General features: G+C 36.0%; 1 protein-coding gene across 1 annotated transcript; it reads right to left on the bottom strand.

Annotated features, from left to right (window-relative positions):
* Positions 1-377: 377 nt before the first annotated feature.
* LOC149791370 (proton-associated sugar transporter A-like) lies at positions 378-47027 on the bottom strand. Its single transcript, XM_089969926.1, has 4 exons — positions 46884-47027; positions 14652-16232; positions 11649-11824; positions 378-659 (listed from the first exon to the last, which is right to left on the bottom strand). Exons 2-4 carry the CDS (start codon positions 16216-16218, stop codon positions 441-443), a joined length of 1962 nt encoding a protein of 653 aa, XP_089826052.1. The 5' UTR covers positions 16219-16232; positions 46884-47027; the 3' UTR covers positions 378-440.
* Positions 47028-60948: the final 13921 nt, after the last annotated feature.

The following is a 60948-nucleotide window of genomic DNA, read 5'->3' as shown; positions in this document are numbered from 1 at the left end:
AGTGAGGTATCAAGTTGAGCAAAAATTGTGTTGATGAAGAGAAATGTTCTTCAAAATACAAAACTTAGATGAAAGAAAACTTGTATAAAAACTTTGGTATCGTCGCGTAAATACAATCGAACAGTGTCTGATATTTATTTCCTCCTGACTTGCAAATGACACTATATCCGTCTTTCTTAGCAAGCAATATAGTTTACCCTTGTTACGTCTGCAGACATTTTCTTAACCATTCGGGACAGAAATAAAAATATCGTTGGCAAAACAGTTCTTATTTTAAGTGGTGCTGTACTTGAAGACAGTGCGTGTTTCTCTGCTCCTTTGACTGCAATAGATAAAACTAAATTCTTAAAAGTTGTGAAAATCACAGAATTCAAAGATATCTATGTATATAGTTTATTATTGCCATCTTGATACAATTACAGAATTATCCAAGCACGAATCTATAGTCCCAGATAAGTCACCTGAGTTGCACTGACAGCCCCACAAAAGCTCAAGATGGCTGCAGCTATCACTACGGTAACAGTACTTCCGGCAAGATGGACGATGCTTCCCATGACTGAAGAGAGAACGAACTGTGCCAGAAACACCATGCTGCTTACTACAGCGACATCTGTACCAAGTCCCCGGATGAGCGCTTTGTCATCTTGATTTTGACTAAACTGAAATGAATGTAAACCATAGAAAGGATAGACGATTTTTTCATAGTTTATTTTTCTCTAAAAATATTTAGGGCTGCATAATGTTCATACTCTGTAGTGGACATATATAGCTCACGACAATGTAATGAGTACAGTGGGTTATGCTCTCTTTAGTATGTGTGCATAAAATCACGGAACCTTTCCAACAATGACATGAGAGCATGCAAAAGCATCGATTCTGACCATTAATTTTGCTAACATGTTATCAGTTAACATGTATCCATCACACAACTTAACGATCGATTTAATTTTAATTTAATTTAATCGTGCATATGGATTATCAGATTATTGCGTATTGCATTCCTTGAAATACGCGTAAGTGCTACTCAGCTACTAAAATTATACTAATTATTTTAGCCTAAATTATTACATTTTTATAAAAACTAACAGTTTCTTGATGCTGAGAGTTATATTTCATTTTTATCTTCCGTCAGCATCAGCGACGGCGGTTTTGGCGTCATCAGTGTCAGGGTCCTGTCTAAAGGTTTTTGGATGTAAAATATCTTCTTCACCAGTTGTTTTAACCAAGCAAAACGTTGATCCGATAACATGACTAAAGTTTACACCCGGTAATTCAAGGGTCTCCTGTCTTCCACGAGTGAGCTCAAGACTGCGTTACCATAATAACGTTCACATGAGAAACACCGCGACGGAAGACATATTTAGAAGATGAACTCTGATTCAGTTGGAAGCCCACCCAAAACATCATAATAAAAAGGTATAGCTGTCAGTTAACGAACTTTATTTAAGTGCTGTATTACATCACGTATTGTTTAATATTTTAGCAACATATCACCTTCTCTATATATCCAGTGAGCAGAAAATAAAATTAACATGGTAAACAACCTAGTCTGATAAATCACCCACCCACCCCAATCTGTGTTGAAAGTAATTGACGATCTGAAGGTCTGACGTCACCTGTTCATTAAAATGTGCAATTTTGCTGCATGCAGATCTTTCCGGAACAAACCTGCGTACACTTTGGACACATAACGGTAATTGGTAACATCCATATCTAGCGCGAAATTGAAAGTGGCCACAGTACAGATGGTTGCGCTATTCTACGTGGATTTACAAGTCATCACACATAGAATTTGCTCCGAACATATAATGTACATGTCACCAAAAGAACCCTTCTGCCGACGGTAGCTCCACAGCCGCGAGAAATACCAGTATATGTTTAAATTCACACAACAGTGCAGCCAAAATTTTCTGCAGATTTTTGCAGCTTTTAATGAATAGGTGATATCAGCCCCTAAACCGAAAATTAATATCATCACAGCCCTTGGTATGACATTTTTTAAAAACATTTTGCTTCTTAGAAATGTGAAGTAGTGTGCAGAGGATTTGAAGGCAGGAAATATGCGTGTAAAATAAAAATAGGTGAAGAGTCAGATAATACATGAACAGTTTCATTATAAACGTGTCAAACTAAACCAAGCACTCAAGGTAAGTGATACTAAAATTTGGAAGTTGTTTACATATACCATTTATTCTGGACATTAGTTGAAATAGGTAGAAAATTACGCAACACATTAAAAGCACAGATACAACGGTATTTTCCCGCTGAAACTTAATGTGCCTGAGTACTCTCTCTCTCTCTCTGCATGTTATGTATATTTGTACGCACGATGTGTGTTTGTGTATGTCTACTTCTGCATTCATAGACTGACATCTTACATCAAGCCCTATAAAGTCAACTTCAGCCACGATCTTATTTACATAAATCAAGTGTGTTTTTCCCATCTAATCTCTCAAGAGGCACATTGTACATCAACGTAGTATTTCGAATGGACATGTATGACCTTGGAAGTGATTCTGGTTCCCAAGTTAATACTGAGAGATTACAAATTACGGTGAAACACGTGAGTAGAGTAAAAACACCTGCTGGATTTCTACAAAGACAGGCGGATGCTTAACAAAGATTTATGCCCATAATAAAGTGTTTTATGGTTTCTGATTAAGACTGGTGGTAGTTTCTCCTAATACTCTCTCTCTCTCTCTCTCTCTCTCTCTCTCTCTCAGAGGACGATATACCAGAGCAATTTGCTCGGGGCCCCGCCCCCCAGATGGGCCCCACACGCAGTCAAACACGGCAAATTCTGCCGGCCGAAAGCTTGCGGTTTTTTTAATTTTTATTTTTATTTTTTAAAAGAGAACCAGTCATAACATGCACTACAGCACGAAGTAACTAATGACAATGCGAGACAGGAAACAAAGGAAGTGGGATGACGGGTTGAGTCATCCTGCTATATAGTTTCTACGGGTAATGCGACTCACTTGACTGATGTGAGTTGTATATGACTTCGTCAGTTCGTCGCTTTCTCTTGGTCTGAAACGTCAGTCGTCAGGCATATGTTTTGCATGAAAAGGATCTGTGAGCGGTGATCTGCCGATGTCTTCTAATTTAAAATAAATCACGTGTACCGTATTTAAAGACGGAAATATGGAAATAATGCTGAGAAATGAGTGCTTTGGTTGAAGATTCAGCACTACTACAGTAGTACTCACCAAGCACTGCATTTCAGTACGTTACTTTTATCGTTGGAATATATATCTCTGAAGTCGTCAAAGCATTGCATAGTACGTGGAAAGAATTGAAATGAAACGCACATATCCATCAGGTGCGTCAAAGCTAAAAAATCAGCAAAGCAAAAAAGCAGCTCTGCAAAAAGGGAGGCAACCCTTATTTGATGTTGGAATTACGACGACTCCCAAGACCTCAGAAGCCCCTTCCAATAGTTCAACTCAGAAAGAAGATGATCCTGACATCCAACCTTTTGTTCCAGCAGCTATAGAGAGTTTAGAAGCTGCTACCACTGGTCATGACTTTGTAAGTTCAGCAAAAAGCCAAAGTGCAGGTGCATCTGTTACTGATAACACTGCTGACAGTGACAGTACAAGTGCACCAGCCATTTTTGAGGACAGTCAAATCACTGAAATTGGTGAGAGTGATAATACTTCTGCAAGGCCAACTGGAGCACTTGACATTAGGGAAATTGAAACTGAAACATTCTTACCCACTCAGCTGGAAAATGTTGTCAAGGCTGGTCACATTTCCTTTCCACTGGAGCTGCCAAAAGATATTGGAAATCACATATTTCCAATGTCTGTTTTGAAAGGTAAATTGCCAAAATGGAGAAAGATTTTCGCGAGATTGGCTTGTATTTAGCCGAGCAAATATGGCACTATTTTGTTTGTCATGTCGATTATTTTCACCTGAAAGTCAGGTTCAACGCTTGACTCCATCACTTGCAATGACGGAAGGATGGGACCTGGAAAGGAATGGAAGAATCTTATCAATCGTATTCCTGAGCAAGAGCATTCAAAAGCCCATAAACAGTATTGCATTCAAGAAAGGCAACTATTGATGTTGAGGTGAAAAATATTGAGGCATTGATCAGTCACCTCAAATCTGTTCGGGATGACTGGCCAACAATTTTGAAAGAAGCCAAAACAGTGGCAGTGTCTGCAAAAATCAGTTCTGAATTTCCAATCCATCGGAAAGTGAAGCGTAAACATTTTGCTGGAGAACAAGTTGAAGACGATGAACATATCACAGATTCAATGGAAAAGGAATCAGAAGAAGAGGCAACTTTTATGAGAACTGCTTTTTTTATCACATTATTGATTCAATTATTGTTGGACTTACAGTTCGTTTCACAGCCATTCAAAAAATCTTGGCTACATTCTCGTTCCTGTGGGAGTATCAAAAACAGTCTGCAGATGAAATTAAGAGTGCCTGTTCTGAATTTGCACAGAAATATCCATGTGACGTAACTGAAACTGAACTGTCTGAAGAATTGCTTCATATGAAGCAAATTCATGCAGCAAATTTTGGTGAGAAACCTCTTTCTCCATTTGACTTGTTGAACATGATTTCAGAACTGAAGCTTGGTGAACTCTTCAGAAATGTAGTGATAGCGCTGCGTATTTTCTCTTCAATACCAGTAACAGTTGCCTCAGGTGAGCGTTCTTTCAGTAAATTGAAACTCATCAAGAATTTCTTGCGCTCAGCTATGGGACAAGAACGAACTAGTGATCTTGCCATTTTGAGTATTGAGTGTGAATTAGCGCGAAAACTTGATTTCCATGATATCATTGAGGAATTTGCACACAAAAAAAAAAACAAGTGCAAGAAAAATGACCTTGTAACAAAAGAAAGCTGGACTTCTTATAATCAGCTATTATTTTTTTTGCGGGGGGGGGGGGGGCAAAATCTGAATGATGCATGATGCTCGGGGCCCCCAAATCCTCTGCGCGGCCCTGTATATATATATATATATATATATATATATATATATATATATATATATATATATATATATATATATATATATATATATATATATATATTGTGCTACATGACATGTCACATCATAACCCTGGCAACTATGGACTTTTATCCAATCGAAAATAAAAAGATGCCTCCATATAATTTTTTCTTTGAAATTAAAAGCAACAAAATCTTTTTATTGCGAACACTCTTGTATTCGAATATTTACTCCTAAATCTTGTTGATTGGATTTAGACAGAAATTACTTATTACCAATGTTGCCTCACAAAATAGGGAAAAGACGGATCGTTTGAGGGACATAGAGCTTTTGAAAAATTTTCAACATGTGTGTCCGTGCGTGTAATGAGGTCGTAATGTCTAATTAGTAGAACTTGTCTCGCTTTCTCTTGAGAGGTAAAAATTTACTGAACTTTCTGCAACTATTTCAAGTATTATATTATACAATACAATAATTTATGAGACAGAGTTTACCACATGGGAAATAATAAATTGAATTGAATTCGAAAATTGCTCTGCAGTGTCAAATGTTTGGTAAGGACAAAGCGGCCAGTACTTAATCGGCGCCAGTACTTAATCGGCCTTTAACTTTTACTCACAAACGCGTCATCCTTCAGAGAACTAGCATTTTCCATATTAGTCAACGTACGGAATCGTCCCCATGATTCCTCGAGCTCAAAAGTCTGGTTTCCTGCTGCGCACTTCGCCAAACGAAGTAACTAATCGGGAGACACATTGTACTAGCTACTCTTCTATGATACTGGCTTGCCAGTTTAGGCTGGGTCTCGGCGAACTTGACACCACGATTATGTGTGTTGACTTTGACGTGACCATGAACATGTTTCACTTTGAACATTTGTTGGCCGTCTTGGCAGCTTGGTTTTGGTCGTGTGACATCGTTTTTCCGACCAAAGTGTAACTAATGTATCTAGAGGTTATGAAAACGTGAAAAGGTGGGTGGTGCACGTCTCTATATTTAAGATCAATGTGTGTCCCGAAATAGAAATTAAAACAAAACATTACCATTAATGAATAAATATAATAGAATATACGCTTTATCTTGGAAGTTAAATAGATTTATTTTCAAGTAAACTTTTGAACATTTTATTCATGGCCGTTTGGACCAAGGCTGTTTTCGCGTGTAAAGAGCACAATAGTTTTGGTTACGAAATCTGGGTCTAAAGAGACACGCTTGGTCAGATGGTCTACAAGGGACCCATATTATTATTATAACTCTATTTTAATGTGTGTTTTTTATAAGGCCAATCTTTTCCTAATCATGTCTTAAAAAAAGGTACAGTCATCATGAACCTTTCTACTCCACTCCACTGTTTATTCCGGTATATTCAATGACTCCTATATTATTTAGGTTAGATAAGTTTCGCTGTATACGTTTGTGAAGGTCCCAGTTTCACTATCATATGCCTTAAAGGTAAATGTAGACGTAAGCAGACTGAGTGGTAAATTTGAGGTCAGATTAAAATTTCATCCAATCAGATCGCTTTATTCCAGACATGATCTTAGTCCGGATTTTTGTTTTGTTGGTGAAATCCAGGCCAGATTGATATTCCATCAATAATTATATAATTTGTTATTTAAAGATGAATATTGTTAAAACGATCGAGTATTTAAATTTCCTTTTAAATTATATTTTTGCGTATCTAAAGGTCCAATCAATCCAAATATTACTTAATTATGAATATATTGGTTTGATTTTTCTTGCGTTGCTCTCGGTTGATAATATATCCACAAGTAAACGTCAACATATAAAATGTATAGGAAACGGTAGCCAGTCCCTGATAGTCTATACAGACTATAAAGTAATTGCTGCAATGTCATTTTTGTTCAAACTACTGCTATTGCGAAAAATGCAATTATATAAGGATTTTTTATATTAAAAAGAGACAGATATAACAAATGCGTCATTTACGTCCAGTCTCTCTGTGTCCATAACGCTACGATGCAAGAAGGCAAAAGATGATGTCATATGCATGACGTCATAATGTAATGAAGACGTCATTTAGAGCAACACAATAACACGCTCCTCACAGCTCACACTCTTTATAGGTTACTAAATTTGTATGGGAAAATATGAACGAGTTTTTTGGATGGAATACTGCACGACCTTGGGAGTGCAATATATCCATCCGACACAACGAGTTCATATTTTCCCATACAAATACAGTAACCTTTGTATTATATGCTCATTTTTTTAAAAATTCTACCTAAGGATTAATTATATAAACAAAATACACTACAAGAAACAACAAGAATGACTGTATGCCGTATTCCAAACTAAATATACAAGCGCATATGCATCATTGCACAGCACCAACATTATTACTGCGCACATAACTCCGCCCAGATAAATTTGAACTTAGTCGCGCGCTCGACATAACTTTCGAAAGAAAATGGCGTGTCTAGTTAAAATTGAAATTTGGAGTCATACTGTGAATGAATGTGCATTGCAACAACATTTCCATTTGATCTGGAATGAATAGATTTTGGTATTTTTTTCGATTCTACGAAATTTCGTGATTATGGACTGGATTTGTATGTGGCAATTCCGCATGAAATACATGGATTGAATAAGCTAGTGAGAAGCGTGTTGACATCTGCAAATGTGTTTCTGTTTCTGTCATTGAATGTTTGAAATCATAATATGGGAAAAATATGAAGTCTTTCAATTGCAATTATCAAAAAGACGCTATTGAATTTAATGCTTATTTCATTTTGAGTGCAGTAAGGAGGATGTAATTGCACTTGTCATCGAAATTACAGTACAATTTCGAAATGTGTAATCAAGATTGAGAACCTATGACATGGCTCATGTAATTCGGATTTGCAGAACTAAGAAAGTACATTTTGAGGAAATTCAGGATGTTAAACTGTAAGTATATTTTTTCCCCATTATTATCACCAGCTAAAGAAGACAGTATATGACTTGTCACTTGTATGTTATTTGTAAGGACATTTTCTTGCGTCTGTTGTATACTGTAGCTAGCCTAAATCCGAAACACTGTATCAACGCGGAATGTGCCAAAGCAGTTGGTATGTGGCAGTCCATGAAACATCTGTTTTAGTTCATTCAGAAATAAATTTAACCAACCACAACGTAAGACGCCTCTTACGCGAGTGTATATGATTTGTTTACAAATCAAAAGTGCTGGCGTCTGCGTCCATTGTTTGTTTACAATAGAAAGTAGTTCCTTTATGCACGTGAATGATATATGTGTATTGGCGCGCGGGTTCAGTATCGGGTAATACTGCCCGATTCTGACAATGTAAAGTGAACGGTGAAAAAAAAAAATGAGCATATAATAATTCAGAATATATTGCTGACTGAAGGCTGTTTTGACCCCAGGTCATCAGAACTTGTGTATTTTTAGATCAATGCATTTGTATGGAAAAATATGAACGAAGTTTTCGGCTGGATGCAGTATATAATAATAATAATAATAATAATAATAATAATAATAATGTCTTTGTATAGCGCCTAATCTTTAGAAGCTCTAAGCGCTTTACAACACTTGACAACACCCGTAAGATAAAAAACGTATAATGATATGATTGCAAAAACAAACACCATGAAATTATAAAACATAAAAAAACATGCTGAGAATATTTAAGGTAGGTAACATTATTAGGTCTTTAAGTTTGTTCTTGCAGTCGAAACAAGTGAGTTTTGAGAGCACTCTTAAATGTGACCACTGTGTCTTTGCGTCTATGGTCAGTGAGCAATTCATTCCACGTTGTTGGGCCCTGGTATGCAAAAGAACGCTGTCCATATGACATTGTTTTCATAGTGGGAATACTGAGTATACGATTGTCAGAAGAGGAGCGTAAGTATCTTGCTGGTATTTACACATGGGTGAGGTCGGATAGGTATGTTGGACTGGAGTCAGTCAGTGAAGCGTAGCACAGAGAACAAATTTTGTGTTTGATTCTGGATCGAATGGATAGCCAGTGTAGGGTACAGAGCAAAAGGGAGGTGTGCTCTGATCGTGGTACTCTAAGTATGATCCGAGCAGCTTTGTTGTGAACATTTTGAAGTTTCTGGAGCAGATATTGAGATGAACCAGACAGAATTGAGATACAATAGTCCAGTCTTAAAGTACTAATGAACACACACGTGTTTTAGTGGCATCAGCTGAAAGATATCTGAGAATGGAGCTGATGCGTCTCAGCTCAAGATATGCAGCCTTGCATATGTTCATGACATGTTGGTACAATGTGAGAGTACTGTCAAGAGTAACACCTAGGTTTCGTACTGAATGTGTGAATTTAATGTTGGCGTTGCTGATATTTATTGTTTGAGGTAAAGGATATGAATGAAAAAGTCTTTGTGTTGTGATCAGAATGGTCTCAGTTTTATCATCATTCATCTGCAGCTTGTTACATGTCATCCATGATTTCACATCAGAAAAGCACCTCTCTACACCTTGGAAGGTAGCTTCAGCTTTAGTTGGGTGGCTAGATTTGTATATTTGGGTGTCATCAGCATACAACTGGTGAGACACTGGTTGATGATCCATCCGACAAAATGATTTCATAGTTTCCCAAACAAATCCAGTAACTTTTTTTATTATAAACTCAATTTCTTATTCTACCTAGGACTTAACCATATAAACAAAAGTACACTACAAGAAACAAAGTAACTGAATTTATGCTGTAATCCAAACTATATACACAAGCGCAGATTCATCAGTACACAACAACAATATTCATGCGTACAAAACTCCGCCCAGCAAAATCTGAACTTTGTCACGCGCTCGACATTACTTTCGAAAGAAATCGTCGTTTTGGTCTACTTAAAATTTAAATTTAGAGTTATACTATGAATGAATGCGCATTGCATCAACTTTTGGATTTTGATATTTCTGTCGATTCTACTAAATTTCGTGATTATGGACTGGATTTATCTATGTCGATTCTGCATGAAGTACATCTGATTTGAGCAGCGAGGAAGAGACTTGACTCATCTGCATGCATGTTATTGTTCTGGGACAAATATGAAGACTATCAATTGTAATCATCAAAAAGACGCTATGGAATATATGATTTTGAGTGCAGTAAGGAGTATGTAATTGTACTTGGAATGTAGTCGAAATTACAGTACAATTTCGAAATTTGTAGTCAAGCTTTAGAAGCTATGACATAGCTCATGTCATTCGGATTTACAGAACTAAGAGAGTACATTTTGAGGAAATTCAGGATGAAAAAATGTATATTTTTTGTTGCTATTATTATTACCAGCTAAAGAAGACATTTATACATGCTCTTTGCAGGGACCCCAGCAATTTTACGACCTGTCTGGCGTCTATCGCTAGCCTAAATCCGAAACAGTGTATGCCTAAATCCGAAACAGTGTATCAAAAATTTTAATCAACCAAAACGTAAAGCGTCTACTATATAAATGTACAAGATTTGTTTACAAAGCAGATTCTAATACACTATGCTACTACTTGGCACGTGTCGTGCAATATGATGTTGTTGTTCTAGGGTTTAACGCCAGTTTTTAGCACAAGATAGGCTATACATGGCGGCCAGTATAACCGGTGGAGGAAGAACCCTGGAAAAACCAGGGAAGAACCACCGACCCACGAGAAGCTACTGACAGGCTTTCCCACGTACCCACGCTACGTGCAATATGAAGGTGTTCAATATCGCAATATATGATACGATGTATTGCACGATTCTGACAATGTAAAGTTAACGGAGACTAAAATGAATCACCTTTACGTTGCCTGAATCCTATCGTATATCCACGATCTCAGATTGAATTGAAATCTACTAAAAGAACTAAGCATAAGTAACCAGACTATGTAAAGCGATTCAGATGCACTCATTGTGGTATCATTGGTTTATATTGTGAGGTCTGCCCCATACTACCCTGTAAAGTCGTGTGCCAGGTGCTCCATCTTTGCAAGAAAAGAATTCCCGACTTTTTTCTCCTTTGTATTAGGTAAAATTACATTCTTCACTACAGCCATTGTAGAGAAAAGATCGCTGAAATGCAGTAGGAGCTGAGTGTGGTGATGCAATAATCAAAGCGTACGGTTTTCTACAGGTGTAGAAATTTGATGTTACCGTCATCCTTGTTGAAGCGGCAGTATCCTTCGAAAGGGAGGTAATCCACTGTAAGTGGTATGGGTCAGTAAGCGTTGATTCGTAAAAGCTGACATCTTTAAGTAAACGCAAACGTATTTTTTTTATGTTCGTGTCATGGTCGATTTGAATTTTGTTGCTGCGGAACTTTGAGGAAAATAAAATTTTACCGGTTGCCACCATATTTCAGTTACTTTGGGCTCTCACATTTGGTTTGTTATTCTTTAAGCGTGGTGAAATATTTGATAACTCCAGTTCAAGACTGAAATTATTTCTATGACTCTTTTTCACCTAATCTTCATTTTTATTCCAAATTAAAATGCTTGACCCAAGCATGAATTGGTATCAGTAATTCCTTTAATGACCCCCCCCCCAAAAAAATAATAAAATATTTCAAATCTGTATACTTTGTACAATTTCCTTTAGCTATTGTTGTTCATTTTTATTTTATTTATTCCCCTTATTGTTAGAAAAAGTTGAGATTTATTTCATGACTCTATGTTCAGGTTTCCTATGGCAAGGGCCGCATTTTATGTCTGTCTTCTTACCTGTCCACTAGAATGATAGTGTGCAATGAGCACGTACGGCATCGTGAAGAGAGTGGCATACATTATCCCGGCCGTTGTGGATAAAATTAGGACGGCTGCTTTGTTTCGTGTCACTGCCATGATAACCATTCCTAGACTATACACCAACTGTCCACCAACATACACATTTCTCGCCTCTGGAACGAAAGGTTACATTAAACATTTGGTTTAGGAGCAAAAATATTGATAAACTTTGTATTTTATTAAAGCAGCCATTGGAAATAAAAAGGTCTCTTGATAAAATGATAAATATACCTTGATTTAAAGCACACGTGGTTGACGCGAGTTTAATGTTGACAAAAGTGGTTTTGGTACAACACAGAAAAGTCATCCTTGGCTCGATGAATAGAAAAACACATTAGAAGTAAAACAAGCTATAGATTATAGCCGAGTACATTCATGGACGGGAATAACGACATGAGATCGGAGGTCAGGTGTGAAACGAAGTATTTGGAAGTTACTTACCTTCTCATTTATAGTATGATAGGCAGGGTCAGGTGTCAGAAGGGGTCAAAGGAGTAATTTTGTTTCTCGGTATGGTTTATTTTCCTTCAGGTTATTATTATTATTTTTTTCGAAATGAATCGAGCGCCCCCCCCCCCCCCCCACCTCCACCAGTGATCGAAGCAATAAGTAGCAATGCTCAAGCGGGGGAAATAATTCTAAATAGCATTTAAAAAATGACCTTCGTTCCGGAATCCAAAACAGGTCTTTTTTCTAACCATACGTTGTACTCAAGTGATCGTATCTTGAATGAAAACATGGGTGTTTATGCAAAGTATATATATAAAAAACCACAAAAAAACCCAACTCAGATCTTACATATCTTACCTTATTATGATTGTAGCTCGTGTTCATAATGTGAGTAAACGAACGACGTAATGAACAAATTGCACTTTATCCTTTTAATCTGCCAAATATGTGTTCAACACATACATCTCTAGAAAGAGCAACATCTAAAACCTTTTTTAAAGATATTTTTATTTTAAGTTTAACTGATACAGTTTGTCTGGCGTTCAGTTTTTAATAAGACTTGTCATCCATACCGGAGACACATTACACACAGGGCGAAAGTAGGCAGCGCCGTAATTTTTTTAAACAGGCTCGAAAATATATTACACTGCAAAAAAAATGTCAACTTTTGGATACAAATCTGCAAACATTATAACTATTTCGTAACTTTTAAATCACCAGATATATGTTTTAATGAAAGTGATAGCCAGCTTAAACTTCTGGGCTACTGCTTTGGCGCAATGCCGGATTACCAAATAGGCAGAGTAGGCACCGGTCTAAGGGCCCCACGCCTTTTATGGGCCCCGCGACAACGGATCGAAATAATATTGATTTGATCCTGAAAGAAAATTACAATCAAGCTTTCTTAAATTGTTTCCAAAAGATTGAAAAAAAATAAAATAGTGTTTAATAATATTTAATATGTATTGTTTAATAACGTAAAATCTTAATTTGTTTAATAAAATTAATAATTGTTAATATTTGTTTTGTGTAATAAAATTGGTTTATTAAAATTGTTGGTTGGTAAAATTAAAAATGTATTAGGAGATAATTTGCGGGAGTGGCCCCAAGATTTCGACTGCCTAAGGGCCTCCACAGGGTTTAATCCGGCACTGCTTGGGCGATTGCTAGCGCCAACCTATAGAGTTTTGAAGACGCGTTTGCCCCTTCGCCGTCTTGTTCTTAAGTTTCCTTATTAAATATCTTCTCAAGTTTTCCGGTGCAGTAACGTGTGAAATTGTAAATAAAAAAATGAAGTGTAACACTCATTTAGATTCTTTGATTCCCCTTGTGTATGCTTTCATCTGGAGTAAATCAAAGCGAGGTGAATCCTAATGAATGGTCAGGGACGATTTATACCAAATTACCTTACGTAGGAAAAACATGGGGATTCATGTTTTCAGCGTTTTTTATTCACTTTTACAAATATACAAATATGACAGCATTTAGTTAGTTTAAGGAATTATAAGAAATGTTGTGACATGTTTGGAATTTTCCATTTGTTGACGAGAAAACAGCTGATTTCCAAATGTCTGCAAAAGTTTTCTGTGGCTATGGTATTTGTATTAACTTTTTGGGGGGTGTGTGTGTGATTAGGATTTTTAACGTAGCTTTAACAATTTTTCAGTCATATCGCTACGATGTCTGCAGTGTGACAGTTTATAGTGATGTCTAGCACTGGGACATCATGCCGCAGACAAGTAGCATCATGTCCCACCCAGTCACAATATCCTGACACCAGGCCGACCAGTCCTAACACTAACCTCTTAATGCTGAGCGCCTAGCGAGGCAGCTGTTAGTACCATTTTTGTATGTCTTTGGTATGACTCGGCCGGGGATCGAACCCATTACCTCCCGCATCCGAGGCGGACGCTCTAACCACTAGACCACCGGATCGGTTTTAACTTTTTGGTAGATCATGGCGTAATATCTTTGGTGTTATGGGGTAAACTACGTAGATATGTAACAATGAGACCCCGGTAAATGCCAAAAGTACATATTACTCCTGGAAAATGCATGTTTCAAAATACCTCGAGCATAGCTGCAATGAGTATTCTTCGCCTCCAGCTTGAGAGTCTGGATTTAAAAAGTGAATGCCAGCAACTTTGTGCCTAATAGTCAGATAGGCAGACGCCTTTTCAAAATGCTGAATTTATTCAATGCTTTCACTGGATCGCATTAGATTAAGCTACTTGTTTATAATCAAGAATATTATAAAGTTCCCATGCAAAACGTGTTGTATCACTTGCAGCCCGCCAAAATCGATTGTTTCTTCCGGGCGGTTTCCTCCACCTCTGAAAGAACCTCATACCAGTAGACCAAGGGTTTGTAATAAGTATACATGGTAAGAAGGTACTCCTTTAAAACCATGCTTGAGTAAAATAAAAATATCTTGAAAATTTAGAGTATTTTAATACTTTAAATTAAATGCAAACACAAATAAATACTTACTGAATTTCTCAATCAGCTTTTCCACCATAAGAGAGTATATTGCGCAGGAAAACGAATATAATGACATTGCAAAGGAGCCCATGCGTACTCCATCGTCATAGAGATTATGTTCTTCACTTCCTAAAGGTGCTTTGGGGTCTCCTCGAAATACAGCCTGCCCTACAAAGTCTGTGAAATACAGAGAATAACATACAAGCGACATCCAGCAAAACAGATTTGTAAGGCATAACACCACCATAGATCTGGGCATCTTTATTATGGAGATCAAGTAATCCTTAAGGCTGGCGTCAAGCAAAATATTGACAGCTATACTTGTATGCCGATCTTTCAAATTTTCATTGTTCTCAGAAGAAGCGTCCTGTTCACGTTTATTTAGACCTTCCTCTTCATCCTGTTGACTTTTGCTAGTCGTCTCTGATGACAGCACAATGCTGTTTTTACCATTCTCAATCACATCGAGTTTCGTTTTTGAAGTAGGTTCAGCGACTGTTCCATACAATGTCGTAGATGTTACTTTAATATCAGTTTTCTCTGCTTCGCTTTCTTCCTCGGAGCTTTCATTTACAAACTTTTTATATTTCTTTCTCTTAACTCTTTTCGCACTCCGCTGCATGTGTTCTTTTGTGATTCCTAGTTCCTCCAAAGGTATTTCTTTGAAACTGGTAACCGTGCAAATGACACAGATTACAAAACATATTAGCACCATGGTAAAAACAACCCTTATGTGTCCACCTAAAGCTTCCCCAAATCTTGTTGCATTCCAATCGATTCCTCCCAAACAGTACCCCACACTACCACCTAACCCCGCCATGACAGTGAAAGAGGTCAATCCTCTAGGATGGTCCTCGCGAACACAAACTTCCAGAAGGTAGGTTCGACAAGGGGACTGGCAAGCGTCGCAATTCAGGTCCAGAAGGGCTACACCAATAATTGTAAGCATAATTCCTGCCACATGATTGGGAGGCAACTTCACTACTAGCCATGAAGTGCTATTGCTGGTTGTAGCTGAGTCGTCCTCTGGATATTTAGAGGAATTAGTTAGGATATTGTAGAATACATTGATTGGAGGGGTTGTTACGTTTTCTGTTAAATGAATCTCCTCCTCTGGGCCAGCGTCACCCATGACCAAGCCCAACGACTCACCATTAGGGACAAGAATCAAACCCAAGACTATTCCAGTAGACATGGCGAGTATGAAAGGTCTTCTGCGTCCCAATCCCGACCGGCAACGATCGCTTAGAGAACCCAGAATGGGATTCAAGAAAAAACCAAGGAATGGACTAACGCACCAGACCAAGGTCATAAAAACCACGGGCACACCAAGCTTGAGCAATATCGGACTCACAAAAGCAGTCTCCGCAGCATAGCAAAGTTCGATTCCGCAGACCGCAGCGCTGATGCGTATCAGTTGCAGACGAGATTTTTTTACGGTCACGTGACTGTAATCTCGGCCCTCCTCTACAAGCAAGGCGATACGGTCGCCAAGGTTCTGTAACTGTTGTGCATAAGGATGGTCCTTTATTTTTTGTACTAGCTGTAGTGGAGAGGAAAGGATTCCCAGAGACATATCGATCAGTCTACCTAAAAGAAGAGAAGAATGAAAATAGCAGATGGTGTGACCGAAATGATAGCAATACATCGTTGTTTACAGTAAAAGTCACACGGATCATGTACGCGCGTTTACTCATTTTAAATTAAATATAAATTATTCTTTTATTATTTAACACCCATTTTCTTTAACAAAAGTCTATCCTGTCCTTATTATTGAATGCTCTGCACATTAACTGTCATCGAGAAACTTCCAGACGAAAATTATCGATCTTTTTGGTCTTTCACAATGATGGCCATGTACCTAACTTGGATGAAGAAAAGAGCACGTCGAGTGGAACTGTCACAGGGTAGTACGAATTTGTTTATCAATATGCGTAGCTTTCATTGTAACATCATAGCGCGACATTCAGTACGGATTGTACTGGATCACACCTTAAGGTTCATTTCATCCAAAAATGTCTACGTCCTTTAACATTGATTTTGCCATATGTACTTCTCGGGGCGTCTGAATAGTTACATTCCAAAGGAATGTGGATGATTAAGAATCCATTATGAAGTGATTACTCGCCACTTAAAAGTGTGTAGACTCAAATTCTAAAAAATGACACCCATTACTGAAATAGTCGGTGTTGAATGCGTACATGACCTGTGTGACTTTTATTATAGTACATTTCAGTGTAAACGTTACGAATGAATTTTCGTCTGATGTTTTGGAACAGTGTTGTAAGTGTAGAAGAATATTCAAAACTCTCACGCATTACAATGATGCTGACTTTACTTAAATTCATTTGAATTTTTTATTATTATAACAAATCATGTTAGGCATGCTCAAGATCATTTCTTGTCGAGAGTTATTGAATACATAAGCTATATATGTACAAATATTGAAATTATGTGTCCGTTTATAAAACCTTTTCATCATCATCATCATCGTCATCATCGTCATCATCAATATCATAATCATTGTTATCATCAATATAATCATCATGTTCATCGCCAATATCATCATCGTCAATATCATCGTCGTCGTCGTCGTCGTCGTCAATATCATCGTCATCATCACCAATAAGTTATGATTCATAATATACATATACCCATAGGATATTTACTTGAATCAAGTGAATTAGGGATATAGTTCATTTAGTGGGTAACAAACCAGCATTTTTGCGAGTGGCTAAGCCTCGAGTGAAATTGTTTTTTTGGTTTTTTTTGTTTCTCCCACGAGATGAAATAGATTCGTTATTCACTCGGAACAAGTAAATTTTCATTATATTTTATGCTCAGACGTTTTGACTAGCAATAGTTATAACAGATTGAAGTAGCCGATTTCTTACTGTATTACGTAAGTTATACACCATTTACGTTCTGATGCGTTTTGTGTATATTCATACGGAAAATATCAATTCAAGGTAAAACACGCACACACAAAAGACACACACACACACACACAGAATGTATGTTTGTGGGATTTGACCTGGGTGTTCCTGCGTGATAGGTGATGATAAAATATGACAACTCGTCATTCTTAACGATAATGTCATCGACGTCTGTTAATCGCAGCAAAGAAAATTTGTAATTCACTCCAGTGAATTAACCAAATAGATTTTTCTGTTAGAAAATTTACTTATTAAATTAAATAGTCATTAAGAAATCGCAAGATAGCAGGTTTTTAAAAAAAATGAACAATAACCTTATTCACTATTTCTCTTCTGCGAGATATTTTTTTTGGTAAGATTCCAGATTGATTATTAATTTCTGTCCAAATATGTGTTTGAACAAGTTTTACGGCGATAACATTTTTATTTTTAATTGGATCCAAGGACATAATTTGTTTAGAAAGCTAACTTCTCAGAAAGGTCCAGTCTTCACTGACGTCAAGTTACGTCACTGATCAGATAAGGAAGAATTTTCATCAGTGCTCATCTCAAATGAAATTTATGAAACGAATTATAAATACTTTCTTTCTTTGCGATCTACATACAGTTCATTTGAAATACAAAGATGAGATTATTTCCTCGCCCAGCCTCCTGGAAACAGTTTATTTAACTATTGCTGTATACAGTTTCGTGGTCGTCTTTCCACTCGATAGCCGAATGGATATTGGGGAAAAATATGGTTGATTATTATGTAAACGCACATTAGTGCTTACGTAGATTGGAATATAGCCCATCAATCCTACATAGAATTCTTAGAATGCCAAATTAAAATTGGAACGTAATTAAACGTTCGCATGGTTAATCCGAAAATGTTGGTTAAGCGAGAAAATCCCCCCCATCCCCCTACCCCCCACCCCCCACCCTACCCCCCACCCCACCCGAGTATATTCATCTGGATCTTATACACCATCACAGGACACTCATGTTTTAAATGCCAACGTATATGAGTAATTAAATTCATCACTCTTACAAAGAACGAGCCGACAAATTCTTGTCTCCCAAATGACACGAAGTTATTCAGTCATAGCATTCTTTCAAATCAAACAATGCAAATACCCGGTCACAAAACATTAAATATGGAAATCGCCATAGCACCACCATATTTAGCACGACTACTGCATCCATTTAGCATTCATTCCAACCAATATTCAACAAATGGAACGATGTTTTCTTCTGTCATATCCAATACTGCATCTGTAGTGAGTCTGTGATGGAATTGAAACACATTTTCGGTGGAAATGTTGTAAACACTCTTATTGAAATCGGCGTATATTGCTCCTCAATTACGCGGTTTGACCTGACTAGAATGAAGTATGTGACATCGAACAAGAATTTCCCTCGGAATTCCAGTGTTGAAAAATGACGTTGTCTGTATCAAATATTCTATTGCTTTTGGAAAGGCGGTTAATCTTTATAATTTTGCATTAAAAAAACAACAAATCTAATTATAAACCTTAATGTTCATCGGATTGTGCAATCCACTCGCGTCTGGGACTATTTTTAACGCGCAAATAGTGAAAGTTGCAGTGTCCGAAGCAGAATTAAATGAAATGCCTAAATCATTTGTTTTACTTTCTCTCTAGACTTATTTCCACTAAAATGAAAACTATGTGATAAACAGACTCTCAAATAAATTAGGAGCTAAAAATAAAAGTATTAAACACGTTGAATAATTTCAAGCTTTTGCTGTCCAGGGCTCGCAAAACATGGAAAGTATTCAACTCATTTTATAAATTCGGTATTAAATCATTACCAATTTAAATGCCTGTATTTATTATATTTGTACGGGTTAAAATTGTTCGTAACATTAGTTTAATTCACAATTCACAATTTATGTAACGGTAATTACAAGACTGATTTTTTTTTTTTTCTTTGGTAATATATTTCGAATAAATTTTCATTTATCTAACAGAACTTTCAACTGGAAATCGGCCGCGAATACAAAACAGCGCGTGACAGTCAAGCCGATTAAACATTGCCTCGTGCTTTCTTCGATAACATAATATCCCCAATAGAAAAAAGGTCAGTTTATAATAATTTATTAAAGAAAAAAACAAGTTTTGATGCATGCAAAGAATTAATTTTTTTTAGTAGCATATGTTTTAAGCGTCATGCCCACCATATATGACTGTGCTTTTGTGTATCCCTGGGAGTGAGGATTACAGATGTCAGTTAGCAGTAGTCGACACAATTTCAGTTACATTGTTAAACGTTCTCTTATTTTAATTGACAAGCCTCCACCTATCGAAATTTAACCGCTATTGATGGAGGTTGAGAGGTTGCAGCATGCGTGCCTAGCGACTTCGTCCTCGTTTTAAAACAGAGAGGCCCTTTGTTCCCCAATCGTAGAGCACGGTCGAGAAATGGAATGTTTGAAATACGAATCGTTCTTTCAGAGAAATTTTAAAGAAAGGAACTTAGGGTGCTTAGGTCACCTTGCGATTTGACCAAAGGACGTACCAAACTCAGTTTTCGTTAATCTATGGTCAGTCCACGCGTTTCATTCACCTCGAAATCAGAGAGAGAGAGAGAGAGAGAGAGAGACAGACAGACAGACAGACAGACAGACAGAGAAAGGCTATAAATATGAGTGCAGACAGTGTAAAGTATGAGCAACTAAGTAGAAACGAATTTCGGTCGTATACTCTAAATCCAATCGAAAACCAGCAATTATATTTTTTTTTACATAACCCATATTAACATTAATATTACATATTAACTTTGACACTATAAAATCATAAAACCAAATCAAATTGTCATGAGAAAGTTTAAGTAAATTTATTACACGATTGCTATCGAATTGAAATGTCTTATAATTATTATATAGTAGTTCTTTATAAAGTCGCTGCTATCTCCCACCACACTGCTCAAGTACACTAGCACTAAAATTATTTTTTTCCATTGAGATCACGCTATTATGTCAGAATGTGTTACAGTCAATCGAATAAATTTAGCTGTTGATATACACAAGAATTTAATAGTAATATAATTATTTTCACTATAATATGGTGTATTATAACGTTGTCTTTTGGCATTTAGACACACACGTCTGCTCTATAGTATCAGAAATTGATAGTATTCTCACAAACACTGTGTTCACGTAAAGTCACTATGCAACATTGAAAAGTATTTTATGTCTCACCTTTATTATTTATAAAAATAATGTTTAAAGTCCTGAACTCTGGTATTTTCGATATAAAACACGCGGGGTGTTACAACATAGACGTTTTTATTCATGAAAAACTGAAACCCAAAATGCATCTATATTCGTATTAGTTTTAAACTGTATGTAATTTTTGCTTACACTAGAGGTTTTTTGTGCTGTGTGGATAATATATCCTGACATGACAAATAGCTATCGTACTCAATGGTTCCAATGATTTCTTCATATTAGTCTGATTGCAAAGTCCGCCGAATGGTGTAACGCTATCAATAGGCAGATGTGCAGAATATAGAGCCGATTAAATGGCTGATATAAACAGCCCTTTGCATAATTAGCTAACCATTCTGTCACTATCCTATGCATTTTATATCTAACTTTGGTTCATTCTTGGTTGTTTCAATTGTCTTTTCAATTTTATCTTTCTTAGAGCCCTCATCTTTTTTTGTCGGTTTGAATTTGAATTCAGGCTTCTCCGAGGTGATCTAAATTGTCCTTTAGTAATCATCGCACAGTAAAACTTCAATGTTATCGAAACTGTTAAGCGCCGTTCTTGATTTCAGATTCTGAAGCAATCAGTTATTTCTTGAGTTTCTCTTAGGCACTTGGCCTTTCTACAAATTAGAGCCGATATTCAAGATGACAAGGATGGAATTCTAAGATTGATTAATAGAATTCTAAGATGAGCCTACTTCTCAATGTTTGGCTCACAGTGATAAGGTGAGAGCCCAGTAATTCAATTTTCTAAATAAATAGCCTGGGAATATGCATTGTGTATCTTGTGAAACCAGCATTCTCTACCCCTTTCCAAATGTATACGTTGAATATATATATATATATATATATATATATATATATATATATATATATATATATATATATATATATATATATATATATATATATATATATATATATATATATATATATATATATATATATATATATATATATATATATATATATAATTTTGGATTTATTTACTTTTCAGTATCAGCAAATAGTTATAAAGATATATATATATAAAAGACTCTTATAAAAGGAAATTAGAATTTGAAACAACAAATGTCAGAGTTTAATAAAGGCTAGAAGAAATGTGTACTTTATACGTTGTTTGCTATTTCTTCAATATTTTTTTTGGGGGGGGGGGTAAATCACAGTAAAGCAAAGATCATAAAAGTCTCAAGTTTGCCTAAAATAATTGATGAATTGAATGTCCAGAAAATAAGCAAATAACTGCATTTGAAAGTATTTGAACTTGGTTTTCATCTTGAAACACATCAAAAACGAATATAGATTATAGAACGTTTATAGTCTTTATAACTATTTGCTGATACTGAAAAGTAAAGAAATCCAAAATTGTTATTTGTTGCATGGCTGAAGAAAAAGGTATTTCCTTTGACAGTTTAGCACTGGGTAATTCATAACCTATTTTAACGAACATGAATTTCAAGAACGTTCCTTGACTGGTACCCATACTTAAATGAATAATTTTAGCTCTCTCTAATTAAAGAAATTTTCGAAAGGGTATTACCATCGCAAGCTATAATGTGTCACAACCTTACTGTTAAGTAATGTTCAGTTGCATGGACATTTATTCGTGATGGGAATTAACACCCATATATATATATATATATATATATATATATATATATATATATATATATATATATATATATATATATATATATATATATATATATATATATATATATATATATATATATATATATATATATATATATATATATATATATATATATAAGATTCACATTTACCTAAATCATTACGTATCATTTTTTTGAAATGGTTTTGTATACATCAATATTATATTTTTAATACTGCACATGCTGGATTCCGTCACATAAAGTCACACGAGGTATGATGAGCGTATTGTCCAATGCAATCGAATATTAATAAAGTTCATCTAAGTCATTATTCTGCTTTAATTAATATTTCTAAAGGCTATACAAATCTCTATGCATCCCCACCCCCATTGGACGGTTTTACTAACTTTTACCATCATTCATAGGTCTAAAGACATCGTCGTATGTCGCAAGCAAAAATCGTATTTTATCATGAATTTTGGCCTGCCCGTATCTAGTTACGATAATCGAGGGGGGGGGGGAGGGTGGAACGGGGGCGACCATGTGGTCATATTTATATTTATTAATTAATAATCGATTTTAAGAACATTAAAATAGGCTGAAGAAACAACAACAACAAAACATTAAATACGCTATAGTATATGTGCCTTGTAAATGGCAAGTTTAACATATACGACCATGTCGGCCAATTCTGCGCGTCGGGTAATTCTGCGCAACGATATGTCATTTCTCTAAACATTGGATCACGTGTTATGTTGGGTATACAAAAAATCCATTTTGTATCAAGAAAGAACGATCGTACTTTAATTAAGAAAAAGTGATATTCATAAAGTGTACAAAAACATCCCACATTTCGACTCGAAATGCATATGAAAGTGTGATTTCTAAATGTCAACATGAAGGCCCACTCCAGGACCTTCTTGAACCTGTAACCCAGAAAATCCTATTTACTATGTATCTTTTAGAATCATACAAATAAATACATTATATAAAAGATGGAAATGTATACCTTAAAAAAAATTATGCGTCTTAATCCAAGTTTCCAATTTTGCAAGAAGTTGTCCCACACGTACAAAATCGTCTGCTACCCAACGTGTCAACTTGCCGCTAAAACGTGATTCTCAAGAAATTCCCCGGCGTATAGTCTCTTTCTAGATTCTGTAGTAATTTTTCCCTATAAACAAGACCTTGTAAACACATTGTATGATGAACTTTACTAAAAAATTTTACAAGATTGGTTTAGTTTGCTTAATATCTCTTGCCATTTATTGGTATTGTTACGTCGAATTTTGTAAAACTAGCTATAAACCTGACCTAATTACTCGACCGAAATGCTGACAAAAAAGTCCAAAGTAATGTATTTCATTTATATGTTCCGATGGATAAAGGTTACATCTTTTCAAAGCTGTGCGCAGAATAAGCCGACGTATGGCGAGTCATGAAAACACGTGGGTGGTATCCCGTGTTTCCAAAATTAATATTATTTTTAGCAGAATATTCTGGTGACAATTGCTTCTTTTCAAATGGTAAGCATTGCAGTATTTGTTTTTTTTCCGTCAGTTGGTCGAATTTGGCATGCGTTTTGCTTCAGTATTGGAGACGTGCGCAGAAATGCCGGACAGTTGTAATAACTTGCTGAATGAAGTCAGTCCAATCTCTGCTTTCATTGTAATTTAAACGAAGCTAAATTAATAGTATGAATCTGTTAACATGTTTTTACTGTGGTTGTTTTTGCAGAACGTAAAATCGTCCATGTTCCTTGCCGCATATCTGGAATCAAATCTCTATTTTCGGAAGTGTGAGGTTCTTGTACGTTGTCGAGCTCTTCGGCTTTTGAAGGTAAGTAGTTATTGCATGTAGTCCGCAATCCCAAAATGCCTAAACGGAAGTGATCGCTATTGCAAACAGCGTAAGTTTGTAAGTTTAGCTGAATTATTGTTGGCAGTTTACTGCAAGAAATCGATTTTTATTTTGCATATTTTCCAAGGTTAATAATATAATATTACATACTCCTCATTTTATTTCACATTTGTTAAGCTCATAGCATTAATTCAGTATTTTGCTTGGCGTCATTCTAAAAACTCACTGAATTCATCTCTTTTAATTTTCAGATGAAACCACGGAGCACTTGTGCAAATAGCCTGGATACAAACAAATAAAGACGACTGTAAAGATGGAATCTTTATAATATTCTAACTCTGACAATTTATTATTATTTTATTATTATTATTATTATTATTATTATTATTATTATTATTATTATTATTATTATTATTATTATTATTAAATTAATATTATTATTATTTATTATCATCATTATTATTATTATTATTATTATTATTATTATTATTATTATTATATTCACATTTCTAAGTTAGAACTGATCAAATCAATGTCTGCGTGAGGAGACTGGCATAAAAATGTCAAGCCAAATATTCCCCCGGTACTTAACAGCTGGTTTCCGAGCAAGAGGATGGGGCAGACTGGTGAGTGATGGAGTGCCCATCAATATTCCATATAGCTAAAATCCTATTACCGGCTATACGCTAGCTAATAGACCGGCGGAAACTCTGTCTTCACTGCGTCATTTAATTCTTATCTGATAACGCGAATGAGCTAAAGAAATCAATACCGTAAATACTATTTTAATTAGAAAGGGCGTTGTGATGTGCTGCAAGTTAAGGGAGGGAATTCGTTTAAAAACAAGAAATACCGCTCGTTCTTTTAAAATGATATTAGCGACGAAGTTATCAGTTGATGAGATCAGTGCTTAAAATAATCCTATCGATAGTGTGTCACTTGTGCTAGCTATATGTACAGTTTGTATGTTTGCCAATAGGATTGCCACTCGGCCATTTCCGTCGAAGCGGAAAATAACGTCGAGTAGTGTATGTAGAGTTTTTAAAAATAAAATAAAAATATAATCAAACAGTTTGATCACCACAAATTTCTCCTCAAGAAAAGAATCCGCAATATACTCGGATCACTTCGGCAATTTTTACAGTCTGATTGACCATTGGATTGACCGAGAAGTTGCTTATGATTAAATAGTTTGATGTATTGACAGCATATCGGTCAATCCTATTTTCATAAGTAGCCGAGATAGTCCGAATGGCAGCTGTTGGAATACATTTGGGGGGTAGGATTGATGAGTAGGTTTACCTCGAAATTTCGAAAGGGCATATTCATAACTATTTCTTGGAAAGATAACCCAATCATACCTGCTCTTCATCCGCGTCTCTTTGCGATGAGAGTCGAATATCTTCGATTGTTTGCAAGAGACTCCGATATGATCGTGTAATACTTCCAAAATTATTAAGTTTTTGTGGAACGTATATCAGCCTATATGAACGAAAAAAGGTCTTTATAAATAGAAAGGCGTTGACAATAACATTCTGCTACCTTCCAACCATCAGCAAAATACCTGCACTTTTAATTTTTAAAAACAAAACTTATCTTAATTTGCTTTTTCTGATCCTTGAGTCCAAATCTCTATTATTGGCTTAAATTCCCATCAGCAAACATAATTTTTTATATATAAAGAAACCCCTAGAGGCAATTGTTTGAAGCTAAAACTGACAGATTTGCTAGTTTTTGTCTAAATTCTAAAATTACAGGAAAACATTAAAATTAAAAGTCTAGATTTGTCACTGATGGAAGCTTGTTATTTTCTGTGCTTATCATTTATTATCAGGTTCTTTTCTTTGAAGACGTAGCTTACCTGACCAATTTGGGAAGTATCACCTCGATTACTTCAGAAACTTTGTCAGAGAGAGACAGTGTTCGACTCGCATGGGAGAGACATGAGCATGTTCCGATTGATGATCACACCTTTAATGCTAAACAGTCATACTTCCGGTAAACATGTGACATTAGTTTCATGTATCACTGCGCAGGTACCTTTTTAGGACGAGCTATGTTCCGATCGCGCGCTCGCACGTGTGTGTGTGTGTGTGTGTGTGGTGAAGCCATCTTGTTGTTAGAGCCACAATATTGACTTATCTTATTCAGTACTATTACAAGTTTCTCAACTCTTTTGAGAAATCAGTTAAAGGTTTTCACGTGGTTGCTATTGTAATTACTTCCAAAACAATTATACTATGACGTTAGAGCAGCAAAATCATATAATGTGCATTAAACGCTGGAGACATGGTTTTGTCGTGTGTGTGCGTTTTTGTTTTTGCCACTGAAAGTTCACCAACCTCATAACGTCAGAGCTCCAACAAATATAATCTACCAGCATAGTAATGACGAGCGTGCCATGATTTACCGTTGTTGTATAATATAATTTCTTGTTTAAAAAAGAGCACTGTCTTTTTTCAACAAGGGGTATGAAGCTTAAAGTTACATAACTTTGTTCTGGAAGTAAGAAAGTTGCCAAACATCATATAAGTAAACATAATGAAAAGTAATTATACACAATTGGTAATGGTTACAGTTTTAAGAAGCACGAGCATTGTAAAGACTGTATTAACTACTGTAAAGTATATGTTCTATAAAAGATGAAGAAGAATGAATAGAGTCAGTGCTTTCGTAACAGAAAAATATAATGAATTTTGTCTGGGATTTATATTAGAATTTCGTGTTAAAATTTCTATTTTAAGGGATCACGGGTCGCCGGGTAATCGAATGCGCTTTCCTTTCCGGATCAGTTACACCTCGGTCCGTTTGGTTCAAGTCTCAGTGCGGCCAACGTGGAAATATGAGTAAACTTGCCAGTAACTTACCGTAAGCCAGTGATTTTCCAGGCGTCTTCCCTGACTCTTCCTCCACCAAATATACTGGCCGCCATGTATAGCCTAGCATACCGTTACTGACATTTCTGTTTTATCCCATACATACACAGAAGAAAAAATGATGACGATAATGATGATGATGGCGATGATGAGGGAGAGAAGTTGATTTATTATCATCATCACTATCGTAATTTTAAACTCCCAATACAACTACTACTGAAACGACACAATTGTTGTTATGATAGCTGCTGTTGGTGGTGCTATACTGATGTTGATGTTGTTCTTAGATCTTTAGGTAATTTAAGTTTATTATTTAAAAAATCCTGTTTACGAGCAGCATGGAACTCACCCATATATGTTTAGAATAAATTGGTACATATAACAGATTACCTGGTTTAAGAGGGAACAAAACTGATGACGTCACAATAGTTTACCAGCTCGAGATGCTACTAAAGTCTCTCTGTTGTAACCAATGGTGCGGTGCTGTTGTATTGTCACAAAGAGAGACAGAAACCCTGCGTATTACGTAGATAGAACAGTTATTAATAGGTATATATTATTCTTGGATCAAATAAAATGATTTACAATCACCGGCAGTAGAAAATTAAATCTGACTCCGTTTCAGTTGAGTTGAGGAAATCCCTATGACCCAAATTTTCTTTTCCAGTAAAATCATATTTTCCTCGTCATTTCTGAGCTTGCCTTCCTGGTAAAGCATGTCACGAACTAGATCAAAAACGAAAATATACGTAGAACTCTTCTTGACATTTGGAAGCCTCGGGTGCAGGCTTTGGGACTTGACACCAACCAGTTTGGTCGTGATTCTTACAGCCACGGGAACATGCTTTTGGACTTGTCACCAACCAGTTTGGTCGTGATTGTTATAGCCACGGGAACATGATTTAGGACTTGAGACCCCTCAGTTTGGCCATGATTGTTATAGCCACGGGAACACGCTTTAGTACTTGACACCCACCAGTGTTACCGTGATTGTTATAGCCACGGGAACATGCTTTTGGACTTGGCACCCGTCAGTTTGGCCGTGATTGTTATAGCCACGGGAATACGCTTTAAGACTTGACACCCACAAGTTTGGCCGTGATCGTTAGAGCTACGGGAACATGCTTTAGGACTTGACACCCAAACGTTTGGCCGTGATTCTTATAGCCACGAGAACATAATTTTAGGAGTTGACACCCACCAGTTTGGCCGTGATTGCTATAGCCACGGGAACATGTTTTAGGACTTGACACCCACCAGTTTGGCCGTGATTGCTATATCCACGGAAACACGCTTTAGGACTTGACACCCACCGGTTTGGCCGTGATTCTTAAAGCCCTACAATGATCTTTAGACAGGTATTTACGTTTTAAGATAAACCACTCTCAGAATAAGGGGATGGAATGCATCCCATATAAATTGAAATGACAATGACAGGGTAGCGGGTTGATAATTTTTATAAGATATTTACACCACTGCAAAGAAAGGAAAGTATGTTTTATTGAATTGGAAAGCGTGTATTTAAATTTCTTCAGACAGTGATATTTATGCTCCTAATCGATTGAACGAAAACATTCCATTTCAAAATAATGCCCACAAATATTTTGTTTTGAAAATATCTTTTGGGTACGATCATAACCATGGAGGAAACTAGTTTTTCGACAAAGGACAAAATAAAGTAAAAAATACAGTAGATTTGAGCTATGAAAAAAACCTCTCTCCAGTGACGCTGGTAAATAATGCTGCTTCTTGCACAGCATCGTTTCAAGATGTCATTTCGGTCCTCTTTTGCCTTGATTTTCGACGAGAAAAAGATTTTAAAAAATTGGAAGCAACAGTACAAGAGATGTTGGCTAAAGGCTTTGAAGCTGTACATTTTCCGTTGTTTTTTGAGAATCCCTTGAAGAATGAGGTAAGAACCAGATAAGCTGTTTCCGCACGAAAGTCATAAATTTGTGGTGGCAGTGTCGTTTTAGGAAAGGCTAGGGGCTGCATCCGGGAATCACTTTGCAGCAAATAATTAGATGTCAACACTTGAAAAGGCCATGCCCTACATTACGCGCTGAAGCCTTTCATGAAAAATGTGCAGATTTACTATTATATTATTATTTAAAAAATATTACAGGAAACGAGGTTCCTGCTAGAATCACTTGTATATTCACCAGTCGAAAACGAGTGAACAAAGCTCTTATCTTTAATTTTATTAAACGTTTTATATGTGTAAATCTACTGAAGTTATGGGTTATTGTGTTACGATCGCGGTTGTTCAAGAAATAAAAACAAAATCATGTATCAGACCAACAATAGCAGAATCACAGAATCATTATCTTTTTAGTTTATACATTGCTGTTTTTACGTTTTTTAATAGCCTTTAAAATGTGTGAAACAGGAACAAATGACTCGTAATGGAAACCATACAACACATTTCGGCATCAACAAAGAGGTCGCATTCAGGCACATACGGCACTGAAATATGAACCAGATGGGGGAGGATTTAAACTATTTATAGGTTACTGCATTTATAAGGGAAACTATGGAGTATTTTTTTTCGAAGTGATAGTGCACGACCTTTGGGAATGAAGCATTATTCCGAGAAAACGAATTCATATTTTCCCATACAAATGCAGTAACCTCTTTATTATAAACTCATTTTCTTATTCTACCTAAGTCTTAATCATACAAAATACACTACAAGAAACAAAGTAATTGAATTTATGCTGTATTCAAAAATAAATACACAACCATAGGGTCATCAATACACAATAACAATATTAATGTGCACATAGCACCGCACAGCGACCTTTAAACTTCATCGCACGCTCGATAGTAGTTTTCAAAAACAATTGTCGTTTTGGTGTACTTAAAAAAAAATGAAATTTAGAGTCATATTGTGAATGAATGCGAATTGCAACAAATTTTCCATTGTTCTCGAATATACGGATTTTGTTTCCATGTTGATCCAACTCAATTCTGATTTTCTGATTATGATGGACTGGATTGATGTGTCAATTTAGTGCAGATTTCAGTTGAAAATGTTGTCAAAATTCCAGTATAGTTCGGTGTGTATAAGGTTTTGCAAGACATGTCATATTGATTTTCAGAACTAAGAAACTACATTTTGAGGAAATTCAAGAATATATTTATTGTCATTCTTATTACCAGCTAAAGAAGACATGTTATTGCCCTGTAACTTGCATCTCTCTGTTGGAGGGACCCCAGCTATGACATGTATCATACAATGTGTGTATTCTGACTCTTGCCTAGTATTGTATCAGAACAGTTAAACGGGGAAAATCGCAGAGAACTGTTGAGTGACTGCCCGTTTAGCCAGCGGAAATAACACTTGTTCGTATTCTTGGCTTATTGGCTCTGAGACTTTTAGTTTCCTATCAAAGCCTTCATTTGCATTTGTTCTCAAACCTGGTTTTTTGACAGACTTGTAAAATGGTTCGTCTGAGATATATATACCATAGCCTTTTGCTTCAATATGCATTTCTATGCTGTATTTTTATAGACCCTAGAGAGCACTGGCCATAGTATGAACCCTTCTGTTTGCGATAAGATACGAATATTTGTCCTAAATAATTTTTTGAATGATCAGAACGGTATTTTAATTGCTGTGTCTCTCACTTTTGTTGTTGACATTGCGAATACCACGCTAATTCGTGTGCTTGTTTGAAAGTTTCGCCTCTGACTCCGTGAACTAGTCCACATAGTTAATTTTATCATCTATACTTTCAAATGGACGAAACAGCTTGCTTAGTTAATTTACAAACAAATTGAATCAAACGAAACTTTATTGTCTACTACATGAGTGTAAGTAGTTTGTTTACAAAGTAGTTCCTAATACACTATAATATACGTGCGTGCAATATCAAGGTGTTCAGTATCGTAAAATATTGCACGATTCTGACACTGTAAAGTTAATGCAGGCAAAAATGAGCATATAATAATCAGCGTCTACGTCATACCGCGCGGGCGTACGTCATAGACGGAACACATTTCGTAGTGATAGCACAGATCACGAAGAGTGCATACCAGTACCACGCGATGTTAACAACCAGATATCGATTATTGGTAGACTGGTCCAAATATGGTTACACCTAACGTAACAGTAGTCGTCCAAACCTTCATAAAGATTCACGCATTTATTTTGTGTAGGTTAGTAGTCTTTATTTTTCAGCATTTGATCAGGAACGTAATATTCACTAGAAACACCGAATAATTATCTTGTGACACATTTTTGCGTGTTTGCTTTCTTATTTCCGGTAGCGAATAACCATGGCTGTCCTTGAAAAGACACGAGAAGGGTCTTGACCCGAGTTCAATGTTCTTGTGGTTCTTCTGGCCCTGGTGCCAAGAACCTTGTTCGAGAAACGAAAGAACCACTTTCTCGGGTTGAGAACCCACACCACCTCTATAGCGAGAGCAGACAAGAACAAAACAGGCGGAACGAGCCGAGCATTGATCCGCATTTGTTTTGTTTAAGACCAACTTGTCGTTAGAGTACGCACACTTAAGAACAATCGAGAACCAACGAGACCGTGTTCTTAGTGTTTCGGCGAAATCTCAGAAATGGTTGCCCAGGGATGGCCCATATTTAGATACGGTTAGCACTTCACGTACCGGAACCTTGGCTTGTGAAGATGCTAGCTACTGACCAAGTTGATCAACAGCCGTGAAAAAGGAGGAGAAGCGATAAATGTAATATGATTAATGGATTGGAATAGTATATTTTGAGACAATTTACCAAATGCGTTTGACAGAAGTGTCTTAAAACTGATTTGTATGATTTAAGGTTTTGTGATTTAGCTAACATTTAAAATAACATCAAATATAGTGGATGATAAAACGATCCAGTACGCGCCTATTCCAGCAACAACTATGTTTACAAACTGTTTTTGTAATAAATTTATCTGAATAAGGTCAGCTATGCAATCTCTTCACACAGTAATAGCATGGTAAGGTTAGGTCTCACTGGACAGTTTATCTGAGAATAATTTTACACTGAAAATACAAATGAAAACAAACTAATGATTTTTGTAGAAAGCATACATGTGAGACTTTGACTGCAGTAATCAGGTTAATTCCTGATGTAACTGTCGTTTTTTATACTGAACCAACACTGCCACCGACCCCTAAATTTTACATTCATTTTTGACAAGAAATAGCTATTTTGAATATTTTTCTGTGACAAGGCAGCTAAAAGAATCAGTATGTGCCTTATGCATGAATAAAGTTCCCTAGTACTATAACAAATTAGCATACTTTTCATCACCCCTCAACCATCTAGATTTTTAGATATTTACCTCTGTAGCAGACACACATAAATACGTAAGCCAAGTCGGCAGCTCATTTGCAGCCCAAGTTACGCATCTGATCTCCAATGCTCATCTAACTCTGACAGGCAGTCACCAAAAAGCCAACCTATTTCCAAGCCTAACTCAAAGTAAATGTAAACCACATTATAGATTTAGCTTATGTATGAATTTATAAATGCTAGGCTTGTAATAATTAGGTTTATGCCTTCTACCTTAAAAATTGGGGGAGGGGGTCAAAATACGAAACTATCCAGTGAGACCTTAGGCTGGAAGGAATACATCACATTCTGATAGTCTACAACAGGCATGTGACAAAAACTACCTCTCTGATTTTATCCGCTTATGTGTATTACAGAGGGTGGCTTTAAAACTTGTGTATACGGTCCGTCACCCTGGAGGAAGCTGCACATGAATGCTCTACAAGAAAGATAATATTGATGGATCGCACCCGTGTTGGAAAAGTCGATAAGTGAGAGGGTGCTCAAGTTAAATCGAACTCTTCCTACATAAACAAATCACTACAATTGTAAGGCACACTCCTAACTGACCATACTTTTGTGTATGCCTGAATCCATCAAAATTCTTCGTTCGCCCCAATCATTGGGCAGACTGGAGAGTGGAATTATTCCAGTAATGGACATGCTGTCTTATACCAGCCATGATACTGTAAATATTATAAATAAATAAATAAATAAATAAATAAATAAATAATAATAATAATAATAATAATAATAATAATAATAATATATGCAATAATAATACAAAATAATAATAATAATAATAATAGTAATAATAATAATAATAATAATAATAATAATAATTGTTTTAAACTTCGAATTTTGATACAAATAGAGAAAAGCCGGTATAAGCTCAATTTAGTCGTATTAGAGCTAACCTTGATGCACTTTCAGGCAGCAAACCATTTTCTGTCTTTATATCGTCAATCCAAATTATAAAAAAGACGGAAATCAAGTGAGGGTAAAACATTTTTCGATATAGGGACTGAATACAGGCTCATGACCATCGTCCAGCAAAAAAAGAACAAAAAAGACCACCTGACTGTTGTGCGACACAATAGGGAATAAATAACATAGTACAGTTACGGACAAAAAGAACTAAATACGCGGCATCTGGCTACGAGTTCCACCATCAAATTTAGATGTGCTTTTCAATTTAGAATACTGCATTACGACTAATGTGGGAGATTAAGTGTCCAGAAGAGAAAAAAGATATGAAAGGACAGCGTTGATTCTTAGTCAAATCGTGATATAAGGACAATTTCAGAAATTGTTTTCCAGAAGAATAAAAAAAAAGCTTTATTTCAATAATATAGACCTTGCTCAAGACAGATGAGAACATTAAGTTGCGCATGAGAAATGTCTGCTGGTTTATAAAAAGCAAAGTTTCAAGGTTTCGTGAGCATTATATGATTACCAACTAAAAGTTTAACAAGGCCCAAGCTGGACTACACGCATTTTTTAATATATATGGTTGAAAAAATGCACGAACATTTTACGTAAACGGTTTTCTGAAATCCCATAACTCTTCACTGTGCTGACAGTGAAAAAAAGACATCGGTGCATGGCCTGTACATATTGTACTGTAATTTCTCAGAATGTTCAGACATAGTACAGTTGGATGTGTTAATAAAATATTGGATGGAACAGAACTACTGTGCCAACTCTGCAACACAGATGGAAAGGAATATTGTTTTCAAATATTACGTCGTATAATACCGGTATTACAACCTGGTAATTATCTAATGCCACAGATACTATAAAGGAAAATAAGCGCAAACCATGATGGGGACAGTTTGCTTAATCAACATGCTTGCAGCAATCCACAAATGTTATATAGCTAATAACATACAGATATAGACATGTATTGTTTGCTAAAACTGTTATCATTTGGAACCAGGACCGACTTTCCATTATCTTTAAAATCACTTAATTCTTTGACTAGTATTATCCATTCCTAGGACAGAGCGCGAGCACGTAAATCACGTGCATTGAAAAACGAATATAGTCGTTTTAAATGCCAGGTAGTTTCAGGGTTTACTTTCATTTTGGCGTCACTACACCAAGTTAACTATGTAATTCCTTCGTTCTCTGATATTTTTGAAGAAAACCAGTGCATCAGTTAAAATCAGTACAATCTTCGTTATGTTAGACTCTATCGTGGTCACATGATATAAATTATCCAGATTATTTTGCATTGTCTGGAAATAATTGCAACGGAATGAAATTACAGAAGTTTTAGTGCACGTGACTTCCGAAACCATGGAATTAGATTTGTTTGCTTTCCTCATTCTATGCAGAAAAACAACAGCCCGAACTCAGTAATTGTGTTTTTTTCCCCTCCCATCCCTGTTTAAACTTAATGCTGTTTTCTGTTGAATACTAGGAATATTTGTCAATGGACAGCTAATTTCCAGAAAAGTGCAGTGACTAACCAAAAGACTTATCTAAATACTCAGTGAATCCTCTTTAAATCGATCTTAATTATCCAAAATACTTGTTATTAACTTTTTCATGTCTTATACAAGCCATGCTAATAGCTCTTCTGATCTGCTGTTTGTCATCAGACACGTATCTCAATACCGTATTGTCTCTGTTTCAGTCTTGTGCAAACAGGTATCATAAGCGTAGCTAGTGACAGTATAATAACAGAATGGGTCTATAAATTTTATAATGAGCTGCAAAGGATAGTAGATGGAGGGTCAGAGCAATGAAACAGTAAACCAGTTTAAACATTCTCTTACCACTAGATAGGAATATATTTAGAACATTAATAAAACTATGAAACAGTAAACCCGTTTAAACAGACTCGTACCTGTAGTGAGTGCTGGCTCATGCTAGGGGAAAAAAGCATACGAAAACAGACAAAATCCTTTCATAACATGAAAGAGGGAAACCACTAATAAGCGGCATTACAGATCTTAAACTTTGTTTTAATACTGATTTTATTGTACGGTTTTGGTTTGGTAGGCAAGGTAACTGTTAAACGATCAACACACTGCAACGCATTTAGAAATGACGTGCCAAGACACTTTGTACGTCATGAATAAAAGCAAGGGTCTCTCTATGATGTCTAGAAGTGTTAAAATAATGCAACCTGCTGAATGTGTATGGTTTGCGTTGGAAAAATGTCCGTATCATAAGATGATCTTTTGAATATGTATATTTTATATTGCAATGGTGTCCATATTATAAAACAAACTCTGGAATATGTATATGTTGCCATAGTGTTTATATCATATAAAACTCTGGTGAATAAGCATATGATATGTTTTCGATAGTGTCCATAACATCCAAAACTCTTTTGGATATATATGCCCAATGGGGGGGGGGGGGGTTCATGGATACCCGATGGGCTCTCCATCATCTCACACGATGGGACTAACAGAGGTGAGTTTGTGTCTGATGCATTCTGGGATACTGTTCTAGCTGGGAAGGTCTTGGACTTTTTAAGACTGTAGTGCATGCAGAAGCGAGGTTGTACTTGAATTTTAAAACTTTGACTCTTCTTTGTTTTTACCTTTTATTGCTTGTCACAAAGTATATATTTACTCTAGGTTGGAATAGGGTGACCTCCTGGGACGTTCCCCAATGTGTCAGATTTGTTAAATGTTTGCTAACTAGCTTTTGCTGGGCACTTTATAGCCAGTATTGTACTGATGTGCTATTGTAGCCTATGCATGTGCACAAACAAGAGTATCACTTACAGAAAATTACATATATGTTTCGTTCGGAAAGAAGGAATAGGAATGTGTTCGTTTGGAAATGCGGATTTGTATTGTTTTTGGTTACATATCCTGTTTATACACATTCCACAGTTTTAGTTATAATGTTAGATTGGAAATCAAATCACCGTGCGATTTCAAATTCACAATTATGTTCATCCAAGAATATTCGGATGCGGACGTCATTGAAAACATCGTCCAAAATAAATTGGTCAAGGTTGTATGTGCGATGTGGAAAAGCAGATTTAATATTCGTATCGATCACCACATCAAAAATTGTAAATTAAATGGATCTTAGCACAATGATATTGTGTGAGTTCTGAAATTCTATTTTACGTTAGGTTTTATAATAGAATGCTCGCGCTGGTGACGATCAATTGCTTGCATGAAAAATCTTAGTAAATAACCGAGTTCGCATATTATGTCAGCTATCCTGTTGTTGCAGCTAGTGTATTAATCATTATAATCGTACCTTCTTAATAGTTAATTGGGGTTTTTAAAAAATATATGTTGTCCATCTCTTAAACACTGTTATTGATGGATTTGTGTCACACGATGTACTGGTTTAAAGAATCCTGGGTTTCAAGGTAATATAATATGTGCAATGATAATTGTTGATACCGGTTCAGTAGAAAAATCCAATGAGATTCGATTTGGAAATCCAACTTTCTTATTTATTTTGCGGCCAAATTAGATATCGATATTCGCACAAATATGCACCATTGAAACGATATTCTTCGTGACTCGCAAATTGGGTAAATGGAAATGACACTTCAGTTGTTACGTGATTAGTACTGCTTATTAAATGCAGATGGAATTATAGTATAATGCTGACTATGAGGACGCATTATAGTATAATGCTGACTATGAGGACGCATCCGAAACTATGGAAACTGCCCCAACACGTGCCAGTTGTTTCCATACAATTTATAGATTCAAGAAGAAGCACTGAATTCCGGTTTCGTGCTGCACATTCCAGACACAATCTTGAGACAAGATGTGACTAAACACTAATTAGAATTGTGGAGAGTCGTCTACTGTTTCGAGACTGACATGTCCTTATTTATAACGTATGTATCAGATAGGGAAATCTGTATCGATTACTTTTTATGTCACTCTAGAAAAGAAAGTCTTTATATTTCATACAGAGTGTTTTTGTAACACTTCATTTTCTAATTTACTCGTAAATTGATTGTGCCTCGTTTGTGATTGATTGAGATCATCATTTAACTATGCACTGTCTGGAATCGTAAACTCGTCATTTATCGATCCGGGGGAAAATTAGAAGCGCCGAGTCTGGGCTTTTAGGACAATACATTTAGTTTTGCAGATGTAATATTTTTTAGTTTCAAATTTCTTAGGAGTATCTGATATGTTTTCTACGTGTAAATGTGATGTATTTAATTTATATTTATCCACCAGAAACTGAAACAATATCTTTTCAGGCGCTGGAGACAATTACACATTAAGCTAGGTGATATACTTTAGTTCGAACCCCGGTCGAGTCATACCAAAGACTTGTATGGTACTAACAGATGCCTCGCAGACGCTCAGCATTAAGAGGTTAGTGTTAGGACTGGTCGGTCTGGTGTCAAGATAATGCGACTGGATGGGACATCATGCTCCATGTCAGCGGCATGATGCCCCAGTGCGAGCCATCATTATAAAATGCCACACTGCAGACATCGTAACGATATGACTGAATATTCGTTAAAGCGACGTTAAAAATCAAAATCGCACACAAACACACACACACACACATTTTGGCGATAAATATATACAAATTAAATACATTCTTATAAAGGTTGAAGTTCAGGATAGTCTTCATCAATAATATTATTGTAATCTGTTTGGATGAGAAGAATTCCTTGTGATCACTTTATAATAGAGGCAAGGGCAAATTTCAACCGGCCATGATGTAAAGACAAATTTCTATCAGGTCCACGATGCAAGGGAAAATATCAAACAGAGCCTTGATGCAAGGGCAAATTTCTAAAATGGCCATGATGAAAGGGCAAATTCTAACAAGGCCTTGATGCAGTTGCAAATTTCAAGCAGGTCCTTGATGCAAGGGCACATTTCAAACAGTACCATGATATAAGGGCAAATTTCTATCAGGTTCACGATGCAAGGGCAAATTTATAACAAGGTCTTGATGCAACGGCAAATTTCAAACAGGGCCATGATAGAAAGGCAATTTTCTAACAAGACCTTGATGTAAGGGCAAATTTAAAACAAGGACATGATGTAATGGAAAATTTCTAACAAGGCCTTTATGCGAGGGCAAATTTCAAAAAGGGCCATAATACAAGGGCAAATTTCTATGTAAACTAAATCACCTGTTTTCTTTATTATAGGGTAACATTGATGACTGGCGAAATGATGCAAGGTGAGGAGCTGAATTGTGTTGAATATTCTTAGAGGAAAAGGGTGTACTGAATGCTAGACTTTGTCATACAAAATATTGCTCCTCTATGTTTCTAAAATTGGACTGACCATAACATTGACCATGGAGCTGCGAATGAAAAATAATTCCATGCATTCGCTACTTCTCTGTCAATTCTTGTTTAGTAAATCGCTGAGGTGGTCCGAATGACAGCTATCGGCACACATTTGAGGCATGATATCGTAGGATTAGCCTCGAACTTGCGAATACATCTGACAGAGACTCCCACCGCTGTGCTGAACCCGAAAAGAAGGTATATAACAAATCACATATACATGGGTTGGATATCTATAACGAACGTCTAAGCAAAGAAAAGATATATAATTCGTATGTAATAAAACAATGACATTCGTGATAAACAAATCTCGTATGGCTTCCCTTTCAAATGATTCGGACAGCAAATATTATCATTAGTTCATAGTTTGTATTTCGGTGCAAAATGCCGATACTTTTGCATACTGATTGGGGTCTAACCATGAAAGACCAAACTAAACTCTTATCATTAAAAAGTAAAGCAACAAGAGTTGAGAAAGAACGGTTAGATAAAAAGAAAAGAAAAAACAGTCCAAGATTTTCAGAGAAAAAAATGTGAAGGGCACATAGTGTCTAGAAGCGGTATATTGGAAAACTTCGTGTTTATTAACGATGGTGAGAGATGGTGTATTTAAAGCTGTCAATTACGTAGGGCGAAAAAGAAATCTATGCTTGTAATTATAGTTTGCTTGGCTCTGTCACTTTTCAAGACTGTATCTCTGTATCGATCTGATAAGACCTTTTTATGATATGGTGAAACCCGCGTTTAATCAAGAAAAATGCTTCGAAAGCAATTTTTATTTTAGGACAATTTATATTGTTTTACAGATCATCTGCTCCTGGGAATGAAGCACGCATTTGGCGAGCTCTTTTGAAGTTTACACAGATAAAACCATGCTTTGCACATGTTTGTTTTACAGTAATAATATCTGAAACATATATCCTCATATTTGTTTGCTGGTTTAATCTCTTCCAGTGGTCCTGAAACTCTAAGGACAAGAACTGAACCCCACACTAAGCAATATTTGGAAACGACGCGTTAGGTACTCCGACAGCTGTGCAATTTCTCATTGATGTACAACCAGCAATATTCAACAAGTAATTTTACAATTTTGATATTAGATTAAAAGGAAAATTCCAGCGGTGGAGAAACTTCGGTAATTTAGCTGTCACAGAGTGAGATCGCGAAATATCTCGTCAAAATTCGTTACATTTAACTCTGTAAATTCTTGAGATTTGCAAGGACTCAAATAAAATTAGTCAACGTTAAAGTCAACTTTCTGTTGAACAAATGTCGCAGAGAATTTACTGATAGTCCTTGAAAAATTCTTGTAAATTCTACAACTATCTAGAGCAGGGGTCTTATTTTTATGTTTTTACATCCATATAGGGATACGCTGACATTAAAGATCAACTTGAAATTTTAGACCAATAATGCTTGAGGACGTTATTATTTCACAAAATACCAATATAAATATTTATTTCTCCATATAAAACTACTAGACCATTGTAAAATGGTACAATTACATTTACATTAAATAAAGATGATAGCATGTAACAACAGTGACACAGAAAAGTCGTACAATGAAATGGAGCAAAAGAGCATAAAAAACCAGAGTCACGTCCGTTGTCGAGTTTCAAGCTAATTCTCGGTTTTTACTCTGCATAATAAGTTAAAGGAAACACAAGTCTAAATTGTAATTGTTCTGGAATGAGCTTGATATCGCATTGCGTAAGATAGATACAATTATAACGGCTGTCAACTTACAATAGACCAAAAAAAAAAACAATCAAGTTATACATATTTGTCTACTAAATGGGATCTGTTCTTTAAAAGTTTATGCAGCCTAAGCGTAGAATTTCTTAATCAATGGCCTGTATTTGCATTAACTTTTTTGTTTGTTGCCAAAAAAAACAAGAGCTTATATAAATGTGTTGATTGGTCATAAATAGATGAAGAAGAAAAAAAAGAACTAAACGGGCTTAATATGCTAAAAAGCAATTAAAAGTTATAAAAAAATCACAATGGCATTAGAGTATTTAATATTTTATTGCTCCATAGAAACAGGTTAGTGACGTTCACATGACAAAACCGGTGTTATCGCAATAATCTTCTTCAAATGTTAAACAAAGCAAAAGTACACGCTAAAGGTATGTAATTCTGTTTAAACACACAGTACGCCTGCATGCAATAAAACTTTGGTCGGTTTTTCGTTTGGCAATAAAGAATTAAGAAAAATTAGAGAAAGGACATTATAAAATTCAAGGTGCCAGCGAAAGACCAATATTGTATTTTGCCGGAGTCATCGTGCTCTTAAACCATGCCTACTGTGAGATCTAATCTTACCAGACACTTCTTGAGAGTAAACACCTGCCCATGCCCATAATTGACACATGTTCGATATTAAGCATACAAAATATTCGACAGGAAATATTAAGCGATAGTACAAGACGGACGTTTGACAGGATTGAATAATTAATACCTCACATAGATATCAACCGCTAAAATGAACCTCGTACTTCGATATGGCTGAATGGGTTCTGAAAAAAAGGAATCTTTCATCAATGTGTAAAAGATGATAACTGTTTCTTTCCTGCTATGAAATTTCTGAAAATGTAAATTCCATTTTAAAATGTTCGCACTTTATTGTTTAATATATATTAACTTTTTTTAAGAAAACCTGCTTATAGATTTATGTAACTTCAAACTTTTTAACATTTAGTGTATTTACCCTTGTTAGGTACGGTGATATTGCAAAGGTAGCATTTGTGAAATATATGTAAGCATCTAAGGATGTCTCAAATGTTCGTTGAATCACGAGGTCGGTTTGTGATCACTGCAGTACTATATACACTATATCTAGATGTTCGTTGACTAAAATACTTTCAGAGAATACAAATAAACAATTAACCCGATTAAACCGTGGATTGTGTTTGCTTGCAAATAAAAATTAAAAATTTGCGATGATTTCCTACATAAAGAAGTGGTTACAGCTACCGCCTAGAATTCGGGAGGTCGCCGGTTCGAACCCCGGCCGAGTCATATAACACTTATTTAAAAAATGGTACTAGCAGTTACCTCGCTTGGCGTTCAGCATTAAGAGCTTAGTGTTAGGACCGTTCGGCCTGGTGTCAGGATAATGTGACTGGGTGGGACATCGTGCTACATGTTTGCGGCATTATGCCCCAGTGCTAGACATCTCTGTAAACTGCCACACTACATACATCGTAGCGATATGACTGGAAAATTGTTCATAATACTTTAAAAATCCCCCAGAAAGCTCACACAACCACATTCGTACATAAATAAAAGTAAAGGATGATCTCTGGAACTTTCACTAGAAAACAAATATATCATGCATTATGTAGTCTCAAAACTAAAACCATCGGTTCCAAGTAATAAATGTCTGACTAGTAAGTAACTAGGGTATGCTTTGGATGGATGCACTGTAATCACGAGTTTGAACAGGATAGTAAACGTAATCATTGTAAACAAGCCGACTTTGTGCCATCATGGACAGTTTTCATGGCGACAGACAGTGATAGCACTAATACTGCATTATCAGGCAATTTGTTTCGTAGAAACACAATATAACTTCCGTTCTGCCGTGAGAGTATTTAAAACATGCCTTCTGCGTATACCAATGTACAAAAAATAATATGCAAAATAGACTTTCTCTTTAAAAAACACTAAGCTATCTGAGACCAAACAAATGCAGTTTGGTTGGATATCATCCTTGGTTTGATATAAAACCCTGTAATAGTAGAGGACATTAGAAACTTGAACAGGAATCTGATATGTTTATGAATTAGCTGAATCATCTTTCATAAAACCGGTCAGAATAACTGGAGAGAGAGAGAGAGAGAGAGAGAGAGAGAGAGAGAGATGTTATTTATATTTCAGTGTGGTCTATCTATAGATTACAAAACTGGAGGGTATGATTATGCTAGAATTAAAAATCTTTCAAACATATAGTCATCACTGGTAAGCAGTAATGACGGACGGAAACATGTCTAACAAACTCTAGAGATGTTTCAGCATAACGCACAGACTGTATCAGATTACAAAGAATCACGTGAATATCACCTGAGTTCAGTTATAATTTTTTAAACAAAATCAACAGCAGTTGAGTTTTCTGTATATTTCTATGCCCAGAAGTGCAACGCATCAAAATGGTGTTCCTTTCTTACTATACCTGCAAAACTTTTGGACGGACAACTAATGAGCAAATCAAATGCACAGAACAAACGTCTGTAAAAAAAATATTCGGCATCATGAAGGATACCTTCGAGTGTCTCATACCCTAAACACTACAGAATAAAAGAGAAAAGAAACACACAAATCAATAATAAAGTTCCTGGAATGTTCAAAGTTGAAATGAATAGTGATCCCGATGGAGAGCATTGTGGGTTAACTGTATTTATTCGGGATTGAATGTTTGCAAATGAATAATGAAAAGTGTGGTACAAAAGAACTTGAAATTCTAAATATCCAAATATTTTTTCTTAATAACAAGGAAAATTGCCAAGACATTAATTTACTCGTGTCTTTCCAAAATGACATTTACAGCATAAAGATTAACAAAACAGGATTGCTTCTGTATTGTGATAAGCTGATCTGTGTTGATTGAATAAAACATTACACAGCGCACACCAAAGCATCTTGCACAATGAGGAAAACCTAAACTCGTTCAAATTTGTTTATTTGTGCCTGTTCGCGAACATGTGCAGTTACACATTATTGCACATCACGACTTCTTTTACATCCGTTGTGGTGAAATACGTTAAAGTTGTATTGATCGATAATTCTCCCTCCCTCCCCCTCTCTCTCTCTCTCTCTCTCTCTCTCTTTTGTTATAAAGGAAAGCCATTCCATTTACGTGTTTGTCATTGACTGATTGTGCAGTTGATTCTTAAGTAAGTGTATCATATTCCAGGCAAATGTTTTCAGGTTCATAGCCTGGATTCCTATCTTTATCAATTCTGAGGTTTGTATCAGTCTTATATGAAGTCTGAAATCCTATGTAAGAAAACATAAAAAGCGAACAAATGATTGGATAATGAATGAATGTTTAGTCGAATCGTGAACATTTTTTTAATGTAACCCTACACTGTATAGCTATAACATCATCAAGGTTTTCATTACATGCCCATGGTTTCAACTTTCAGTTTTTCATTCCCGATAACTTATTTGGTCTTATATTTTCCTACCGATTCAGTTAGCCACATATCTTTCTTATGCCGTAAAGATGAAGTGTTTCAACTTGAAACGATCACTCCATTCTATTGGACCGATGTCTTTCACAAGCAATTTATGTTGTTTACCTTTGTATTGTTACCGTCTCTATTGATATTCATATCAAACAGCACAAAACGCTGGTTGGTGTCATCAACAAGATTTAGACCTCGTTTTGACTCTGCCTTCTGTATAGTTTGATCGGGATCTTATGTTGCTTGGTCTATATATGAAACAAGTATATGTTGCATTGGGGTATCCTTGTCATGTGCTTTTCTGCTTTGATGAGTTCCATATTTACCGTACCGTAGCAGAGAAAGCACACATGACTACTTATAAGAACGACTTTTATGGACACTTTTTGTTTGTGCTTCATACGTGAGGTCTTTTTATTTAAACAAATTCTGAAAGTTTTCTACAAGAAACTTGTGCGCAATAACAACACACACAAACGAACACCCATCACAAGCGCCACGAATATGTGCTTGTATTGAACCTGTTCATCTGTAGACAGAGTTTAGGCGATCGTGATTTTTCAACTTTTCTCTTATCGCCAGGATCGCTTAAATTATGTCCACCATTCTCACTAAGAATCGATTTGCAAGTGACCTGACCTCCTCATTATCTAGCGTTGCTTTTAGTGAGATTTAAAGATTTCTTTTACCGTCAAAATCGTTTAAATTATGTTTACCACGAACACTTTAGTAAGCATAATCTTAGTTATTCAAAGTACTGAGTAACCGAACTTTGTTCTCTTCATCTTTCATTCACATTGTCAAGTGTATTAGAACCTTTGAACTTCTCAGTTTATTTCTGAAACTCTTCTGGAACATTCTTATGTTTTGTTCTTGCTTTGTATTTTCTTTTGTTTCCTTTCTCAGCTCCACCAATCAGATTAAATGATTCCAGCAGATAATTCTAGCCAATTCTGGACCGTTAGTTACGGGTCCTCTGATAATTTACCAAATTGCAGACATTTATGAAACGACCACTAAGAAAAACATTGCCGCGTTCAACGGTTTGCCTTCATTGCTGCATATAAGAGTTAAAAGATTTTATACTTCTACCAGTTTTATTAAAGAGCAAATCGCTACTTCTTTGTGTTTCGATGTAATTTTTACAAAATTGCATTTACGTGAATCTTTAACACCGTTAAAGTATGTCATATCCGAACCTACGTAACTTGATTTCAGGAAAACGGGATGCTTAAATCCACAACGGATAAATATTGTCTAGAATGTAATTTCAGATTTAAAAAGTTTAACAACTTTAAAATTATTGTGTTTTCGAGGAAAGCTTTACTTTCTGATGATGCTTCTTTACTTACTGTCTCTACATATTTTACATTCATACTTAAATACTATCTGGATACGCTCGATTTGGTATAATGCAAAAATGGTAAGCAATAAAAATCCGTCAATTGGTATACTTTTTCATCAAACTCATTTATGTTATTACTAATGTCAATTTTCATTCGTCCATTCTACCACCCGATGTAACACACTTTGTTCCCATTTCCGTCCTCAATTGGGTTTTGAATGTCTATATTTTTCATTATTTCGTTTTTAGTGGCATTGTTTCTACCACTTAATGCAACATTCCTTTACAAACGCAATTTGATATTCGCAAAATTACTAAATACAGCATATCTACATTTCTTTATTTGTTTAATATTTCAGCAAAAAGGTCGGCCTCAGATAACAGACAATGTCTCCAAGTACCTTTTCATTTTACTTCATATGTATTTATTGTCAGTTATGCAACAGCTTCATTCAAGTATTCGTAATCGCTCAGATACAGTATACACAAAGTGGATTGACCATGCTACACTCGTGTCAGTGTAGCTGCTTCTAAGATACATCCAACTGCACTGTGTAATATCCAGGTGTTAAATATAAGACTGAGCTCTACTCTGTGTTGCGGGGTGTTAGACTTTAGTGACTCAAGACCCATGGAACTACAACCTGCAGTGAATCTGTTTCTTTATGTGTAACAATTAAGATATAGAGTAATCAACCTATTTTTTTAGTCAAATAGCGTCTGTGCTTTCGAGTGTAATTTACACCTGATCAGTGAAATACAAATGCAATAATTCCGCTGGCGTGTGTCGGATTCAAGTACATTCGACATCTCCCTACACCAGCAGAAGTGTTACCAGGTCAGTCCACTTTGTGCAATACCGTTACTTCACTAAATTTTTTAATTCAAGTTGAACTCCTTACCAAAATGTGCCTAATATAAACACTTAAAAGATGGTCATAAATTCAGTACTATTTGAGAGAAAATAGCTCCTTCGAAAGACTGACGATTGGTTGGTCAAAATGGTACATCCTCCATGAAGTATAGCTATTGAACAAGGACGCCATTTGCAAATTAATTCAATGAACAGAATATGTTGTATTTGTAATTCCATTGTTCTTTAGAACGAGTTTTATTTCTTCCTTGTTTATGCAGAATTTAAAAACTGAGATGGGCATGTATTAAGTGATATTACTGGAAGTATGCCAATGTTAAAAATCTTATTGACCTTTATATAAAATGTCGATAAAAAGGGGTATATCCCCCCCCCCAACAAATTGCGAAAGGATCGTTTAATTAAGATATTTTGTCCAGTAAATTCTTTGTAACACCAGAAGTGAATTCGCTTATTATTATGATTTTGTAAAGCAAAATTCCCTGGATTATTTCACAAATAATATATGACGACAGTCGTGTAGGGGTCTAATACCAGCAATGTCGAGACACTCGTTTCGCACATCTGTCATCTTTGTTAAATGTTGTGAAAATGCATAGTTCTCGCTATTCAAAGTCGACGGTAGTTTTTTCTTTAGTGTTATGTAAAAGACTAAAGTGCGACAATAACTGATCCATCGATAGTATTTTTTAACTAAATTACGATATCTTGTCGCCAATTTGGTTTGCAAAAAGTACTGGATGCAAAACAATGTAATCTAATAACCTTACCTTACACTGAAAAAATATCAACATCGGCAACAGTTCTTTTCAAGATTCGTCTCTTCAGGATTCCAGACTCTATCTTTGCTGTTAGTGATGGTCCTCGACTGGGTCCGCTCTGACACTTCTCCTTCCGATTTAAAGGCGAATCGATTCAAGCGATTCTCTCATTTATACCAAGCACATTGATCGCTTTAATACAACGAATTAGTTTATGTGACAGTGATTCGATTAGAATTGGCTTCCGTGATTGTATTGCTATATTTAGAGGCGTGTTGATAAAATAGCATTGGTTTCAATCAGCTTCTCTCTTTAATTGATATCCTGTTTTCGTAGAAATGCCAAAGCTCCGGAACTGCTGTTTAAATATTTTCACCAGCCAGGATTTAGTGTTTCGCACAATGTGTTTGAGACTGATACTGATCCTTTTCAAGTAAGATTACCAGCAGGTGCTATTTAGACCCAGTGGTCATAAATTTACCTATGTGGAGTGCAAGCTGGCGGCTGGTTCTATTTAAATCAACCAAATTATGCATATTTCATCACTCAGATAAAAATCAACGCACAGATTGCTGAATGAAAACTCTGACAGAATTTATTCTCTGCCCTTCAAGTGATGTTTATTTTTCAAGGTTTTCCTGATATTCAGTTTATCTATTTCATGTGTCATCTTCTGTGGCATCTATTGCAAAATCAATGAGTTGAAGTCGACTGTGGCCGTCGATGACGTTATCCTGAATGGGTGTATATCCATTGTCTCTTTGGGGTCTACGTCCTCATTGGCTAGTTGGCAGTTTACCGATCCCTCATTTTCCAATAATAAGTTTTCTTTTGGTGTTGTTACGTCTTCTTAGATAATAATTGCTGAAATTCCGTCAGTGTTTTCAGCAATTCGTCTAAATGTAACAATGACTTAAATGCAAAAAATTAACATATTTTATGTCACATTGGCCTTCTTTTGTTGTAAGGGTGCGGTACTAATTGGGCTACATACAATCACCTTGTTTGCTTCTTCTGGAACGAAGTCCTTGAGGCTGAATCCAAGGCAGTGAAGCATGCAGTATGCATCGCAATTACCATTTTTGCGACCAGGGTTTAGTGCAGCCTCTAGTCATAACAATATATGTATACAGAGTATAAAAACCTATATGGTCATAATCTAAATTAAAAAACGTAACATAAGCCAGTAAAATATGAAATTTAGGTCACAGTAACAATCTTTAGTTGCAAGCGTATCACCAATATCATACGTGAAGATCTGACAGCGACCGCTTAAGGGTCATGTTTTGGTGACCCATGCTATTACCATAATAGAAATTGTATCAGCCAGTCAGATGAAGTCTTATATACTGGCGCTTAGGAGGCTGGGCAGTATGAATGAAGAGAAGCAATGCGTGCCGAACGATTTAATTCACTTTTGAATTTCTGAAAGTTGAATTTCTATTGGCTAATTCAAAGGTCACCAGAACACAACTCCTGAGCGGTCTCAGATCGTCATGTAGTACAGCGGAGATCTGATTTTAATCAGACTGGCGTTTGATACTTATAGAAATGTATACACTTATCTAGTTTGATGAGTCTATCCTTAACTTAGTTTGAGAAATAAACTGGAACCACAAAATATAACCAGGGTATGCAAATTATAACATATAGGACGCATGGACCTAAATTTGTAAAGAGGATGTAATACTCCTCAAGATGCATCTCCTCAAAAATTATTCCAGAGATAACAATATTTATACAGTGTATATAAATAAACTGAACTAACCTAAATATATAACCTTAACAATAGCTTGCGTCTACTTGATATAGATGAGCTAAAAATGACCAATATTTGTGTCTGTTTATTTCTTTTTAATTCCTACCTTTTCAACTAGTAAAATGAGCTTTATTGGTCGTACATTATCCAACTAAAGTAACATTCCGCTTTAGATGTATCATATAGCTTTGTAAATCAATTACATTCAGTGTTTTAACATTGAACATTGAACATGCAAATGCAATTAATAAATACATTTTTGATGTGTCCATGGCTAGATGTAGTTTGGTATGAATATAGTTTTTAAATAATTGTCTAATTTCTTTTACAATCATCATCTTCCTCATCTCCCTGGCAGCATAAAAATAACGTATACAGCAATTTGATATACCATAAAGTACCGTTGTTTTTTCAAAGTGTGATCCACCCACAGCGCATTAATACGCATATATAAACATTGTTCCAACGGTAGGCTTTCGAGTCTATTTATCAGTTATGAATTTCCACTGATTATGTATCATGTAGTTAGCAAAAAAAAAACAAGGAAAAAATATTAATAACCCCCGTTTTCTAAATGAATTCAACATGGTACAAACTTTCACTGCATCTTTTCTGCTTTCTGTTTTGTCCTCTATCTCTCGTTATGATACGTTTTTTTTTTTTATCATAACCTTCTTCTCGTCTCTTGCTATGAGAAGTAATTACTCATAAGTTATTAAATGTCTGTGCCCATGGTCTGAGAGAGATAACGCAAGTAAACATGTTTTAAACAAAAATGACATTAGTCTTGTAGGCCCAAACACGACAAAAACAGTAATTTCTTTCTAAACATTTTAAAGCTATGAAAAGCAATAGTCTTCATCAACAATGTGCGAAAAACTAGTAACATGTCACAAATCTGTCATTCTGCTTCGTAAATAGTTTTTATTTATTTTTCTAATATTAAACATTGCCCAAGCCTGCTTGAATAATGGCTGGGATGTCTATGACTCGCAGTGGTTCCGCATGAATAGTTTCGAAAGAGTAATATAAAATTCGTAAAGGTCAAAATACTAGCAGCAAAGAAATAGGTAAATGTCTGGAAACGTTCTACTGTTTTATAGTAGTTATTTTAAGTTATTACAAGATATAAAAATAATGGTTCAGAAAAGAAAGAAAAACCTCATTCGTTTAGGCACCTTCTTTACATACACAGAATGGAGTGTCACTTAAACCTTTTTTGTAGAATGCTGGCGTAGTGATCTGCGATTTCAAAAAGTACATGATTCATTTCATCCACAATCAATCCAGCTGAGTATAGAAACTTATTACATGCTAAGCCTGGTCTCAAGAATACTCTACAAGATCATTAATTTTATTAACTGAGAAAATGTAAGTTTTCTTAGAGTTATGATTTATATTTTATATCACACATTCTTGAAGAGTGAGTGCATCAGAGATTGCTCCAGCCTCCTTATGAAATCCAAACTGATAAGGATGTGTAAAATTTATTTTCTTTAAAGACCGTTGTGCATATTCAATGTACCTTTGACCCCTATCTGGGATCCCCTTTTACGTCTTAGTTTAAAATATAAATCTTGTTTATTTGAATCTCTGTCATTCGTGCTTTAAGATCTTAGCAAAATCAATTGTATTATGTTGTGTCCAGTAATTCATTTGGGCTGGAATTTATTTCTTCGAAATATTTAATTCGAGTGATTCGTCTCCGGAAATACAAAGTATTCTTCAGAAAAAGAACATTCTTTGAAACAGAGACGTTAGTTTATAGTGAATTTTCAGATAAGGAATGATTTTTCGATTATATTATTGTCATCCAATATAAAAAAAACTGTTGGTACATCAGCATTATACGGACCACCACAGGCACACCAACACCTTCAGCGCTGCATTTAATTTGGATTTTCACTAAGTTTATTCAGAACTTTAATTATTATGACTTGTGTCTGTAATTCTAGGATTAGTTTAGATTTAATTCTCAATACCGTAAGTTCTTTTTTACATTTTCACTTTGTACTGTAAGGAACTAAAATATTTGTTGAATTTTCAAAACTTGTAGCTTCTTACTCTTTTCTGTTACATATTTTAAGACCATAAAGTAGGAATAATACGCTTTAATTCTGTCATCAATATTTTTAAAACAATTTTCACAGATGCCAATGTTATACCGAGAGAATTCAACGAATTCATTTAATCTTTTTGTTTGAATATCGGTAGTAGAATTAACCCACATTTGTATTCATTAGGCAAATATTCAGACTGGACTATATAATTAAGAACTGCAGTTAAATGTCTGATTATATATTTAAAAAAAAATATTTAGAGACTTGATATGCTGCAATACCGCCTCTGCTTTAACAGTTTTAGGTTTTGTGTTTGTCGCTGTGCTGAAAGCCTTAAATTTTAAATCCACTGGTAAAATTCAAAATAGCCATTTGGGATGTGTGTGTGTGTGTGTGTGAGAATAGCAGCCAACTCTATCGATGTAAATACGGCTGTTTCCTAGAGGTTCCAGTTTACCATAAAGTTTGCAGGCTTTGTTTATTCATCACGAATTTAGGATGTGCATGATCTGGATATTTGTATACACTGACTTGCTTCAGTTTACGATGGGTGTGGAGTAAAATTTCTCCTGTATCCGACTACCGCTTTATTTCACCTCTATCATACAGATTTCAAATTTTGTCATTAATTCCTATCTTACGATAGGTCAGTAGCATGATAGCAAGACATAAGCTTATAGAGGGATGTAAGATAGTAGCCGTCATTGTTGGATCCGCCACCGTCAAAACTCAAAAGAGCAAGTAAAATATTCAGTGTTACGTCAGGTACTTTTTAACAGACTTTTGCGACAAACAGATATATTTCTTTATATTTACTAATATATTTATGGGTAGAAAGAAAGACGAATACATTATTATTTACATAAAAGTACACGGGAATACTACCTAAACAGAACGCTACCTATGGGAGAAAATGTAAATTACAGTAGTTTTTCAGAGCATCAGCGTACTGCTGTAATGGTTTGGGAAAAATAATAATTTCGTGTCTTAAAGTTTTGGATCTTACGATTGCGTAGTCTACATGTATTCAAAACATCTAAGGGGAAAAGATAAATTTATTGGTACAAATCCGAGATCACTATCTTTTCTCTATTATTTAACTATTTACTGTCAATTTGCAAGGCAGTTGAAGTTAGATATATTAATAAACTGGCTAGTGCTCTAAACATTGAGGGACTGCAGGTGGATTAAAAATATAAAGATGGAATATGCGAAGAGTCTAATTCACGAAAATTGGAATAAAAAAATCCTAATTCCAGACTGAAGGTAATGTATGAAAATTCTTGACCACTACATACTTTAAAATCATTTCTTTACTCAAGCAATTTACTTTAATTTACTCATTAATCGAACAAAATTGATTTGTGTTCGATCACACGCTTGACAAATTCGGTTTTGCCTGAACTACTAGGACCAGCAATAAAAATGTTCTGTTGAATGTGAAGATACAGGACCGCCCATCCTTGACGGTCTGATCTTTCGTTAAATAAGGACTTTGAGAACGGAGGGACGAAGCCATAACTCGCAACTTGTGTTTAGAATTCTGTCATTTCACAAATGACACAAGACATTTTATAAATTGTATACATTTAATCTGTTCATAGTTAACAGCAACAAAATATAATTCACATTTTAAAAGCACAAAGGTCATAATTTTTATCACTAGTCACATGTGCTGCCTTTGGCAAAATCAGCAATCTCGTGTGTATAATCATCGAATCCATGGCTTTTCCAGTGGCATACATCTTTCCAGTCATAAATCTGGTGGTGTGGTCAACATGATATACACACTTCTTGATAAGTATGAAGAATAGATAGAGTACGATGAATGTGTTCTTCACACGGAGATACAAAACTCGTATACGTTACAGTTCGGATCATATTTAACACAAGAATTCTACGGCAAAAATAAAATGGTGTTGCTCATGTCTTTGCATGTACTGTTTATAAATATGCAACAAAAAATCAGACAGTAAAGGAAATACTTAATAACTACGGTATGGGGTTGTATTTCTTTTGTGGAAAACATGTATACACAAACACAAAACACATAGATTGGCAAAGAATTAATAGATTCTTTGTTTTAAAGAGAGTTGAGGGGGTCTGAAAAGGGCCGTTGGGTTTTGAAGAAAAAAAGTGTTGTACTTGACACTATCAACTGCAACTGCCTCATATCTTTACCAAGACCAAGTTCTACTCTTGTTGTGGTAGTAGTAGTGTTAGTGGCTTCCGTGGCTGCTGACATCTGTGTAGTATAGAGTTTAAATGTGACTATCTTTCTCTTAGGTTTCTCAAACAAAAGTTGCATACATTTTTTTTTGCAAGTGTTTAAAATCTGTCAGAATGTCTCGCAACACACTATCAGTTTTATTTTCACTCTCTTTCCTCTTTTCGACGTTCAAAGTTTTCCTCTTCTCCTCTTCATGATTTCTCTTTTTCTCTTCTTGTTATAGAACAAATGTATGGGGGTTTTTTTGAGTAGCAAAATGTTTTTAACATTTCCTTCTGTTTGCTTGGGAAATCATTTGGTATTAGTAACGACGGAGGAGCTGAAGAGGTTACTATCAGCAAACATTCTTGCCAAAAAGAAAAAGAATCGCACAAAGTCAGGTTGAAGTCATCCACATCTGGAAGAATACGCGCTACAACAGCTGTAGTCAGGCTATCACTCTGAGTATAAGAGTAATGCTAACACTCTGAGTATAAGAGTCATGCTATCACTCTGAGCATACGAGTCATGCTATCACTCTGAGTATAAGAGTCATGCTATCACTGAGTATAAGAGTCATGCTAACACTCTGAATATAAGAGTCATGGTATCACTCTGAGTATAAGAGTCATGCTCTCACTGAGTATAAGTGTATGATAGTCATGCTATCTCTGAGTATAAGAGTCATGCTATCACTCTTAATATAAGAGTCATGCTAACACTGAGTATAAGAGTCATGCTATCACTCTGAGCATAAGAGTCATGCTATCAATAAGTACAAGTGTCATGCTAACACTCTGAATATAAGAGTCATGCTATCACTCTGAATATGAGTCATGCTAACACTGAGTATAAGAGTCATGCTATCACTCTGAGTATAAGAGTCATGCTATCAATAAGTATAAGTGTCATGCTAACACTCTGAATAAAAGAGTCATGCTATCACTCTGAGTATAAGAGTCATGCTATCACTCTGACTATAAGAGTCATGGTATCACTCTGAGTATAAGAGCCATGCTGTCACTCTGAGTATAAGAGTCATGCTAACACTCTGAATATAAGAGTCATGGTATCACTCTGAGTATAAGAGTCATGCTAACACTCTGAGCATGCTAGTCATGCTAACACTGAGCATAAGAGTCATGCTATCACTCTGAATATAAGAGTCATGCTAACACTGAGTATAAGAGTCATGCTATCACTCTGAGTATAAGAGTCATCGTATCACTCTGAGTATAAGAGTCATGCTATCACTCAGAGTATAAGAGTCATGCTATCATTCTGAGTATGATAGTCATGATATCACTGAGTATAAGAGTCATGCTATCATTCTTAATATTAGAGTCATGCTATCACTCTGAGTATAAGAGTCATGCTATCACTGAGTATAAGAGTCATGCTAACACTCTGAATATAAGAATCATGCTAATACTCTAAGTATAAGAGTCATGCTATCACTCAGTATAAGAGTCATGCTAACACTCTGAATATAAGAGTCATGCTAACACTCTGAGTATAAGAGTCATACTATCCCTCTGAGTATGAGTCATGCTATCATTGAGTATAAGTGTCATGCTAACACTCTGAGTATAAGAGTCATGCTATCACTCAGAGTATAAGAGTCATGCTATCATTCTGAGTATGATAGTCATGATATCACTGAGTATAAGAGTCATGCTATCACTCTGAATATAAGAGTCATGCTATCACTCTGAGTATAAGAGTCATGCTATCACTGAGTATAAGAGTCATGCTAACAATCTGAATATAAGAGTCATGCTATCACACTGAGTATAAGAGTCATTCTATCACTCTGAGTATATTGTTGTTCTAGGGTTTAACGCCATTTTTCAGCACAAGATAGGCTATACATGGCGGCCAGTATAACTAGTGGAGGAAGAACCCTGGAAAACCCAGGGAAAAACCATCGACCCACGAGAAGCTACTGGCAGGCTTTCCCACTTACCCACGCTCGCCGAGCCTTGGACTCGAACCCACGCAGACAGAGGTGAGATGGCGGTGATCCGTAACGGTGAGCGCTTTAGACCACTCGGCCACTCGGGGCCCCCACTCTGAGTATAAGAGTCATGCTATCACTGAGTATAAGTGTCATGCTAACACTCTGAATATAAGAGTCATGGTATCACTCTGAGTATAAGAGTCATGCTATCACTCTGAGTATAAGAGTCAAGTCATGCTATCACTCTGAGTATAAGAGTCATGCTATCACTGAGTATAAGAGTCATGCTATCACTCTGAGCATACGAGTCATGCTATCACTCTGAGTATAAGAGTCATGCTATCACTGAGTATAAGTGTCATGCTAACACTCTGAATATAAGAGTCATGCTATCACTCTGAGTATAAGAGTCAAGTCATGCTATCACTCTGAGTATAAGAGTCATGCTATCACTCTGAATATGAGAGTCATGCTATCACTCTGAGTATAAGAGTCATGCTAACACTCTGAATATGAGAGTCATGCTATCACTCTAGCATAAATGTCATGCTAACGCTCTGAGTATAAGAAGTATTCACGACAGGGGCACTCCAACAAAATGTCTTCATTCCAGACATGTTTTTGGCGAACTCTACAGCAAGCATACATCATAGAAATCCCCGTGGTTCTTCCTTAATCCTATAAAAGAAATACGCGCCTTCTTGGAAATGAAAAGTAACCACATAAAAAGTACAAAATTTATTTCATGCCGGGTTATGGATGAAATTAGAAATCGTTTGATAATTGTACGGCAGATATTTAGTAGCTAGGATAAACTTGGGTTTTGGATGCAGAATATTATAGCCTCAGTCTTTTAAACAAAATTCACATCTCAGAAAAGAAGAAAAAACAATCAAAGTTCGTGTTTTGTTTTGAAATCAGATTTAAGGCTACCAGAACAACGATAAACAAAGAGAACTTTCTTAAAACAAAAATATATTGGTTATGCCATGAACGAAAATTAAACATGTATACTTCTCCGTCTATTTAAATTTGAGTGATCATGCTTTATCAAAAACGGTTGATTTTGAAGAAAGAAAAATAATAACATTACCTAGATTTTGTGCATCTCTCTGTCTCAAAACACCGCGTCTTATTAGAGTACCGTACCCTTCGTTCGTCACCCTTTGCTGAAGTTAATGTCTAAGTGAATAATATTTCCTGCACTGTAATCGTAAAAAACCACTTCATAAACATAATTTTGCAACATTCAAGTCCTGAATCTTGAACAAAGCACATTATTACACATTAAGAGTGATTTCATTTGCTATCAGTATTTTACTACCTTAACTTCGAAATGGTGGCATTTGTTATTCACACAGCTAGAAAATTAAATGAGTTTTTCTGCACCTATCCGTTAGTCACTTTTCAAGTTACGAGTGCACGATTTATCGTACGATTTATGGTGAATAAAAAACACTAAAAGAACAACAGAAAAAAAAAACAAAAAAAGAACCAAACAAAAGAGAAAAAACAACAAAAAACAAAACAACAAGGAGTAATTTTTGATGTGATTTGACAGTCTTCCTTTGGTCAGTCCGACATATTATAATCATGTCGGATATATTAAAAGTTTCCATCAAAAGACATTCTCGTTAAATGAAAGTTTATAACGGCCCCATTCAGAATCCACTATCGGTACTGCGCAAGCTCATTTACCTCTACATTCTACGGATTCAAGTGATGCAGATAGAATTATTTACTCTATGGCATAATTATGAAAGAAAAAATGGACTTCGCTGGGATGAATGAAAATATGACTTATTTTTTAAAAATTCATTTAAATTGAATGTATACCAAGAAACATAAGTGCTTTGGATTGTTATTTAAGTATTGTTAAGAAATTACAACATACACGCAACCCCTTCTCTCAAAATGCTCTACGCCAGACTTGAGTTCCGTTCCCTTCGCCCGTCTTTCTTTGATGAAGTCAAAATGTCTCGATGAAAAATAGCGACTTGAAAAAAATAAACGGTAAAACCAAATATTTAGTGTAGCGAGAGAAAAAATCTTACAGAACATGCATTCTTTTGCGTAATACTGAATTCGTTACTTTGTTTGCACTGGAAATGCAATCTAGGAAATCTTTAGCTTGATTCCAAAATTCGTTAATTTGTTGTTGTTGTTGTTGTTGTTGTTGTAGGGTTTAACGCCATTTTTCAGCACACGATAGGCTATACATGGCGGCCAGTATTAATGGTGGAGGAAGAACCCGGGAAATCCTCAGAAAGAACCACCGACCCCCGCCAAGCTACTGGCAAGCTTTCTCACATACCCACATTGGCCGAATCCGAGACTCGAACCCACGCAGACAGAGGTGGGATGGCAGTGATCCGTAACGGAGAGCTCTTTAGACCACTCGGCCACTCGGGGCCCCTCGTTAATTTTTATGCGCTGGACATGCAGTCTGAAAAAGCTCAATAACGCCAGCCTGTAAGATGTGTGTTCTTCTTGTGCTGGGTCATAACTCAAGTGCCACTCACATTTCCACCAAAACAGAACCAACATGTTACAGAGTCCGGTTAGTTGTTGTTGTAGAGTTTAACGCAATTTTTTTTTTCAGTACAAGATAGGCTATACATGGCGGCCAGTATAAATTCGTGCAGGAAGAACCCTGGAAAACCCAGAAAGAACCACCGACCCATGAGAAGCTACTGGCAAGCCCTCTCACATACCCACATTGGCCGATTGCGAGATTCGAACCCACGCAGACAGATGTGAGATGACAGTGATCCGTAACGGTGAGCGCTTTAGACCACTCGGCCACGCGGGGCCCCTAGTGTCCGGTTAAATTGACAGTGTAAGATTTTTTGTAAGCTTACTATCAGATACAAATTAATTTGTGTGTGAATTCCTTTAATACGTACATCTTCCTTACACATCAGACTGTCTTTCCCATGTTCATAAATGATGATAAAATAGAAACGTGGTTTTTTTTAATTTATTTATAGAACGTACTATTTGCTTGTAATGGTTGGCTGAGTAAGATCCTTTATAAAGCTGGATATTCAATAAACTGGCTACTGAATAGTAGATAACTGGGTACTTGACAGAAGATAACTGGGTACTTGACATTAGACAACTGGGTTTTAACTATCTTTACTCTCTGTTTCACACACACAGACACACACACACACACACACACACACACACACACACACATACACACACTTACCTCTGCTGGTTTTCAACAACAGTAAACCAAAATTAACTTTAGCACATAACATTTTGCTAAAACACGTGGTCTCTAGATAATAAAAATAAATTTCCAACTGTCACAAGTATACTGAGCCTAGGGGTAAAACAAAGTCAGTCTGGGTATTTAGTAATTTACCATAGCTAGTGAAGACGCCGAATTGTAGCTTTCTATCAAAGCTGATGCACGAAACTTTGGCCTCACATTACGCTAGCAGAATTGTAAAATATTTTAAGATTTCGAAAACATCAAAGGTGACTCTACCAGGATATTGTAACGTATGTTTAAGAATCCCATTTCACAGATCCAGACCAAACTCATCACTAGCATAACTGTTGTATAATACAGAGTGCAAATAAGCTCAGATTTTTCCAATCAAAATAAAACAAATACCTATATACTCGCTTATAAGTCGAGTCAAACTGCAAAAACAAAGATCATGATCTACCGTAACATAATGCGTCTGAATATCAACCTCTTTGTTGTTTATTCTACTGATTACGCCTAACAAACTGCACAGACCTAGAGCTACCGGCGCAATATGCAACGGCAGATCTGGGTCTGTGCAGTTTGCAGTTGTACTTGACTTATAAGCGAATATATTCGGTAGAAAGACGCGAATAGGGTGGTAGTTTTATTTAAAATAGGTTGGTAGAGACGTTATAACTGGGAACGGAAGTGCTTTGCTTTATTCATAAGAGGGATTATAAGGGTTAGCGTTCCTTTGTTAGTTGTATTTTTAGGGGATTTATATGGCCTGTAGCCTGTTGAGTAAGGTTTATTCTATCGGGTTGTTGTTGTTGTTGTTGTTATAGGGTTTAACGCCATTTTTCAGCACGAGGTAGGCTATACATGGCGGCCAGAAAACTGGTGGAGGAAGAACCCTGGAAAACCCCGTGAAGAACCACCGACCCACGAGAAGCTACTGGCAAGCTTTCTCACGTACCCACGTTAGCCGAGCCTGAGGCTCGAACTCAAACAGACAGAGGTGAGATGGCAGTGATCCGGAACGGTGAGTGCTTTAGACCACTCGGCCACTCGGGGCTCCTTCTATGGGACAGAGTACTAAAGGAAGGTAACTAAGGGGCCTTATAGAAGAGGCAATAGGTTTTGTACTTAATTTATGACAAAGATGATAGCGTGGCATTGGGGTTAGGGACGTTAGTTTAATTTAGAAGGGACAGACAAATTGCTGGTGGATAGCAGATAACTGGTGTTGATAGCAGATAACTGATTGGTGTTAACAGTAAAAAAAAGTGGGTGTTGTTATTACATGATTGGTTATTGAATGTTAGATTATTGGTTGGTGGATAATGCACCACTTTGTGTTGGATTGTAGATAAGTGGGTCTTGATAGCAAGTGACCTGGTGTTGATAGCAGATGATTGGTTAGTATATAATAGATCACTGGATACTGGATAGTTGACAGCCAGGTGATGGACAGTATGTAACTGGATGCTGGATAGTAGATAATTTGTTTGTGGATGGATGGTCGGTTATTGGGTTCTGATGGTAATCGGTGTTTGATAGCGGCTGTCAGGGCTCTAGATAGCAGATATCTGGGTACTGTTAGTAGATAAGTAGCTGGTGGATAGTAGATACTTTGGTGTTAATAGTAGATAATTGATTGGTTTATAGTAGACAACTGGGTTATAGCTAGTAGATACATGTGTGGTAGATAGTCGATAATTAGGTGTTGGATATTAAATAAATGGTTGGTAGATAGTACATAACATGTTGTTGAATAGTAGATATAATTTTGGTCTTAATAGTTGATGATTAGTTGGCGTATAGGATATAAATGGGTGCTTGATATTAGCCAGCTAGGCCGTTCTTAGTAAATAATCAGGTAATGATATGTACAGATTACGAAGATTGTCGTTTTGTTTAGGTGACGGTAGTAGATAATTGGTTGTTGGATAGCAAATAACTAGGACCTGGATAGTAGATATTTTGTTGGTGAATAGTAGGAAACAGAGTGCTAGATAATAAATAACTAGGTGATTAATATTATTTATGTGGGTGATGTACAGTAAGTAATTGTGCGTTGATAGTAGATTACTAGTTGGTGGACGGTATGTATGTCGACGCTCGATATTAGACAGCTAGGTGTTGGCATAGTAGATAACTGGGAATTGTTATGTAATGGTTATGCAGATGGTAGTTTTGTGATTTTTAAAAAAGGAGAGTAGGTGACTGTGTGGATATTACAGAATAGATGAAGATTTTAACTTTAATATAGCGCTAATTGAATGGTAAGGGGAGATAACTAAATTTGTTAACAAGCAAAACAAATTACGGATCTTTATTTAATTTAAGTTGCAGACATACAAAACTCCCAATTTCCATATCGACAAACTCTGACCCATTACATATCCCTCCAAAATCGAACAAACATTTAAAAAAGACTCCTCATGTGCAAAGTATGTCGTAATACCGAATATCAGTTCGAGAGTAGACTGTCGCCTCATTTTATACCTCATACGGCTAAAAAACAAAACAACTCATGCTAATTTAACGTTTGTCACTATAAACATTTGACCCTTTGTACTTATAAACTTTTGACCATTCATTTTCCCATGTTCATTTCCTGTTTGTCCCTTTATACTTTCGACTCTATTTAACACAGGGCTCCTTTACATTTCATTTAGAACACCCCTGTTAAGATACACAACTTCGATGTCCTTATATTTATCAAAAATACAGCCTTTCATTTAGAAAGCAGACATTTTCAGATTTCTCTCCAAACACATCTCACAAGCTACACCTTTAAAAATACTCACCACACTTTCAGCACCGAATTAATTACCAATTAAGCACAGTTAGCACATGATTAGGGCACCAGCCCAAC

This window comes from Sinohyriopsis cumingii, chromosome 9 (assembly GCF_028554795.1).
Source record: "Sinohyriopsis cumingii isolate HCF-2022 chromosome 9, ASM2855479v2, whole genome shotgun sequence".
In the NCBI taxonomy this organism is placed as follows: domain Eukaryota; kingdom Metazoa; phylum Mollusca; class Bivalvia; order Unionida; family Unionidae; genus Sinohyriopsis; species Sinohyriopsis cumingii.
The sequence above is the reverse complement of the archived record's forward strand: the minus strand, read 5'-3'. Positions and strand labels throughout refer to the sequence as shown.

What these genes read in the sequence shown, in the direction of transcription:
- LOC149791370 (XM_089969926.1), bottom strand. Translation starts at nt 16,218, where the DNA reads ATGTCTCTGGGAATCCTTTCCTCTCCACTACAGCTAGTACAAAAAATA. An exon ending in AAAGCTGATTGAGAAATTCA is followed by an intron (nt 11,825 to 14,651) that starts GTAAGTATTTAT and finishes CTTTCGTTCCAG; the next exon opens with AGGCGAGAAATGTGTATGTT. An exon ending in ACTATCATTCTAGTGGACAG is followed by an intron (nt 660 to 11,648) that starts GTAAGAAGACAG and finishes CATTCATTTCAG; the next exon opens with TTTAGTCAAAATCAAGATGA.